This window comes from Citrus sinensis, chromosome 5 (genome assembly GCF_022201045.2).
Source record: "Citrus sinensis cultivar Valencia sweet orange chromosome 5, DVS_A1.0, whole genome shotgun sequence".
Taxonomy (NCBI): domain Eukaryota; kingdom Viridiplantae; phylum Streptophyta; class Magnoliopsida; order Sapindales; family Rutaceae; genus Citrus; species Citrus sinensis.
In genome coordinates, this window is record NC_068560.1 from 20233484 (window position 1) to 20294431 (window position 60948).

The 60948-nt window shown below is 33.5% G+C and overlaps 2 protein-coding genes and 1 non-coding gene across 5 annotated transcripts; all 3 read left to right on the forward strand.

Annotated features, from left to right (window-relative positions):
- The first annotated feature begins 27936 nt into the window (after positions 1 to 27936).
- On the forward strand, positions 27937 to 28045 carry LOC127902816 (small nucleolar RNA R71). Its single transcript, XR_008055454.1, has one exon. It is a non-coding gene; the product is annotated as a small nucleolar RNA R71 (small nucleolar RNA).
- Positions 28046 to 30853: 2808 nt separating this feature from the next.
- Positions 30854 to 31610, forward strand: LOC127902321 (uncharacterized). The gene is made up of 2 exons (XM_052441184.1): positions 30854 to 30885; positions 31004 to 31610. The coding sequence occupies exons 1-2, from the start codon at positions 30854 to 30856 to the stop codon at positions 31608 to 31610; spliced, it is 639 nt and encodes a 212-aa protein (XP_052297144.1).
- A 20171-nt stretch (positions 31611 to 51781) lies between these two features.
- On the forward strand, positions 51782 to 57539 carry LOC102622827 (uncharacterized). Of its 3 annotated transcripts, none has more exons than XM_052442187.1 (8): positions 51782 to 51880; positions 52285 to 52431; positions 53253 to 53351; positions 53470 to 53607; positions 54202 to 54675; positions 55249 to 55383; positions 56124 to 56566; positions 56826 to 57539. In XM_052442187.1, the coding sequence occupies exons 2-8, from the start codon at positions 52344 to 52346 to the stop codon at positions 57429 to 57431; spliced, it is 1983 nt and encodes a 660-aa protein (XP_052298147.1). In that variant the 5' UTR covers positions 51782 to 51880; positions 52285 to 52343; the 3' UTR covers positions 57432 to 57539. The 3 variants fall into 3 exon arrangements, with proteins under 3 accessions (XP_052298147.1, XP_052298148.1, XP_006471545.3); XM_052442188.1 differs by having other exon boundaries at positions 56130 to 56566; XM_006471482.3 differs by lacking the exon at positions 51782 to 51880 and having other exon boundaries at positions 52315 to 52431; positions 53466 to 53607.
- Positions 57540 to 60948: the final 3409 nt, after the last annotated feature.

A 60948-nucleotide genomic window follows, 5' to 3' on the forward strand; every position in this document is an offset into this window, starting at 1 on the left:
CAGCTATAGTGGTTCTAGATAATATCCTTTACAGATAAGTGCCTCATGGTATTCTACTTTCTCACTAGCAGATCCGTCATATTGCTTATAAAAACTTATCAAAATGGGCATCAGAATGCTTGGGCGAATAATTCTCAATGAAATTTTTTTCCTTTATCCATAATTAATAGCACAACTGTAAAACAAAATGAAATTATGAGGACATATTAACGTATCAATACTACCAAAAACTAAAAATGAAATAATAAGAACAAATAACATAAAATACTTCTTATATGAACCTTAACATATATCATTTTCTCCTACTCAACAGATTGCATAAGCAAACAAACACAAAAAATACTCAATGTTCAATCTGAATTCCTTTCTTGCTATAGCATGCGTAGATTACAACATCATAATCAAGAGAGTTTATGTTATTGGCACTTGGAAATTATGTGGTAAATGAAGGATATTCAATTACATCTTTACTTCTTTACTTCTTTATGTGGGTTTGCCTCTTCTAGGCATTTGACATACAACTAACCACTTTCTATCAATCTGATTAAGCATATAAAAAACTTGGTTGGCTTGAGAAGCTAAATAAATAGATAAGATTTATGACCTAATCGTTGCAAGTTTACTCAAGTAAATCCTAACCTATCCTTTATAATTCTCCCTTTGGTATGTACTCAGTCATACTTTATCATTGGAATTTTAAACATAACATAATTTAGATCCCAAATCTCTCTAATTACTCCACAGTATGTGATGTTAGAAGTGACAAGATTTTTATCTTTCAAACTTGCGACTGAAATTGTTTGTGCAACTAATGATGCTCCACTATTTTGAGTAACTCTATTTAATTCTCGATCTCGTGTAACAAAGTGAAAACCATTTATGTTATAACTAGGTGTTGGAAAATATACGAACAAGACCCTTATGATTACCAACAGATTTTTTGTAAAACATCGTTCTCTACCAATACATTTGCCTATTATTAATAGACAGGAACATAATGTTAAATAGGCACAAACTGAAACTGAAAGGAAAAATTAAATTAATTATACTTTAGTTTCTTAAAAATCTTTTATGTTAGTTAATTTGCAAATGTTCGGTTGTGTTCATCTTGCAACCACTTCTAATTTTTTTGTGGATGGCAAAGTTATAGCCAATCCATATGCTCAATAAAAATCAGTTACAAAGAAAAAATTTCTTAGGTTTCTAAACTACCAAAACTTGATATCAGTAAAGTTAAATAACACAAGTTAGATAACATCGCCTTAGGTATAGCTGAACCTCTTCAGTGTTATACAAAACATACAAGAGTGTTTGATCTAATGAAGTTCGATCAACTTCCACCATTTGTCCACTACTCATTGGCTTGTCAATTTTTAAATTTTGCACATGTCTAGGTGGAACCCAATTGTGGGCATGTTTTTCATGTATTTTGCACAAAATTCAAATGTTTCTTACGCAATATAACTCTCTGCTATGCAACCCTCAGCACAGTTATGATTTCAATCACAACCTTTTAAAGTTTTCATGTATTGTTCAAAAGGATACATCCATCGAAGATACATGGGGCCACATCACCTAATTTCACTGACTAAGTGAATAATGAGACAGACCATTATGTCAAAAAAAAGAAGTGGAAACATTTTTTTAGCAAGGATAGAATCTCTACAAGGTTCTTTTCTAATTCATCTAGTGTTGTCACATCAACCAAGTTGCACACAACGAATTAAAGAAAAAACATAACCTAATGATAGCTTCTTTAACATGTTTTGGCAACACACGCCTTATAATAATTGGCAAAAGTTGCTATATAAGAATATGGCAATCATAGGACTTGATATTTAAAGAGTATCTAGTAGGAACCTTGATGTTTTTCAAAGCTGTACAAAACCTTTCTTTTCCCTCTTTAGTTAATGTGTAACAAATAGGAGCAACCCATGCACGATTATGATTTCCTTTAACTTGTGGAGCTAATTTGCCCAAATTTTCATTTCCATGAGATCCATCCTTGACTTCAAGCAATCTTTAAACTTTCCAAGAATATGCAACAATGTGTTGTAAATGCTCTCACACACATTCTTTTCAATATGCATAATATCTAATTGATGCTGGACAAGTAAGTACTTCCAATACTCTAAATTATAGAATATGGATTTCTTCTTTCACCACATGAGATCATCATTGTTTTGACTTTTGCGCTTCTTGCTATTGCTTTTCCTCCATCTATTATTAATAGACTCAACCAGTTAGAAAATTTCATCCCCGTTCAATAGTTTCGGAGGGGGATCATCACATACACTATTTTTAAAGGGTTTTTGCTTAGAACCTAAATTCATGACCATAAGGAAGCCAAAGCCAGTTCTAATTCTATGCATTTTCACCATTATGTTTAAGTATATATTTTGGTGTTTCTACACCACAATATGGATAGGCGTGATACCCTTTAATGGTGCATCCCGCTAAATTTCCATATGTTAGAAAGTTATTTATTGTCCATAGTAACATAGCTCACAAATTAAAGTACTCATTTCTGGAGGCATCATATGCCTCCACCCAACATCTTATAAAGTTTACAATCCTTAATAAGAGGTTACAAATACACATCAACGTCATTACCCAATTGTTGAGGACCAAAAATCCAGAGGGAATACATCATGAATTTTAGTTTCATGCACAACCATCGTGGAAGATTATAAGTTATAAGAATTATTGGCCAGCATCTATATGTACTATTAAGTGAGCTATGATGATTTGATGCAAAGGTTGGTCATTTCTTATCTACTATCTTCTAATATGGTGAGTTAGTCGGATGTTAGAGTTTACCATCAACCACCCTCTCATTTGCATGCCAAGTCAAGTGCTTACAATTTCTGATGATTGGAACAAGCACCTAAACCTAGGTATAGGAGGAAAATATCATAAAACCTTTGCAAGAACCGCTTTCCTATAAATTACCTAAAACATAGAGGTTGAAATTTCATTATTTTCAGGCAAACCATCTACTAAAACACTCAACAATACAATAAAGTTATTGCCAGACCACCCAAATCTACCATTCACATTCAACAATTTCATTAAAAAACTTAACTTATTAAATTTTTTGCATCCTGAGTACGAAGGTTTCTTAGCTTGTTCTAGTATCTCTATAAATGCCTTAGGGTCCCCATAACAACCCTTATAAGCATCATTAACCATTTCTAACTCATTACTATTGTCAAACTCTATATTTTATAGGTCAAAATGCTTTTCTTTTTTAGGAGAACGAATTTGACAAATCTCCTTGCCATGCTAAAACTAATTGTCATATTTCACATCAAAACCATCCATATATAAATGATCTTTTATAGTTGTAAGTGTTTCAAATGATAAATTCCCACAATCAAGGCATGGATACCTAATGACACTACAACCTCCAACAAATTTTGTAGAAAAATGTATAAATTATTCGACACCATTTTCATATTATGGTGACAATCGATTATAGTGAATCCAAGACTTATCCATTTCTATCTTAACAATTAATGTTTCTGGCATATTCATAAAACAAAAAAAGAATACAACAAACTCATAATGAATTTCTAATGCCATAGCACCCACGTGAAATAAACAAAAAAATGAACCTACATGAGGCCAAAAACGTTAAACATAGTTTGGCCTATATAGTTTTTTTTTTTTTTTTTTTGTATTAGAGAAACAACATAATAGAAAAGTATGGTCATGGTCCATAAACAAATTTCAAACTTACAAATACAACAACTAAGAAAGCCAATAAATCAAAATTCATAATTTCCAATAGTCTACCCTCCTATTATAATATAAATATAATGAATATGTCATGGCCACAATAAACAAATTATATAAAATCATAATTATAAATTTAAAGATATTTAAATTTTAAGTGAGTGTATAACAACTTCAAAAATAAAAGTCAAATAATAGAGGATAAGAAATAGAACTTACCAATTAAACACAACAATATGTTTCTGTATTTAATTCCAAGTGCAACCAACAATAATATTTATTACTGAAATATATTTTGAATGATCAGTTGATAGAATACCAAAACTTGGATAAACTACAACTTCAAATAATATATATCAGTAGAACAAAAATGAAAGCAAACATAAAGAAAAGATTAAAGTAATTTAATACAAAACCTTCAACAATTCAAGAACACTGGACTATCAAATTTATGAAGCAATCATAGCTATTTATTGTTGACAAGCTATTATTATGATTGAAGACAACAAAAATTACAATAGCAGCACCACATGCATATGTACATGACTATAAGAGGTAAGAATCCCTCAATTTTATATAACAAAATCATTTGCTGAGAATCCCTCCTTAGCCTTTGCTACAGTTAATTCAAGCCAATATTTAAAGAATTAGTTATTATAACATAAAGATATATAACTTATAGATTATCTCGTCTAAATTCATGCATTAACACTCACTCAACTTAACAAAGCTTCAATATCAAAATTACCTAGAATAAGAAAAAAAATCAAATAGAGACGCATGAACTTATATTTTGTATCGGTTATAACTACAAGGCTACAATATGCTACATGGTTCATTCAATATTGCTTATGTAAATTTTTATCACACAATTTTAGTGCCCGGTAATAAAATTACACTATGCAATGCATGATTACGACTCAAAACAAAACTCAAACTATTATTACAGAGCATTTTCTTTGGAAATTATTTAGTAAATTAATTACTACAATCTATCTAATACATGCAAATACATTTCAATTTTTTAGAAATCATTTACTACTTTACATAAAAGTAGAATGAATAGTTAAAATTAAATACATGCAAATACAACGACTCACCAAAAGGGTATGAAGAGGCTGAGGTTTCAACTTCGGCAACAACGATTTAGGTCTTCTTTTCACGGAAAATGATTGGGTTTCTTTCAATCAACGAAAATGCTATGGCTTTTGTTCTCATTCCAATCTGGGTTTCGACTGAGACTGATTTCAACGCAACAAAGAAAGATGATTGAGTAACAATGGCAGACACGAACAATGAGAACCGCATTGAACGACTAGTGTTTGGGTGTTGTTAATTTCCTATGGTTAGGCTTCGAGGGTTTGCTGCTAGTATGTTGTGTTTTAAGATTTCTCAAGACTTAGAAAAATTTTCAACTCCCTCCTCACAAAATGTTTCCCCCTTTACAAAATGCAATGTTTTATTTTTTTTACAATTTTTAATTATAATTTAAATTTTTTATTGTAACAAAAACGACGAATTTCACTTTTTTATGGTAATAAAATATTTTTAAAAATAAAGTCAATGATGTACGATTTAAGTCAACATAAAAAATCAGACATGCATTCTTGATAGCCAAAAATCTATCAATAGTCTATCATAGTTTCTTGATGGACAATATTTCCAACACAAATATGTCATAAATTCATGACAAAAAATGAATCTATCATGGTTTTACTGTTGTAGGCCTCTAGACCAAAAACCATCACAGAGAGGACTGTCATTGTATGTACTTTTTTTCTTGTAGTGGTGACATGAGGATTTTCCTTGTGATTATCCTAGGTCTCTGTTCAAATTGACGGTGACATGATCTCATTGTGATTCGCTTCTATGTTCAAGGATCAAAATGTACATTTTTGGATATCCCGTTAACTATATATTGAATATGCACTTATATCAACAATATAAGGATATGTTTCTTTTAATCATAAGGATTAGGGTTTCACCCATTACTTTACCTATAAACATGGCCTTTTATCACTATTCACGCATATTTCATTCAATCAACAACTAATTTCCCAACAAGCTATCCTCAACCAACACTCATTAGATACTTTAGATCATCATTGTTTTGTTCTTCATAAAGTGCATAAGGGGGAAATGGGGGGGAGAGAGAGAGAGAAGTTAAAAAATAAATATTTATTTTTAATTTTCAATGAGGGTAATTTTGAAAATAGGTAAGGTTAATTGAAAAGTGGGGTTGCTTACAAAAACTGAGAAGTTAAAAATCATCGCTATGTTTCGATAGGTTTGTATGCCACCATCCAATTAAATCTATCACTCAAATCTAATTATTTAAAAAAAAAAAGAGTGCACTACAATAAAAATGGGTAGTTTCGACCACATTTTTCCAAGGGAAAAAAAAGCCCTCGCTAAAGATACAATTTCCTAGGGATATTTATTGTTCGTAGGCAATTCGATAAAAGTAAACATATTATTACCGAGGGCACCAATTTCCTTGGAAATAAGCAGAGCATTCCCTTGTTAAAGATGTATATTTCCAAGGGAATTTGAAATCCATAAGTAAATGTTGCAAAAATCAACAATATAACCTACATTTTTTTTATCGTCGGAAAAATAGAAAATAAGCCGTCGGTATTGTAATAGTTTTTCGCGCGAAGCTATTACGCCAAAATTTTCTACCAACATCATCAATATTTCTTGGAATAAACAAAACATTCCCTCATTAAAGTTGTATATTTCCAAGGGAATTTTAAATCCGTCAATAATAAAAGCAAAAATCGGTAGTGTTTGCTACAGTCATTATTCCTCGGAAAAGTAGAAAAATTCCCTCAGTAAAATTTTGTGCGCCAAAATTTTCTACCAACGAGATCAATGTTTCTTGGAAATGAATAGAAGATTCCCTTGTTAAAGTTAAATATTTCCAAGGGATTTTGTAATCCATTAGTAATTAAAAAAAAAACATATTACCTAGAGTTGCTATCCCTCAGAAAAGTTGGAAAATGTCTCTCAGTAAAATAAATCACATTTCTCGCCATTAACACACCAAAAATTTTACCGACGGATTCAATTATCCCTCGAAAATTAAGAATTTTTTTAAATTGTTGATCTAATTTTATGAAGATACAAAAATCCCATCACTAATTCGTTGTCTCTCTAGTTAACGCATTGTGTTTGGAATTTTAGTTTACAACTTTTGTCTCTTTAGTTAAAATCATTGTATTTGGAATTTTAGTTTACAACTTTTAGTCACTATCATTCTTTTTCCTCACTAGCAAGAAATATTAGAGCTTGTTAAAGAAAGAAAACCATTCACGATTCAGTAAAAATTCCTTACCTGCTGCTTATTAAATTTATGACGACACTTCTTGTTTGAAGCAAAAAAATATAACTGTAGCAGATTTTCTTCATCAATTTTATAGATAGGATTTCTTTTATCATAGTTGGAAGGTTATTTCCATACCTTTCGTTTCCCAAGATAGATAGAATAAGATTATAGTATTATAGAGAAAATGTGATGTTCATACATTCCTTCATCTTTGCTATTTGTTTTCTAAACCAGAAGGAACTGCTCACACTGCTAATGAGCTACTTGATCTGTTATAAGCTTATAGACCGGAACCATACCCCTGGACTTTTGTGTTGGAGCGTCCAAATAATGATGGTAACAGTAGCCACAGTAAGAAGTACAAATTAGATTTAACTCTCCGCCTGTAAATATTTTCTTCTGTGTTGCACCACCCAGGTGATGTCTTCTAAACTATACTTCTTTCCTTTAAAACATTGAGGACAATGTTTCGTTCTGGTTGGGGGGAGAGAATAGTCTATAATTGTGGAATCTTGGTTAAGTTTTTACTGATTTTTTGTTGTAGAAACTAACTGTTGCTAACTTTTTGTGTTGAAGATGGCTGAATATGGAGTGTAGTGACTCTAGAAAAGCATCTCCATCGTTTAAAAAAAATAAAAAAAAAATCTTTTTCTTTATTAAGTTTTAATGTTCATTTTTCTTCTTCTTTTTAATTTCTCCTCTATAAATATACATTTTCAAATTTTTGAGTCGAAAATGGCTGAATATGAAGTGTAGTGCCTCTAGAAACGCATCTTTTTAAAAAATAAAAAATAAAAAAATAAAAACATTTTTTTTTAATTTGAAGTGTAACTTTTCTAATTAGTTTTTCTGCATCATTTTCACATTTCTACATGCATATTTTCCTTTCATATTTAGAATAGGTTGGGCAATAGAATGTTTTTTTTAAAAAAAAAATTGTGATTTGTTTTAACATTGGATGTCATAATTAATTTCATATTTTAGTATTTGTATTATCTTTGGTCTTAAGTGATGTTACGTTATGTTTGCTACTTTACATGTTGATGTCGAAGACAAATATGAGTTGCTTGAAGGAATAAACAAGTCATAATAAGTACCAAGTGAGTTTTTGAGCCTATTATTTTTCTTGAAGAGTAACCCTTTTGTCCATTCTTTATACAGCTTAACAGTTTATTATTTTATACACGATCTCTAGATTTCTTTTGAGTTAACTCTTAAAAAAATGTAAAATAAAAAAAAGAGAAAAAATGTGTGTTGCTACATCTGGAGGCTCATCTAATTAGTAGATATGGAAGATTATTTAGAGCCCTAAAAGACTATGGAAATGCTATTTTTGATCCGTTTGAGCCTTTCTAGCCATCCCTTTTATGAAATATCCATAGTTAACCCTTTTGAGCCTTAAAAAAAAAAATTTTCTTTGTGAAACTTATCATCTTGACCCACGCCGATTTGGAGTATTACCCGATTTCTTATAAGTTCCATCACCTATTTATGTTTGAGAAAAATATAAATAATTATTTTGTTCAATGACGTTGTGCCAAACAAAAGAAAAAAAACAACAAAACAAAAGAAAAAAAAAGAAAAAATATTGTTGTTTAACAAAAAAAACAATAATAGGTGAAATCCACCTTGCAATTTCCACAAAAAAATATATATATATATCTCTGCATTTTTTCTCAAACATACACTTTGTTTTCCTTATTTCTCTTCTTTGTTAGCCATGTCCCTAGCCTTCATTACATCCTAATAAAAGTCCTTCTTGATTTTAGGGAGCTATAGTCTGAAGTAGAAACTAGTTATATGGGCTAAAAAGATGTAGTGGTGTATATAAAAAATAAATAAATAATAATAAATAAACAAATAAATTGGGTTGACTAGCATTTTTGTTTGACTTGAGATCGTATTATTTCTAAGCTAAGGGCATATTTATTTCATCTTGGTGAGAGCATGTGATATCACTTCTTTATTATTTTCTCTCAATTACCATTCATTAGAGTGACTATTTTTATTGGGTTTAATTTCTTTATGAGAGTGTCACTACTTCCAGTGAGATTTTGGGGTTTGACATGTCATTCTTGAAAGTAACTAAGACAAAGTCTATTGGGCTGATTCATGTGGATGGTTGATGTGAGTGTGATGTTGCTTTATATTGGAGATAATGCTTATATTTTTATTTGATTGCTATCATTAATCTGATTGAATAAACACGAGTGTTTCTAAAAAAAAAATCATTTTGGATTTGAATTTTGTTTTTGCTTTATTTGCTAGGGACTAGCAATAACCTGGTTGGGGGGTGTGTTGAGTGTTAGAAAATGTATATTTATAAAGGAGAAAATCGTCATTTTACATTTCAAGTCTTACTAACAACCCTTACTTTTATACGGATCCAGATACCCAAGTATGTCATTTCAATAGAATTCTCTTCAATTTATTCTCGTCATTTCAATTCCAATTTTAGAATTTATTCTCGCCATTTTAATTTAAGTTTTAGCATATTCTAAATCATTTCCACCACAAATCCAATCACCCATTTACAAAATTAATTCTACACACAATTAAAATCCACCTCCTCGTGGGATCGACACTCGTCACCATTTATCTATATTACAATAGATTCGTACATTTGCGAGTTCAATAAAATTTGCACAACATTATTAACGAACTCAGCTTCAGCTAATCGTCACGTGAACAACTCGTGATCTTACTTAAGTTGAGTATATTCAAAACGATCTCATATGTTGCCGTTTCGGATTAAGTACTGGTTGTGCTTCTCATGTGAGCTACTTAAAGCTTCTGAACAATGCTGGAAACGCTGTTGTTTGCTGGTCAAGGTGTTTAAATTCACCTTTCAGCCAACAATTATGAATCATTTACGAAAGGATTATGAATCTTTCATTAACTAAATAAACTTATGGAATGGCTTTTGTTAATATGCATAGTACTAATTTACAAATTTTAATAGCTTATTGAAGTAAAATACTCTTCACTTTATTTTTTTTAAATAGCATTTTATTTTTATTAATTTTCACTGATCATATTTATATCGTTGATCTAATCTTCTTCTTTTTAAATGATTGGAAATTAAATTTTTCGCCAACCCATCTGAAAGGATTATGAATCTAAACTTCCTATATTTTGTACCATTACAAAAGGTTTTACTAACTAAACTAGCTAGTAGTACTGTAGCAAGTAAATACTTTTAGAGTAGGTTGAACAAAATATTCTTTTTAAAAAATATTTATGTGTTCATATATCATGTCCATTCTTTACATCCATTAGCAAGTTAGATGGCATATAAATATAGCATAATTCAATTAAGCAAATCAAAGAAAATTATAAACTAAATATATTTTTATTAAATTTCAGGAGCAACTTCTAAAAATTTGATTAAGTGATTTTCAAATAAATTTTGGAAGTCACTAAGTTCGAATTTAAAAAAAAAGTAAAAAGATGTAAAATTAATTTTTACTTTTTTTTATACATTAAGGACGTAGTTAGAAACTAGGCAACAATCGAACGCGGGTACACAGACCCATATAGATAATGCAATAGCCACCCTTCAGTTTCAGTTGGAGTATTTGGATAAACATGGAACCCAAGAGACAAAAAGAGAACTTGGTTTGTTGCGGAAACGTGGGTTGAGCAATTACTAATACTGCAACTTATGGAGAAATATAAATGTGGTGTTAAACAAATTTAAAGAAAATATAACACAATGATTTATGTGGTTCAGCGTAATGCCTACATCTACGGGCAAAGACTGAAAGATAATTTTACTAACAATGAAAATTTACAAAAGTGGGAAAAACTCACAAAACCCACAACCCCAATACACCCAAATGGAATCTCACTAGAATACTCAAGTGGAAGCTCTCTCATATTCTCTCAAAGAACTTACTTGCAATTGCTCTCTACTTCTCTCAAATTGGGATGATTAACAAATGAGAAATTGCCTTCTATTTATAAGGAAAAATGGGGTGCACTATTGCACCATCCCCAACAAAATTGTCAACATAAATTAGGCACCTACCTTAGGAATTTGTCTTCAAATTTGCTTATCCAAAATTGAATGCATGCATGGCAACAACCTATCAAATATTTGTTCCACCAACCTCCAATTTGTCAAAAAAACGATGTGGAAAATAAGCTTTATGGGCTGATTTTTCAACAATTCTCCACCTCAGCGAAGATTTAGTAAATCTGAGCCGACTATCAACAAACTACCTTCCAGTTTCTTCATTCTCTAGCTGCTTTTAAACTTGTAGGATGTTGATCAAGTTTTGAAAATGCTCAAACTTGATCGTCGTCACTACCTTGGTCAACATATCTGTGGGATTATCTCCAGTCTTAATTTTCTGAAGAAGAATATTCCCGTCATCAACAATTTCCCGCACAAAGTGAAATTGTACATCGATGTGCTTCGTACGCGCATGATACACTTGGTTTTTCGTTAAGTGAATAGCACTCTGACTATCACAATACACATTAATGTGCTCCTGTGCCAATCCCAAGTTTTCAAGCAAACCTTGTAACCAAATAGCCTCTTTAACAGCCTCTGTAATTGCCATGTACTCGGCCTCTGTGGTCGATAGTGCAATTATAGACTGTAGTGTAGACTTCCAACTAATTGGCCCTCCAGCAAAAGTAAATACATATTCGGTGGTTGACCGTCGTTTGTCCAAACCACCAGCATAATCAGAATCAACATACCCGATCACACCTTGACCAAGTGTATCGTCTCTTTCAAACAGTAAACCAACATCCAAGGTCTTCTGAATATACCGTAGAATCCATTTCACAGTTTGCCACTGTCCTTTACCAAGATTATGCATATATCTGCTCACTATACCAACTGCATGTGAAATGTCAAGCCTTGTACACACCATTGCATACATCAAGTTACCCACTGCATTTGAATACGGAACTTGTAACATGTATTTTCGTTCTGCATCTGTTGAAGGAGATAATTGTGCAGAAAGCTTGAAATGATAAGCCAACAGAGTACTCACAGGTTTTGTCTGCTCAGTCATGCCAAACTACTATAGTACCTTCTTCAAATATTGCTTCTGAGACAAGTTACTTTGCCACGAGCTCTATCTCTACATATCTCTAGGCCAAGAATCTTCTTAGCTTCACCCAAATCTTTCTAGCTTCACCCAAATCTTTCATCTCAAACTCTTGATTGAGTTGAGTCTTCAACTTCGCTGTCTCATCTTTGCTCTCCGATGCTATTAGCATATCATCAACATACAATAGCAAATAAATGAAAGATCCTTCTTGTAGCTTGCAAAAATACACACAATGATCAAATTTGTTTCTTGTGTACCTTTGCCCTTTCATAAATCGATCAAATCGCTTGTACCACTACCTTGGAGATTGTTTTAATCCATAAAGCGACTTTGTCAATTTGCTAACCTAATTTTCTTTTCCAGCAACCTTGAATCCATCTGGCTTAGTCATGTAGATTTCCTCTTCTAAATCACCGTGTAAAAATGTAGTTTTTACACCAAGTTGAACTAGTTCAAAATCAAATTGCGCAACCATGACTAGCAAAATTCAAATAGACGAGTGTTTCACAACTGGAGAAAATACCTCATTGTTGTCTACTCCTTCTTTCTGAGCGTAACCCTTCGCTACCAATCTAGCCTTATATCGAATTTCATTTTTACGAGGAAATCCTTCATTTTTTGCATATACCCATTTGCACCCAATTGCTTTCTTTTCCTTCGGCAGTGTAACTAACTCCCAAGTTTCATTTTTGTGAAGAGACTGTATTTCTTTGTTCATTCCTTTCTTCTACTGTATACTTTCTAAATTACTTACTGCTTCTCTATAAGTGGAAGGAACATCATCATCTACAATTGGAAATGCATAGGCCACCATATCAACAAAGTGAGCAGGTTTATGAATCTCTCTGTGTGGCCTTTTATATGCAATTAAATCTTGTTGCTGTGAAGGTTCTTGGGTCAGAACCTCTTCATCATTTTCGATTGATGGAGAATCATTATCCATCTCATCGACACCAGCTAGACCAGCTTTAACTTTTTCAAACTCCACCTGCTGTAAAGTGCTGTTGGTCTTGTCATCCTCTTGAGAATCTTTTTATTTCAACATGACTGATTCATCAAAAGTTACATCTCTGCTGAAAATAATTTTCTTCGTAACAGAACACTAGAGACAATATCCTTTTACTCCACCAGTTATACCCATGAACAATTCTTTCGTTGCTCTTGGGTCTAACTTAGATTCTTTTATATGATAATAAGCAATGGAACCAAAAACATGTAAAGAATTATAATCAGTAGCAGGTTTACCAATCCACATCTCCATGGGTGTTCTGCCCTCAATTGCAGTTGATGGCAAACGGTTGATCAGATGGCATGCATATACAACTGCCTCAGCCCAAAACTCTTTGCCCAATCCAGCATTGGACAACATACACTGAACTTTCTCTAGTATGGTCTGGTTCATGCGTTCTGCCACCCCATTATGTTGTGGTGTATCTCGAACAGTGAAATGTCGCACAATACCCTCATCTTGGCATATTTAAATAAATGGATCATTCTTGTACTCACCACCATTGTCTGAGTGAAGTTTTTTTACCTTTCGACCAGTCTGAGTCTCGACCATTTTCTTCTATTTCAGAAATATGCCCAAAAATTCATTTTTGTTCTTCATCAAATACACCCACACTTTTCTTGAATAATCATCAACAAAAGTAACAAAATAGTGCATACCTCCCAAAGAAACTGTTTTGGTAGGTCCCCACATATCACTGTGAACATAGTCCATAATTCTTTTTATATCGTGAATTACTAAACCAAACTTTACCCTTGTCTGCTTGCCCAGAACACAATGTTCACAAAATTCTAATTTGTAAGAATTTGTACCTTTCAATAAGTCTTGTTTCGCTAAAGTCTGCAAAGTTTTTTTACCAGCATGTCCCAAACGTATATGCCACAACTTGGTTGCTTCTGAATCTGCATCTTTTTCAGAAACTGTTGATACTGATCTAATAATTGTACTTCCTTAGAAATAGTACAAGTTATTTCTTCTTGTACCTTTCATCACCGTCAACACCCCAGCTACTACCTTCAACAATCCATCTCTTAAAGTGATTGTGAGCCCTTTAGATTCTAGGAATCCTAATGAGATGAGATTTTTCTTCAGGCTTGGCACGTAGCAAACATATGTCAAAACTTATATTAAGCCATCATGATTCTTTAATTGGATTGTACCAATTCCCATGGTTTTACAAGCATTGTTATTGCCCATAGAAACAACTCCACCGTCTAGCTCCTTAAAGCTAGAAAACCAGCCCTTGTTAAGACACATATGATAAGTACAACCCGAATCCAAAATCCACTCATCTGAGTGACATATGAATGTCAATCCAACCAAACTAAAGTTCGACTCATCATCATGCTCTACTACACATGCATCAAAAGTAGCCTTGCCCTTTTGTAACTTAGGACAATTCTTTTTCCAAAGTCCTTTCTCACGACAAAAAGCACATTCATCTTTGGCAAGTCTCCCTTTAGACTTATTCCTTTTTCCAGGTTTGCGGCTTTGCGAACGACCTCTCGCTGTCAGTGCTTTTGCAATTGTATCTCTGTGATCCTTTATGTCTTTCTTTCTGGTCTCAGAGTTGTACAATGCATTGTATACAGCATCGAACATGACATTGTTCTTCCCATGAAGCAAAGTAGTGGTGAGATGATGATATTCATCAGGAAGTGAATTCAACACCAACAATGTCGCATCTTCATCTTCAAATCTCTCATCCAGATTTAGCAAATCTGCTAATATCTTGTTGAATGAGTTCACGTGGTCATTCATTGACATGTCATGTGTATATGTAAATCGATAGAGTTTCTTTTTCATATAAAGCCTATTTTCAAGGCTTTTCTTTATATACTTTTCTTCCAATGTCTCCCACAATTTCTTTGTCGATGTTTCCCTCATGACAGAGTATTTTTTATCTTTAGCTAGGCATAGGTGAATAATACCACATGCCTGTCTATTGATTTTTATCCACTCATTGTCATCCATCACGTCAGGCTTTTCTTCAAGAGCAACGTCCAACTCTTGTTGACATAAGACATCCAACACCTCACATTGCCACATACCAAAATTATTGGTACTATCGAATTTCTCCACTTCAAACTTTGCATTAGTCACAGTAATCCTCGCTGATGAAGATGACGACGATGCCTCTGCCATCCTTTTTATCTCAAATGATTAGTTTCTTCAACTATTTACACTTAAAAAAACAGCCTCTATAATGTTTATTCCGCATGAATAAATGCACCAAGAAAGTTCCTAGGAGACTCGACGGAAACTCGGTCCCAATTAAAAACCAGAATTTTTCAACTTTTACCGCCTTTGTTGACAGAACTTTCCTAGACATGCAAAAATACACACTCCTTACAATAGATTGTCTCCCAAGTACAAATGGTCGTCTTCACCATATTTGTGAACAGTACTGTATATAGGAATAATACCGTATATGTGAACAATATCGTATACGTGAATAGTACCGTATATGTGAATAATATCGTATCCCCCCAAGTACGAACCATTGGCTCTGATACCACTTGTTGCAGAAACGTGGGTTGAGCAATTACTAATACTACAACTTCTGGAGAAATATAAATGTGGTGTTAAACAAATTCAAAGAAAAGCTAACACAATGATTTACGTGGTTCGGCGTAATGCCTACATCCACGGGCAGAGACTGAAAGATAATTTTACTAATAATGGAAATTTACAAAAGTGGAAAAAACTCACAAAACCTACAACCCCAATACACCCAAATGGAATCTCACTAAAATACTCAAGTGGAAGCTCTCTCAAATTCTCTCAAAGAACTCACTTGCAATTGCTCTCTACTTCTCTCAAATTGGGATGATTAACAAATAAGGAATTGCTTTCTATTTATAAGGAAAAATGGGGTGCACTATTGCACCAGCCCCAACAAAATTGTCAACATAAATTAGGCACCTACCTTAGAAATTTGTCTTCAAATTTGCTTCTCCAAAGTTGAATGCATGCATGGCAACAACCTGTCAAATATTTGTGCCACCAACCTCCAATTTGTCAAAAAAAAATGGTGTGGAAAATAAGCTTTGTGGGCTGACTTTTCAACATGGTTGGCATGGAAATCAGCTATAAAATTGGTTTCCCAATAGCTATGTGACATAGATATCTGCCAATCTCCATTGAGGAGTCTTTTAATTCTCTTAATAAGAGAAGAGAAAGCATTGAATGGCTATTATTTGTTGCCAGGATCTCAATAATGCATCGACTATCAACTTTAACTTGTAGCTGCCGAATCCCTAAATTTCAAGCAAGTTGCAAACCTTGAAATAAACCCCAAAGCTCTGCTCCAGTAATAGTGCAATGGCCAATGTCCATACCAAAACCACAAACCCATTCCCCGCAATAGTTACTAATGAGGCCACCTGCACTTGCTTGCCCTGAAATCTTTCTAGTACCATCTATATGTAATTTAAAGAAAGGCCAAGGTGGGGGCATCAATTTAACCTATTTGGTAATCCTTTTGTGGCCTGGTCTAATGAGATTCTCCATGGTAGATTTAATTTCAGTCAATGCATGATATCAAGCACAATATTTGCAACACTAGTGTTGTCCGAACGCATGCGATTACTCATGAGGAATAACATACCTGCTGACATCTGTTGGTTAATCGAGGCTAAAGTACGATCGGCAGATGAGTTACCTCCAAAATTTATTGCATACATGCCTGGTTGTGGTAAAGGAAATTATGCAAGAAAACGACGAGCTCAAAGAATTTTTGTTGCTTGTCATAAGTGTGCCAGAATGAGTTGCAATAAAAACTCATGTTCTTTAGGAATGGTGTCTGATAACAGGGAAGATAAGATTCAATTCATTAGGGATGGCTTGAATAAGGAGTCATTGGATGATATCCTTTTGTCTCTTGAAACGCATCCCAGTGGAAATGTGCAAGGAGCGATTCTCCATAGAGGGCGTTCAAGCCATTTTTGGACGTAAAACCAGAGGAAGATGTGAGCCACAGTCGCAACTACCTGTAAATATCATTTTACTTTACTGTTATTTTATTTCATTGTTGTTTTATTGTTTGCTTTATTGTCTTTAATAATTTTGTTACTGTTTCCTTTTTCCTTTTTACTGTTTCCTTTTTGACTCGCGAGCCATGTGCTTTACACGTTATTTGACATTGACATGTTACCTCATACACAACTGTGACCCACTATCACCAAGACTCTTAAATGTGATTTTCATTGTCAAGCACTCACAAATTGTTTTTGCGAAGTATCACAATGGCAGCTACTCCCAATAGACAATTCAAGAACATTTGTGTGCTTTCTGGATTTACCTATGGCAAACATAAAGAGTTCGTAGAGGCAGCTGATCTTGGTCGAAGCATAGCAGTGAGAAAATTACACTTGGTGTATGGAGGAGGTAACCGAGGTTTATCAAAAATGGTCTCAGAAGCAGCTTTTATCAGAGGAAGTCAAGTGTTAGGCATCATCCCAAAAGCTCTAAAACCATTGGGCAGTTCGTCTGACTCATCAACTGGAGAAGAGTTAGTCGTCTCAGGTATGCAAGAAAGAATAACTGAAATGCTTAATCATGCCGATGCTTTTATTTTCCTTCCAGGAGATCTTGCAACACTAGAGGCACTTATCACACTAGCATCTTGGGCCCATCTATACATCCACCAGAAACCCATCGGTTTGTTAAATGTCAATAACTTTTATAATGGCTTTATCGCATTTCTTAACCATGCAATAAAAAACTATTTCATTCCCTTTAATGCGAAAAAACTCTTTATTTGTGCTCACACTGCTAATGAGCTACTTGATATGTTACAAGCTTATCGACCGGAGCCAGACCCCTGGACCTTTGTGTTGGAGCGTCCAAATAATGATGGTAACAGTAGCCGCAGTAAGAAGTACAAATTGGATTTAACTCTCCGCCTGTAAATATTTTCTTCTGTGTTGCACCACCCAGGTGATGTCTTCTAAACTCTACTTCTTTCCTTTCAAACATTGAGGACAATATTTCGTTCTGGTTGGGGGGAGGGAATAGTCGACAATTATGGAATCTTGGTTAGGTTTTTACTGATTTTTTTGTTGTAGTTGCTAACTTTTGTGTGTTGAAGATGGCTGAATATGGAGTGTAGTTACTCTAGAAACGCATCTTCATCGTTTCAAAAAAAATTCAAAAAAAAATTTTAGACATTTTCTTTTTCTTTATTAAGGTTTGATGTTCATTTTTCTTCTTCTTTTTAATTTCTCCTTTATAAATATATTCAAATATTTGAGTCGAAGATGGCCGAATATGGAGTGTAGTGCCTCTAGAAATGCATCTTCTTAGTTAAAAAAATATTTCTTTTTCTAATTAATTTTTCTACATCATTTTCACATTTCTGCATGCATATTTTCCTTTCATGTTTAGAATAGGTTGGGGGGTAGAATGTTGTTTTAAAAAAAAATGTGTTATTTGTTTTAACATTGGATGACATGATTAATTTCAAATTTTAGTATTTGTATTATCTTTGGTCTTAAGTGGTATTACGCTATGTTTGCTACTTTACATGTTGATGTCGGAGACAAATATGAGTTGCTTGAAGGAATGAACATGTCATAAATAAGTGCCAAGTGAGTTTTTGAGCCTATCATTTTTCTTGGAGAGTAACCCTTTGCCCATTCTTTATACAGCTTAGCAGTTTATTATTTTATATACGACCTCTAGATTTCTTTTGAGTTAACCCTTTAAAAAAAATTGTAAAAGAAAAAAAAAGAAAAAAAAGTGTGTTGCTACATTGGGAGGTCCATCTAACTAGTAGATATGGATGATTATTTAGAGCCCTAAAAAATGATGGAAAGGCCATCTTTGATCCGTTTGAGCCTTTCTAGCCATCTCTTTTATTAAATATCCATAGTTAACCCTTTTGAGCCTTTAAAAAAAAAACCTTTTCTTTGTCAACTTATCATCTTGACCCACTCCGATTTGGAGTATTACCCGATGTCTTATAAGTTCCATCACCTATTTATGTTTGAGAAAAATGTAAATAATTATTTTGTTCAGTGAAGTTATGCCAAACAAAAGCAAAAAAAAAATTATGTTTCAAAAAAAAGGAAAAAAATAACAATAAAAGGTGAAATCCACCTTGCAACTTCAAAAAAAAAAAATTTCTCTGCATTTTTTTCTCAAACATACACTTTGTTTTCTTATTTCCTTTCTTTGTTAGCCATGTCTCTAGCCTACGTTACGTCCTAATAAAAGTCCTTCTTGATTTTAAGAAACTATAGTCTGAAGTAGAAGCTAGTTATATGGGCTAAAAAGATGTAGTGGTGCATAATAAAAAAAAAGTAAGAGATAAAAAAAGAAGATATATAAATTGGGTTAACTATCATTTTTATTTGACTTGGTATCGTATTATTTCTAAGCTGAGGGCATATTTCTTTCATCTTGGTGAGAGCATGTGATATCACTTCTTTGTTATTTTCTCTCTCAAGTATCATTCATTGGAGTGACTATTTTTATTGGGTTTAATTTCTTTGTGAGAGTGTCGCTATTTCCAGTGAGAATTTGGGGTTTGACATGTCATTCTTGAAAGTAGCTATAACAAAATCTACATGACTGATTCATATGGATGGTTAATGTGGGTGTAATGTTTCTTTGGACTGGAGATAATGCTTATACTTTTATTTGATTGGTATCATTAATCTGATTGAATAAACACGAGTGTTTCTAAAAAAAAAACATTTTGAATTTGAATTTTTTTTTTGCTTTATTTGCTAGGGACTAGCAATAAGTTGGTTGGGGGGTGTGTTGAGTGTTAGAAAATGCATATTTATAAAGGAGAAAACCATCATTTTACATTTCAAGTCTTACTAACAACCCTTACTTTTATGTATTTAACCTTCTTGTGATTTAATTACATGTGTTTTATTTTAATTAAGTATTTTATGTATTTTAGGGGTATTATAGTCGTTTCACAATAAAGGAGAGATCAGACGGCGAAACGGACATCACTTTTGAACTCAGGACGGTCGAAAACCTTAGGAGGAGCATAAAAGGAAAAATGGCACTATTCACATGTACGGTACTATTCACGTGTACGGTACTGTATACGTTACTGTTCACGGTACTATTCACATAGACGGACGATGACGTGGCATTGACCGATGATGTGGCATTGACTGATGAGGTGTCACGATCCTGTTGGGCTAAAATTCTTATGTACTGTTGATGGTGACGTGGCAGCATATCAGTGGACGAAAAATCTCGCGTACGGTACATGCATCACACAGGACTATTTTCAACCAAACCGCGTCACTGTTCCACCCGGGTCAAACCGTGTTACTGTTCATCCACGTGGTCAAACCGCGTACTGTTGACTGATGACGTGGTGCAATCCTGAGCGTCCAAATTGTTTTTAATCCGATAGCCATGATTTACTCCATGTATCTATAAAAAGGGAGCCTCCCCCCCTAATTTGATATCTCTGAATCCATTTTTTGGATCCATTTTCTGTAATTCCTTCTCCATCTTGTATTTTCTTCATATTTTAATAAATTTCCATTTTGCCCCTAGTTCAATTATGAGTAGCTAATTTCCTTTCAAGCTTGGGTTGAAGGTGAAGTCTCAACATGTGTCATGGGCTTTATTTGGTAAATTTATTTTCTCTTCCCCTCTAGTTTTTGTGGATGTTTTGACTTCTCGTCGACAAATAATACTAATCTTGTCTAGTACCGCCTTGGTTTCACCGGCCCTCTAGTACAAGGTTATTATTATTTAGCACGATAAGCCCTTAGCACCATATTGATTAGAGCGTGTTCATGAGGTGTGGATTCCCCCCTCATGATTTAATTGACATTAATACGGATTATTTAGCTCATGATGCATGTTGATACGGATCCAGATACCCAAGTATGTCGTTTCAATAGATTTCTATTCAATTTAATCTCGCCATTTTAATTCCAATTTTTAGGATAATTTAAATCACTTCCACCATAATTTCAACCACCCATTTACAAAATTAATTCTACATATAATTAAAATCCACCTCCTCGTGGGATTGACACTCGTCACCATTAGTCTATACTACAATAAATTCGTGCGCTTGCGAGTACATTAAAATTTGCACAACAGTAAGCCGTCATAACAATTATTAACATTTAACAAACCGATGGATTTTTGATGAATTTTCAAGTGGGCCCAAGATGCAAATGTAATTAGTGCCTCAAAAGTTGCAAGATCTCTTGGCAAGAAAATAAAAGTATCAGCATGATTCATTATTTCAGATATTCTCTCTTCCATACTTGATACCACTAATTCTTCTCCAATTGGTGGGCCAGACATGCACACTAGCGATTTCATGGCTTTTAGGATAATGCCTAGTACTTTGCTTCCTCTAGTAAAAACAGCTTTTGAGACAAGATGCAGTTTCCTCTCTGTTATAACACGACCAAGATCTACAGCTGTCTAAATGAACTCTTTGTACTTTCCATAGTGAAACCCAGAAAGCGCACAAATGTTTTTGAATTATTTACTCGATGATGCTGCCATTGGACTGATTTTCAAAAACAAGTTGTGAGTGTTTGAAAAACGAGCTCATATTTAAAGATCTTGGTGACATAAATAATGAGAAACAACTGTAAATGGGTTGGCATATTTGCCAAATGACGAGTAAAGCTCATGGCTCAATAATTTAAAATCAAACAGTAACAAGAAAATAATGATTAGAAAAAGCAAACAGTAAAAGAAAATAAATATTTATTAAATACAAAATCATACCGCTAAATGCAATAATGCAAATGATAAAATAACAATAAAGGAAAATAACAGAGAAGTGAAAGGATATTTACTGGTAGTTGTGATTGTAGCTCACATCTTCGTCTGGTTTTACGTCCAGTAACGGCTTGAACGCTCTCTATGGGTCGAGGATTGGCTTCCCATCCAGTTTTCTTATAAACTGGCAAACAGGATCCTTTTGAGTCAGATTCCCAATACTAAACTGTGCACTTTGTTTTTGGAATAGTATCCACAAATTATAAACACTTGGTGTATGGAGGAGGTAACCGAGGGTTTTCAAAAATGGTCTCAGAAGCTGCTTTGGTCAGAGGAAGCTAAGTGTTAGGCATCATCCCAAGAACCCTAAAGCCTTTGGGTAGTTTGTCTGACTTATCGACTGGAGAAGAGTTAGTCATTTTAGGTATGTAAGAAAGAATAACTTAAATGCTTAATCATGCTGATGCTTTTATTTTCCTTCCAGGAGATCTTGCAACACTAAAGGCACTTATCGAACTAGCATCTTGGGCCCATAGTTGCACAAATCCGCTTCGATGCGTCTCAAGAGATCGTAAGATATCATCCAACGATTCTTTACTTATGCCATCTTTTACGAATTTAATTTTATCTTCACGAGTATCAGAAACCATTCCTAAAGATTTACAATCCGGTCGTTTGCAACCAAGTCTTACACAGTTATGACATTTTGAGCCAAGTCGTTTAGCTCTCCTTTTTCTTAGCAAACGTACTTTTACCAAAACCAGGCATGTAAGAAACAAATGGATCAGAAAACTCACCTGCTAACTGGACCTTTGCTTCAATTAACCAACGAATGTCAGAAGGAATACCATTGATTATTAACAAACGCAGCCGTTCACAACGAGCTTTGTAAATTTTCCTGAGGGCATTCTGAGGGAGAGAAGGAAAATGCTTATGGAGTTTATGTTGTATTTCTTCCATATTTGATTTTGGGGTTTCAGTTATTGTGGGAAACTGAAGATAGCGACTTAAGAATTCACGGGGTACCGTTATCCGCCATTTATACGGGAAAATAAATCAAAACACACCAAAATCAAATCTGCAAAATCAAATCAAACGTGAAAGTGAGCAAAAAGAAACACACAATATAAAAGGAAAATGAACTTACATTCGTCCTCTCATTGAGTTAACCTCAAGCTCCATTTGAAATTCATATATGCCACGCTCTACTGCTCTGAGTTGTCCCTCTAGATCCTCAACATAGGACACGAATTCTGGTGGTTGCAGATCCCAAAGTGGATGTGATTTACAGCTTTGTATCAGGCCTCTTAAGTGAAATTTCACACGCAGAAATCTTTTAAGATGTGCAAACAGGAATTTTCTCATTGAGGTGCTCATGATGTAAAATGAAAATTGATGAGAGAATGTACAACTATCAAACAAACACGCTTACAAAAGAAAAATAATGTTAAAAAAAATATGTACAATGCATCAATCTAGAAAAAATCAAACAATGAAATGGTAAAATAATAGTAAAACAAAAAAAATAAATCATTAAAGACTTAATCAAGAATTGGTGGGTCACCCAAATTAATTTCGGTGTCCTCGTCACGTGGGTGATTTTCTAGATATGGTTTTAATCTTTGACCATTAACTTTAAATGTGACACCGTTCTTTGAATTCTCAATTTCTATGGCCCCATATGAATATAAATTTTTTACAACAAATGGGCCACTCCATTTTGACTTTAACTTCCCTGGAAATAAATGAAGACGAGAATTATAAACCAACACATTTGACCAATCTCAAATGTTTTTCGAAAAATTCTTTTATCATGAAATGCTTTTGTTCTTGCCTTAATAATTCTTGAATTTTTATATGCATCATTCCTTAATTTCTCAAGTTCATTCAATTGCAATTTTCGCACATTACCAGCATTATCTAAATTTGAATTAAAAGCTTTAATAGCCCAAAGTGATTTATGTTCAAGTTCAACAGGTAAATGACAAGGTTTACCATAAACTAACCGATAGGGTGACATTCCTAATGATGTTTTAAATGCAATACGGTAAGTCCAAAGTGCATCATCAAGTCTAAGAGACCAATCTTTTCGGTTTGGGTTAACATTTTTTTCAAAATTTGTTTTATCTCCCTATTTGCTAATTCAACTTGACCATTTGTTTGAGGATAATAAAGGATAGCAATTTTATGTGTAATTCCATATTTCTTCATTAAAGACTCAAATGACTTATTAGAAAAATGCTTACTTCCATCACTGATAATGGCTCGAGGGATTCCAAATCGACTTAAAATGTTTTCTCTTAAAAATTTAACTATTGTTTTACTATCATTATTTTGACAAGAAATTGGTTCAATCCATTTTGAGACATAATCAACTGCAACTAATAGATACACAAATCCAAAAGATGATGGAAATGGACCAATGAAATCAATTCCCCAACAGTCAAATATTTCAATTTCAAGTATGGGATTTAAGGGCATCATGTTTCTTTTTGTAATTGATCCCAATTTTTGACATTTTTCACAACTTTTGCAAAATTCATATGTGTTTTTGAACATGGTAGGCCAATAAAATCCACACTGTAAAATTTTAGCAGTAGTTTTTCTTGAAGAAAAGTGACCACCACATGCTTCAAAGTGACAAAAATTAATGACACTACTTACCTCATTATCAAGAATACATCGCCGAAAAATTTGATCTAGACAATATTTTCAGCACCTTTTTTATCTTTGATGGTAAGGTCAAATTCTTGTAGTAACAAAATCTAACGAATTAGTCTCGGTTTGGCATCCTGTTTACTCATCAAATATCTCACAGCAGCATGGTCAGTAAACACAGCAGATTTAGAGCCAAGCAAATATGAACGGAATTTGTTTAATGCAAATACCACAGCAAGTAATTCTTTTTCAGTTGTAGAATAATTCATTTGAGCACTATCTAAAGTCTTACTCACATAATAAATCACAAAAGGTTTACCATCCCTTCTTTGTCCTAAAACAGCACCAACAGAAAAATCACTCGCATTACACATTAATTCAAATGGCAAAGACCAATCAGGAGATTGCATAATAGGTGCAGATGTTAAAAGACAAATTATTTTTTCAAAAGATTTTTGGCAATCATCATTCCATTCAAACGGTGCATCTTTTAATAAGAGGTTACAAAGTGGTTTAGATATGGCACTAAAGTTTTTTGTAAACCTCTTATAAAATCCTGCATGTCTTAAAAAGGATCGCACATCTCTAACTGTTTTTGGTTGTGGCAATTTAAATATGACTTCGATTTTTGCTTTGTCAACTTCAATTCCTTTAATAGAAACAACATGACCCAAAACAATTCCAGAAGTAACCATGTAGTGACATTTTTCCCAATTCAATACAAGTTCTTTTTCAACACATGTTCTTAAAACTTTCTCCAAATTATCAAGGCAATCATCAAAAGAATTCCCAAACACAGTCAAATCATCCATAAAGACCTCTAAACAATGTTCAACTATATCACAAAAAATGCTTAATATACATCTTTGAAATGTTGCAGGAGCATTACAAAGCCCAAATGGCATTTTTTTAAATGCAAATGGTCCAAAAGGACATGTAAATGTAGTATTTTCTTGGTCCTTAAGTGCTATAGGAATTTGATAATAACCTGAATATCCATCTCAAAAACAGTAGTAGGGATGTCCTGCTACTCTTTCTAATATTTGGTCAAGGAATGGTAATGAAAATGATCTTTTCTAGTGGCTTCATTTAATTTTCTATAATCAACACATATGCGCCAACTAGATGTAATTCGTGTTGGAATTAATTCACCTTTTTCATTTTTAACAACAGTGATTCCAGATTTTTTAGGCACTACTTCTGTAGGACTTACCCACTTACTATCAGAACAAGGGTAGATAATTCCCACATCAAGCAATTTAAGGACTTCTGTTTTGACTACCTCTTTCATGTTTGGGTTTAATCTTCTTTGAGGTTGTTGACGTGTTTTAGCATTTTCTTCCAAATTAATTATGTGTGCAGATTAAGGGATTAATGCCTTTAATATCATTTAAAGTCCATCCAATTGCATTTTTATACTTTTTAAGAACAGTTAGTAACTTACCTTCTTGGTCGCTTGTTAAAGTAGAAGAAATCACAACATGATAAGTTTGTTCTTCTTTAAAAAAAGCATATTTCAATCCTTCAGGCAAAGGTTTCAATTCCATTTTAGGTGCTTTTTGTTGTTCTGTCTTTTCAATACTTCCAAGCCCCTCAAATTTAGCTCGTCATCATAATTTTGTGAAGTCTGCACAGAATCAAGCAACGAATTTATATTAGAAATATTAAGTTCAAGTTGCTTATTTGACTCAATTGAATTAACTAAACAAACATTTGAGAGTTCAGAAAAATTCCCTTTTTGAATATTTTCCTCGATACAAGATTCAAGCAATTCTTTTTGTTCATCAGCATCATCTTCATTCTCATTTTATTCATTAGGTTGCCTGCACATGTTGAAAACATTCAATTCCAAAGTCATATTCCCAAAAGATAAATTCATTAAACCATTCCTACAATTAATCAAAGCATTAGCAGTTGCTAAAAATGGTCGACCTAAAATTACAAGAATTGGTTTGTAATTATTCACAACAGGTTTAGTTTCCAAGACAATAAAATCTACAGGATAGATGAATTTATCAACTAGTACTAAAACATCTTCCACTATTCCTTTTGGTATTTTAACTGATCTATCGACAAGCAAAAGTGTAGTTGAACTTGATTTTAACTCACCAAGATTAAGTTGAAGATAAACTTAATATGGAAGCAAATTAACACTAGCACCAAGATCTAGTAAAGCATGCTCAATTCTGTGATTACCAATAATATAAGAAATGGTAGGACAACCAGGATCTTTATATTTCAACTTATTATTAGTAGACAGAATTGTACTTACATGTTCGGCCATGAAAGCACTCTTTCTTACCTTCAATTTCCTCTTAACAGTGCACAAGTCCTTTAAAAATTTGGCATATGAAGGTACCTGCTTGATTGCATCTAATAGAGGAATGTTAACTTTCACTTGCTTAAAGATTTCATAAATTTCAGAAGAGTGGTTTCATTTTCTTGGTTTATTCAATGCATGCGAAAATGGTGGTTCAGGTAGAACACCAGTTATTTCTTCACTAGGTGTAAGTTCATTTAGTCCTTCCTTATCCTTTGAATTTTCATCATTTTCATAAGGTTCAGGCATAGGTCTATCAACAACCTTACCACTAAGAAGAGTTATAACTGACTTGACTTGGTCTGTAGGTGGATTTTGTTGAATTTTAGGATTTGGTTGTGGTTGGGTTGGAAATTTTCCTTTTTCTTAAATGGTGAGTGCATAAGCAAGTTTAGCAAGAGTATCTTTCAAATCATAAAAAGTTTGTGCATTTTGATTGTTAATAACATCTTGCTTCCTGATGAATGAATGCATTATATGTTCCAGATTTTTCCAGGGTGGTGGAACATATGGTGCATAAGGCTGAGGATTTTGAAAATTTTGTGGAGGTGGTGCTTGTGAAGATTGTGCATTATTATTATTCCTCCAACTGAAATTCAGATGATTTCTCCAACCAGGATTATAAGTCTATGAATATGGGTTTGGTTTATTGAAAGTGTTAATGACATTAGCTTGATCATTTAGACATTCTTTAAGTGCAGGCAAAGTGGGACACTCTTGAGTGAAATGATCATTCGAACTACATATGTTACATGCAATTTCTTGAACAGATTTTACTTGATCACTCTTTTTATGCTCCAAAGCTTCAACTTTCCTAACTAGGGATGCAAATTTTGCTTGTAAATCATGATCTTCCCAAAGGTTATGGATTCCTCCACTAGATGGAGATGATTGTTGCTTATTTGTCAATTCAAAAGTTCCAACAATATCCCAATGTTGTGCATTTTTAGCTAATTGGTCAAGGTAATCAAGTGCATCCTCAGGATTTTTATCCCTAAATTCACCATTACACATCATTTCAACAACCTGTCTACTTTGGGGTATTAAGCCCTCGTAGAAGTAAGTGAGCAATCGCCAAGTTTCAAAACCATGATGAGGGCATATGTTAAGCAACTCTTTAAACCTATCCCAACATTGGTATAATGTTTCTCCATTTTTTTGAGTGAAAGAAGTGATTTTCCTTTTAAAAGAATTTGTTCTATGAGGTGGAAAGAATTTTTTCAAAAACTGTTCTTGCATGTTATTCAAAGTTCTTACTGATCCAGATCTAAGATTTTGTAACCAAGTTTTAACTTTATCTTTTAATGAAAAAGGAAAAATCTTTAATCTAATTATGTTCATGCTACAATTTTGGTCAGTGTATGTATTACAAACTTCCTCAAAATCTCTTAGATGCAAGTATGGATTCTCAGATTCTAAACCATGAAATGTTGATAAAAGTTGGATAATACCTGGTTTGAAGTTGAATCGACATGCTTATGGAGGAAATACTATACACGACGGTGCTCCGGTTCTGGTTGGATTCATGTAGTCTCTCAGAGTTCTTGGTTGATTATGAAAATGCCCATGTTGAGATTGGTTGTCTCCCTGATCAATTTGAGGATTAAGTTCGCCCAAAACGTTTTCGCCTTGATTCTCATCCATGACTGGTGGTGGAGATTGAGATCTACGAATTAACCTGCCACTTGAAAATCGAGACCAACGTCTCATGCAATGGTTATGTTATAAAGATAATATTCACACAAATTAATAACAAAATAAAAAAATTAAATAAGCAAATAATGTAAGTGTACAAAAGAAAATTAAATAACAATTTTGGTGGTTAAACCCACCAATTAACAATAAATTAAGTATAAAATAAATACAAAATAATAAAATAAAAAAATGGTGGTTGAACCCATCAATAAAGCAAAAATAAATAAATAAATATGAAATAAAATAAATGCAGAAAATTAAATAATTAAAATTAAAAAAAAAAAGTTAAGAGTTAGCAGTTAGTAAGTTAAGAGTTAGTAATTAGAGTTAGTAGTTAAAGTTAGTTTGGTCATTAAGTCCAAAATAACTCCAAGTATGTCCAAAGTATGTCCAAGATGTAAGTCCAAATCTTGATTATTTTGAGGAATTTCGTCTAGGGAGTCTATTGCAAATTATTTTTAATTTTCTGGCCACACTGTAATTTTTAAAAGTTTAGAATTGAGCAATTGGGGATGAAAGTGAAACGACTGAGAGATATTGGGGTCAGAATGTAATTATTAGAAGATTGGGCTAGAAACGAGAATTGTTGGGGTGAAACGAGAATTATGAAAGATACAGGGACAAAAGAGAATTTAAGAAAAAAAAAGGGCAAATGAAAATTTACAAAAAGAGAAAAATCAAAAACGGAAAAATAAAGCAAAATAAAAACTTTTCCTCGGCAACGGCGCCAAAACTTGACATAACTTTAAAGTAATTTTTAACTCCCAAGTATAAGAGTGTCTTGTTGTATTATAACTCGGTGAGTCCGAAGTCGATCCACAGAGAAAAGATTTAATTTGTTTACTTTATTTTAACTAAAAATTGAAATTAAAACTTAAATATAAACAACTTAATTTAAATTAAATTATGAAATTGAACTAATTAGGGTTATGGATCCACTCTTAGAAGTAAATAAAACTTAATAAATTTTTTTTCCTTTTTTTAAATTTATTGCCCAAAAGATTAATTATATAAATTATTATTATTTTCCCTTTAATTTTATGGTGGATTAAGTATTTATTATGCCAAAATTTAATTTGTCTACAATAAGTCAAAATACCATTTTACCATATCTTATATTAAGATATTAAGAATTTATTGTGCCAAATTCATTTGTTTGTCTATAATAAATCAAAATTTCAAAATATAAAATATGTATAAAATTAAATAGAAAATAATTTAATTTATAAAATTAAAAATAGAATTTGCTTAAATCATATTTATTTCCTAAGAGTTTCATCTTCCCCTAACTAATATTATTTAGTTAAGCATAATTAAAATAAATAGAAGTAGTAAAATTGAATTACTTATAATTAAAAGAAATAAAAACAACTAAAATTAGAAATAAAATTAATTTTATTTATAAAAATAATTATACAAAATATTAAAAACACATCTGGAAATCAAGATTACAAGGAGATGGAGACAATTTGAGAAGAAGAGAGTTGTAGAGAGATCATTAAAAACATAAAAATGAGGCTCTATTTATAGAAAAATAAATTCATAATCAAGTGTTTTGCAGTCCATCATAAGCTTCATGCATGTGCTCCTCAAAACCTTTAGATCAAGATCCAATGGCTGGTCAAACTTCAAAAGTCAACATCACATGTGGCATCGTTTGACTCGTCCGATTTGCCCAAAGAACAGTTGAGATTTGGCGGGTTAATGGGTGGATCGGGTCGACCCGAATACAAGGATTCGGATCCTACAACTTGCTTCACCAACCATTGCCACGTGGCACAATCATGGCCATTGAATCATGAACGGTTGAGATTTAGTCAAAATTGCCAGCTATCCCATGCACTCATATCTATTGTAAGCTCATTTCATCATCCAATCAGTGCTCGGTCAACAGGAAAAGTCTTTTTTTTTTTACACAAGCCCAATTTTAAGCCGATCTTGACTAATCTTAAGGTTTTCGGACCTCCGGAATCTAAATTTGACCTCCGTTTATCTGTTTGGAGCCTTAAATTACGTGAAATTAATATTTTTCCTAATAAACACATAAAAATACAAAAAATTAAATATATTTAAAACATAATTAATAATTCCTAATATATTACATAAACACAAATATAAATTATAACATAAGCATAAAATAACATATTATCGCTTGATAATTAAACAATTTTTAATACTAATCATACTTGTTGTAGGATCAATCATGATAAATCATTTGGTGTTTTTTAATTGAATGCCCATTTATAATTATTAATTATGGATTATGTGATGGATTGCTATTGTTATTACTAAGATCCATACGGGTGATGATACTGCCCTATCGGCAAATCACTACTTGGTAGGATACTTGGGCAGATAAAGAGATTTGTTGAGTACTTTCTACTGAGTGGCTTGATTACCCTATCGATAATAGGTCAATGTTGGTGTTATATTCAACTTCCATGCTTTATCTTTAGGTTAGTGCACTCTTTTATTGTTAAAGGATGCCTAGATATTCTCTCCTTTCTCCAAGTTACCTCCCTCAAGAATTTAACTAGGACAAATTTTGAGGACTGGCGTGAGTCCATTTTGTTTTATTTGTCTACGTCAAACAGAGACTTGGCATTAAAAGTTGATGAACCAGCCAAGCCCACAGATAAGAGCACTGTTGTTGAGAAAGCAGAGTGGGTAGCTTGGGATGAATCTAATAGACATTGTCTGGATACAATGAAATACACCATTGATAGAACAACTAGAGATAACATCCCTACATGTGATAAGGCCAAAGATTACTTGGCAACTGTTGGAGGAAATTTCAACAAGGTAAATAAGGCAGAAAAGGGTAACTATCTGAGGCTGCTTGCTAATACCCAGTATGATGGTGTTTCTAGGGTAAGAGAGCACATCCTTAAGATGTCTAGTTACCCTAAAAAGTTAAAGGACATGGATGTCAATTTGCCTGATGACTACCTAGTCTTCCAAATACTTGAATTCCTTCCACCACAATTTGGCAATCTGAGAAGCCAATACAATACTCAGAGAGACACTTGGAATATCACTGAGTTGACTGTTTATGTGGTTTAAGAAGAAGAATCATTGAAGAAGGGGAAATCTCACACTGCCATGATGGCAACTACTTAAGAGAGTGGTAGTGTGAAGAAAAGCTCTTTAAAGGGCAGCAATAAGTTTTTCAAAAAGAAAAAGTTTAGAAAGAAAACTTCACATGGTAATTCTTCTATTACTTCCGATTCCACTTCTGAGAGCTTTAAGAGAAAGTAATACTTTTGTAAGAAACTTGGGCACAAGAGAGCTAAATGCAAGGGATTCAAAGCATGGTTGGAAAATAAAGGTATTCATGTAGTTTTTGTAGGTTTTGAATCTAATCTAGTTGATGTTCCTTCTGATACTTGGTGGTTGGATACCGGTGCAACCATTAATATAACGAATTCCTTACAAGAATTCAGAAGCATGAGGGAGCCCAATAAAGGGGAGTTGATAGTTCACATGGGCAATAGAGTGACAGCCAAAGTTGAAAGTATAGGAGTTGTCAGCCTACATCTAGCCACAGGCTATTTTTTGGATCTGTTAGATACAGCTTATATTCCTTCTATTAGGAGAAACTTGATATTTGTATCTATTTTGGATAGATGTTGCTATACATTTCATTTTGGTGATAGAAAAGTTTACTTATTCCGCAATTCAAAGTTAGTTGGTTCTGGCACTCTATATGATGGCTTATATATGATTGATTTATTTCCCTGTGCTGTTGAATCATTATCCAATCCTCATGTTATGAATGTTGTTAGCTCTAATCGTGCTAGGGTTGATGAAAATTGCTCTATGTTGTGATATAAACGGTTAGGTCACATTTCTAAACAGAGGATGGAAAGGCTCATTAAAGATGGCATCCTTCATAATTTAGATTTCTCTTATTTTAACACTTGTGTTGATTGTATCAAAGGCAAACTTACTACCAAAACCTGAAAAGAGAGAACTCGGAGAAGTCAACAGGTGCTGGAGTTAGTACATACAGACATTTGTGGGCCATTTACTCCTATTGCTATTGGAGGTTATAAGTACTTCATCACGTTCATCGATGACTTTTCTCGTTATGGTCATGTTGAACTTCTTACTGAAAAGTCTAAATCTTTATCTGTGTTTCAAGCCTTTAAGGCTAATGTTGAGCTCCAAGGGGCAAGAAAATTAAAGCAGTAAGATCATATAGAGGTGGTGAGTATTATAGGCAATATGATAAAACTAAACGTAATCGTGGACCATTTTCTTGATTTCTTCAGGAATGTGGAATAGAAGCCCAGTATACAATGCCTAGGACTCCTGAACATAATGGGATTGCATAAAGGAAAAATTGTACCCTTCTTGACATGGTGCGGTGTATGCTGAGTAACTTCACCTTACCAGATTTTCTGTGGGGTGAAACCTTACGAACTACAGCTTACATTTTGAATCAAGTACCTAGTAAGTCGGTGCCCAAAATTCCTTATGAGTTGTGGTCAAGGAAGAGACCGAGTCTTCGTCATTTCCATGTCTGGGGATGCAAAGCAAAAGTGAGACCCTATAATCCACAATCAAGAAAACTTTATCTGAAAACCATTAGTGGTCATTTTATTGGTTATTGTACAGGCTCAAGGGGTTCTAGATTTTATTGTCCTTCCCACACTACTAAAATCATTGAGTCTGATCGTGCCATTTATTTTGAAGATGATCACAATGGTGAGAGTTCTAAGCCTCGCAATCTTACATTGAGAGAAGAACGTGTGGTTTTGCCTATTCCATCTTTTTCGACTTCTGAGATGGGATTATCACATATTGATGTTTCTTCTGTTGATCCTGAACCTCATCATGATATGGAGCCTATGACTCTAAAGGATGATGTTACTGATGTGCAATTAAGAAGATCAAAGAGGGTTAGGAGACTTGCAATTCCTGATGATTATGTTGTTTACTTGCGGGAACATGATTTTGATGTTGACTCATCATTTGATCCTATTACCTTTCAGGAGGCTATCAGTTGTTCAAAATCCTCATCTTGGATACATGCGATGCATGATGAGATGGCATTCATGTATCATAATGGGGTTTGGGATTTAGTTGAATTGCCAGATGGATGCAGGCCAATTGGTTGCAAATGGCTTTTCAAAACCAAGAGAGATGCCAGAAGTTAGGTAGAGAAGTACAAGGTCAGGCTTGTGGCTAAAGGTTTCAGTCAAAGAGAAGGTATTGATTATACTGAAACTTACTCTCCAGTTTCTACCAAAGACTCTTTTCGTATTATTATGGCATTGGTAGCACATTTCAATTTAGAATTGCATCAGATGGATGTGAAGACCGCTTTTCTTAATGGGAGCTTGTCTAAAGATGTGTACATGGTGCAACCTGAAGATTTTATTGAGTTTGGTAAAGAAAACATGGTGTGTAAGCTTAAAAGGTCCATTTATGGACTTAAGCAGGCATCCAGACAGTGGTATTTGAAATTTCATGACATTGTCACATCTTATGGGTTCCAAGAGAATGTTGTTGATCAGTGTATATACTTGAGGGTCAGTGGGAGCAAGTATATCATTTTGGTGCTTTATGTGGATGATATATTGCTCGCTGCTAATGACACTAATTTTTTACTTGAGACAAAGGAAATATTGTCATACAGCTTTGATATGAAGGATCTCAGTGAAGCCCATTATATATTAGGGATAGAAATTCTTCGTGACAGATCTAAAGGAGTTCTAGGATTGTCTCAAAAGACCTACATTGAGCGTATCTTGAAAAGGTTCAATTTACAATCTTGTGCTCCTGGGAAAGCACAAATTTCAAAAGGTGACAAACTTTCCAAATCTCAATGTGCCGATAATGATGTAGACAAAGCTAGAATGCAAAAAGTCTCGTATGCATCAGTTGTGGGTAGCTTGATGTATGCTCAAGTCTGTACACACCCTAATATTGCTTTTCCAGTGGGAGTACTTGGGAGATACCTGAGTAATCTTGGATATGAATACTGGAAGGCTGCAAAGAAAGTACTCAGATATTTGCAAGCCACTAAAGATTTTGCATTGACATATCAGCAATCTGACTATTTGAATATAGTTGGGTATTCTGATGCTGATTTCGCAGGGTGTTTGGAAGACAAGAAATCCACATCTAGTTACATCTTTATGATGGCAGGATGAGCTATATCATGGAAAAGTGCCAAGTAGACACTTATAGCTTCTTCAACAATAAAGGCAGAATATGTAGCATGTTTTGAGGTTACACGTCAAGCTTTATGGATGCATAATTTTATAGTAGGGCTAGATTTTGTATTGGCTGTACCGATGCCATTAAAAATATACTGTGATAATTCTGCAGTTGTCTCTTTCTCTCACAATACAGGAAATTCCTCACGTTCCAAGCACATTGATGTTAAATACTTATTTGTGAGAGAGAAAATTGTTCTGTCTTATGTATCAGTAGAGTATATACCTACAGAACTCATGTTGGCTGATCCACTTACTAAAGCTTTGGCTCCAAAATTATTTAGGGAGCATGTGACTCATATGGGATTATTAGAATCCATTTATATATGATGAATCAGTGGAAGTTCTGGTTTGTATTATGAGTTGTAACTCAAATGAGATTATGTATTACTCGTTTTGTTATTATGCATGCATATTGTTATGTGATATTGATATGCCATATATAGTGTACACATTTATTTGCGTATGGCATTGTGTATATAATGAGGATATTATGGTCCGAGACATTTTGCTCAGTCTCAATATGGACAGTAAAGACTAAAGCATTATGGCTTAGCTTCAGTGTGCTTTCTTGAGATATTTTGATTCAGTCTCATTATGATTATAAGAAAGCACGGCTTCCTTGAGACATCTTGGTATTAGTCTCATTATGATAAAAATGGAAGCTCGCTTCTCGAGACATTTTGACTGAGTCTCATTATGGTTATAAAGAAGCAATGGTTTAGGAGACATTTTGTTTTCTTCTCATTTTACTAGACATGTGGACTTTATGGAAATGAGCATGTTGATCACATTGTCATGTTATTTCTATAATTATACTTGTATACTACTATATAGTCACATGTTTATAGGTGTCGTGTTATGTGGAGCATCTTGTTGGTGCACATATGACTTGATACTTATGGCACATTTTGGACTTATTTATGTTTTGGGTGATTGCTCACATTTGACCTTTTGTTATAGTTACATATGTATTAATTCGATTGTTTTCAAAATATTTATTTCATTTATTTTAAAACTATCATTAGAATGACTTCTGTCGTCCAAGTGGGAGATTGTTAGATTTATTTCTCATATTATGTGGACTAGCATAAATCATTCTAATTGTTTTCTATATTTTACCGAATTAATACGTAGCTGATGTTGAGTGTTAGAAAATGTATATTTATAAAGGAGAAAATCATCATTTTACATTTCAAGTTTTACTAACAACCCTTACTATTATGTATTTAAGATTCTTGCAATTTAATTATGTGTGCTTGATTTTAATTAAGTATTTTATGTATTTTAGGGGCATCATGGTCATTTCACAATAAATGAGAGATCAGACGGCAAAACGGACATCACTTTTGAACTCAGGACAGTCGAAAACCTTATGAGGAGCATAAAAGGAAAATGGCACTATTTACATGTACGGTATTATTCACGTGTACGGAACTATCTACGTTACTGTTCATGACACTGTTCACATAGACGGATTGATGACGTGGCATTGACCGATGATGTGGCATTGACTGATGAGGTGTCACGATCCTGTTGGGCTAAAATTCTTATGTACTGTTGATGGTGACGTGGCAGCATATCAGTGGACGAAAAATCTCGCGAAGGGTACATGCATCACACAGGATTATTTTCAACCAAACCGCGTCACTGTTCCACCCGGGTCAAACCGTGTTACTGTTCATCCACGTGGTCAAACCGCGTACTGTTGACTGATGACGTGGTGCAATCCTGAGCGTCAAACTGTTTTTAATCCGATGGCCATGATTTACTCCATGTATCTATAAAAAGGGGACCTCTCCCCCCTAATTTGACAGCTCAGAATCCATTTTTGGACTCCATTTTCTGTAATTCCCTCTCCATCTTGTATTTTCTACATATTTTAATAAATTCTCATTTTGCCCCTAGTTCAATTATGAGTGGCTAATTTTCTTTCAAGCTTGGGTTGAATATGAAGTCTCAACATGTGTCATGGGCTTTATTTGGTAAATTTACTTTCTCTTCCCCTCTAATTTTTGTGGATGTTTTGACTTCTCGTCGACAAATAATACTAATCTTGTCTAGTACAGCCTTGGTTTCACCGGCCCCCTAGTACAAGGTTATTATTATTTGGCACGATAAGCCCTTAGCACCATATTGATTAGAGCGTGGTTCATGAGGTGTGGATTCCCCCCTCATGATTTAATTGGCATTAATAAGGATTATTTAGCCCATGATGCATGTTGATACGGATCCAGATACCCAAGTACGTCATCTCAATAGATTTCACTTCAATTTATTCTTGCCATCTTAATTCAAAATTTAGGATAATCCAAATCATTTTCACCACAAATCCAACCACCCATTTAGAAAAGTAATTCTACACACAATTAAAATCTTTGATGTGGCATCTAGTATGAAAGATGTTTTAATTTATCCCCGACAACGGCGCCAAAAACTTGTTGTGCAAATTTTATTGAACTCACAAGTGCACGAATCTATTGTAGTATAGATCAATGGTGAGGAGTGTCGATCTCACGAGAAGATAGATTTTAATTGTGTGTAGAATTAATTTTCTAAATGAGTGGTTGGATTTGTGGTGAAAATGATTTGGATTATCCTAAATTTTGAATTAAGATGGCAAGAATAAATTGAAGTGAAATCTATTGAGATGACGTACTTGGGTATCTGGATCCGTATCAACATGCATCATGGGCTAAATAATCCTTATTAATGCCAATTAAATCATGAGGGGGGAATCCACACCTCATGAACCACGCTCTAATCAATATAGTGCTAAGGGTTTATCGTGCCAAATAATAATAACCTTATAGTAGGGGGCCGGTGAAACCAAGACGGTACTAGACAAGATTGGTATTATTTGTTGACGAGAAGTCAAAACATCCACAAAAATTAGAGGGAAAGAGAAAGTAAATTTATCAAATAAAGCCCATGACACATGTTGAAACTTCACCTTCAACCCAAGCTTGAAAGAAAATTAGCCACTTATAATTGAACTAGGGGCAAAATAGAAATTTATTAAAATACATAGAAAATACAAGATCGAGAGGGAATTACAGAAAATGGAGTCCAAAAATGGATTCAGAGCTATCAAATTAGGGGGGAGAGGTCCCCTTTTTATAGATACATGGAGTAAATCATAGCCATCGGATTAAAAACAGTTTGGACGCTCAGGATTGTGCCACGTCATCAGTCAACAGTACGCGGTTTGACCACGTGGATGAACAGTAACACGATTTGACCCGGGTTGAACAGTGACGTGGTTTGGTTGAAAATAATCTTGTTTGATACATGTACCGTACGCGAGATTTTTCGTCCACTGATATGCTGCCACGTCACCATCAACAGTACATAAGAATTTTAGCCCAACAAGATCGTGAAACCCCATCAGTTAATGCCACAACATCGGTTAATGACACGTCATCAATCCGTCTATGTGAACAGTGTCATGAACAGTAACATAGACAGTACCGTATACGTGAATAGTACCGTACATGTGAATAGTACCATTTTTCCTTTTATGCTCCTTCTAAGGTTTTCAACCGTCCTGAGTTTAAAAGTGATGTCCGTTTTGCCGTCTGATCTCTCATTTATTGTGAAATGACCATGATGCCCCTAAAATACATAAAATACTTAATTAAAATCAAACACACAGAATTAAATTACAAGAAGCTTAAATACATAAAAGTAAGTGTTGTTAGTAAAACTTGAAATGTAAAATGATGATTTTCTCCTTTATAAATATACATTTTCTAACACTCAACAGCTGAGGCCAAATATTAAGAAGCAATTTTAACAGACTCATTTATTAAGCGATCAAATATTGCGCTAATGAGTCTAATTTCGACATACCCTATACAGTAGTATATTATGGACAAGTATAGCATTTAATTGTGTTATTTTAGCTCATAATGAGATGGGCAATTTTGTACTAACACGTGAGGGGTCCCTGCGCTCAGCCACAATATTTAAGTAATTTCAACCCATTGGAAGTTTACTGTTCATGAATCTGTGGCATGAGTGTCGTGCACCTCTCTCTCTCCCTCTCCTTTTCCGTGTGTGTACAATAAATTAGGAGGAAAACCCAAATCTTGAGCTTAAATGAAGGAAGCAAGCTCTTTGAAGCTGGATCAAGGCTGTAGCAACTCGGTTAAAGCTCTATAACAAGCTTCCAAGTTCGAATTCATGGGTGATCATGGTAAATTTTGAAACTTTACCTAAAATATGTGTTTATTTGGAAATGCAAGATTAAGGGCATAAAGTTTGTATTTATTTCAGCAAACTCGTCTGGGCAGCACCAATAAATTATGGCAGAATAATCTTGAGTCAGTTAGCCACCAGTTTTGTTATAGTTTTATAAACCATTGTGCAAAGACCAATTGGTTTAAATAACTTGAAAGAATCTAGATTGTCAGTCTTGGGAGTTATCATAAAAGAATTTTTTTTTTTTTTTAAGAGATATCAAAACAGGGACAAAACAGAGTTTGATTTAACTCTATTAGCATTTGTTTCTTTGAGAAAACATCTTTAATAAGCTGACAGACTGAGGGCCCCACCACATTCTATTGAGTCTGAAAAAAGATAGCATGAAGACCGTCCACTCTTGGAGATTTCATTGGGCTCATGCTGAACATCGTATCTCTGATTTCCGCATCATCAACAATTCTACGCAGATTTTTAAGAATACAAGTATCAATTAAAGGGAAATCATGAATAAAAGGAACTGGATATGAACACTCCCTCTTTCGGGAACAAATTGCAAAAATAAGAAATTGCATGGGCTTTGATATCAGCTTCATCATGGATCCACTGCCCCAAGTCATTTTTTATCATGCTGATTCTATTTCTTCGGTGTCTCTCGACAGTTATTTGATGGGAAAAAGCCGTGTTCCTATCCCCACAAACAATCCATTCTCTCTGAGATTTTTGGAACCCTAACACTTCCTCTTGAGTTAACACTCTTTCAAGGTTTCTCTTTAACTTAATTTCTAACTCGATTAATCTCCTAGAGTGGTGCTTCTCAAAAATTCGTTGGATTCCACCTATTCTGGCCAGCAGCTCCTTTTTTCTTTTAAATATGTTTCCAAAAATGTCTTTGTTCCAATTTCCCACTTTCTTTTAAATATGTTAGAGATTGTACTTGGTTTTGGGTCGGGTAAGGTTTTTTCTGTAGATTGTGGTGGGTTAGCCTAGTGTTGGTCTTTTTTGGGTTCTTTTTTGGGGCCGTAGGAGATGTTCCAGTTGGTGCATGATGGAGGATTTATTTCCTTTGAAGATAGGAGTTGCAACGGTCAAATATGGCTCAATAGCTATATTTGGAATCTTCTATATTTGGTTCATCGTGATTTTCATTCGTAGACCAATTGGCAAGAATACCAAATCTCGAACCTTCATCCCCCTTTCCAAAAATATTTCGGCTTGATGCCTTGGGAGAATCTCTTTCCTTATTTCCCTTGAACCTTCCTTTTCTAGACACTATCATCCATGGCCCGAACTTGGCACTAATGAATTCCGATTCCATCGTCGGTGCCGTCTCATCACCATTTCTAGCTTCCATGCCCATGGTCTACTGCGCATCATGTTTGGTGTTTTCATTAGTTTTCTTACTGGGATAAGAATTTGATGTATGCCCATAAATCCCATATTCAAAACAAATCATAAGGAGAGCTTCGTATTCAACTCTTTGTATTTTCCCATCTAACAAAAATTGGGATATCAAGGGTCTTTCAAGATAACTTTGAACAGGTATTCGAGCAAATTTTCCTCTAAATGCCAATTCTGCATTGTAATCGATCCGTATAACAATTCCGATTATATGGCCCAACATTCTAAGAACTTTCTTGTGGTAATAATGCGAGGCATCCCTGGGAGCCGAATCCATACGGTGACTGCATTAATTTTCTCGTTTGAACTATCAAACCTAGGCGACCCTTTTTGAACCGTTAACGGTCTAAGATGGTCCAGGGTCCTTGTGCTAAAGCAAACCGAGCATCCTCGTTATTTCTAAAATGAATAAGGTAGTATCCATTTTCTAGATCGATCACTGAAAAGCGTCGTGTATTAGCCCACAAAGAGTCTAGACGGGAGTATAGAGCCTCATAACCAATCATTCGTCCGAGAAGTTTAACAACTATCGTTGTTTGCCATGGCTTGACAAACTGATCAGGAACTCTTCTTGAAAAGGAGATAGATGGAAGTATTCCTTCTTTCTCTATCACCACATCGTCCATCTCAAATTCGATTTCATCATCCCTACTCAAGAAATCTTCTTTTCCCATGGGTTCATCAGCCACCCCTCCTTCTGTCTCCATCAATTTGACTCTAAAAGATAAAGGATGAGGATTGTCCCCATCCTTCCCTTGAGATCTGAATTTAGTTTTCTTTATTGATCGATCATCCTCAAGAGGAGGAGGCAAGTTCCTTTCAGGGGCGTCTGATCAGGTTGAGAGCATTGTTTAGCTATTGGATCGTCTCTAGTAAAAAAAAATAATAATAACAATTTTTACTCTATCTACAAAAATGTACACAATCGCTGGCTAGGCTAATTGTTATTAAAAATTAAAAAAATATATATTCACAGTGGCTGGCTACTTGTAGTTACTAATTACTCCTTAAAAACGCCTAAAGATGATTAATTGAGAATTTTACATAAAGTTCTTCTGTTAAAGACTTCTCATATCCGATCAAAATGTCCCGTTGTATTTTATCATTTTTCTGATAGGAGTCATATGAACAATCGGAAGATCAAGATCAATATTAAAAAAAAAAAAAAAAAAAAAGATGCTATCAAATGAAGATAGAATCGTAGAAAAAACCAAAAATCAAGACCAATATCACATAAATATAATCATAGACATTATGACCAGTAAATCTGGTCTTACCCACGATACAATGTAAATATGGCAAAATAATCCATATAATAATCGTATTTGATTATTTTTCTTCATTATATTTTGTTAATAGATCAACATATAAGAGTGATTGTACAGTAAAATCTCTACAAAATAATAATATTGGGACCATACAAAACCTACTAACTTTACGAAGTATTAATTAATTCATAAATTAATATTTTATTAATGTATAAAGTATATATACAATTCAATGAACATACATTTTAATCAACTAAAAATTCATTGTATTTTACCAATTTAATCAATTAAACATGAATTAATCCACTAAATATAAATTAAATAAACAAAAAAATTAAAATTTACAAGTTTCAAAATTCAACCCTGGAACTTCTAAAAGCAAAAGAAAAATCAGAGATGAGATTTAATTATATTTAAATTCAGAAAAAAATTAACAATAGAGTCATTTTTTATTTAATAAAATATCATAACAATTATATTTGTAATTTCAGCAAATTACCAATTTATGATATGAATGGGACCATGGAGTGTTTTTAGAAAAATTATTATCTTATTAATTTATCAAAATTACTAAGTTAGTCATTTGACCCAAGTCGAGAGCCAAAAAAATCAAATTTACCAAATATTAAATTATAAAGGCTTTATTATATTTTGTTTATCTAATTCTTCACTTTCCACTCAATTCTTGTCGTATGAATAACACATTTTTATATAGAGGGAGATAGTGCAAAACATTTGGAGTGCCTATAAGACTCTCTCAAACTTAAGTAGAAAACAGAAAAAAAAATTAAAAATTAAAAAGCAATGGAGGAAAGGGTACACGAGATGGGGTGGGAAGAAGAGGGGGTCTAAAGTAACTGTACCTATATATAGTGAGCACAGAAAGTATTTGGACAGTTGAGTACATTAATCATAAGTCAAGTATTACCTCTAGTGGAGTTGATTTGGTGACCATATCGCTACTGTAAGGTTTCTGCAATCAAACCTCTTCTTCAAGTATCTAGGCTCAGGTTTTTTTTTTTTTTTCCTCAACTACTGAAGAATTATCACTCTGAAGTCCATTTATATATATGTTTGTATGCACTGGATTTTAGCTCATTTTTACATATACTTGTCTATTATAAATTAATACTGGAATTGGAAATCAAGTAACGCAGAGCTAATTAATTAACTTAAATACAAGCGATGTAAATGGAATTAAGTCAGACTCGAGGTATTTTTATTTTCACATGATGGCCTGAACTATGAAATCAAATGCATAAATTGTTTCTTAATAAGTATTTGCAAGACGCAGTTTAATACGTATATATGCAGGTCATGTAACGAGCATAGACACGCATATATGTGTGCGTGCGCGCGCGCGCAGTTCAGGTGAAATGGCTAAAAGGGATTTCAGTTCGTGTTCGTAAGTGGGAGGTTCCTTTTCAATACAAGTGTCAGAATTTGTTGAGAGCGAGAAAAGTTCATTAACTCGTGCACTTAGACAGCCCTCTCTTCACTTGCTTTGTGATAAGAATGAGATAACCTTTAAAAAAATTTTTTATTATTTTAGGTTGCATAAAATTTAACTTTTATAAGTTCAGATTTTTAACAGGGAAAAAGAGAAAACTATGCTGCAGTATCCGTTTACTGCTTTATAAGGCTGCACTAAAGGAGAGATGAAGGAAATTGAAGGTTTATTTGAAAAGGATTATCGATCAACAATATGTGCGGCCATTACAGAGGGACATCAAACTGTTCTTCATGTGGCAACGGGAGCAAAACAAACTAGTTTTGTTCAGCGATTGCTAAACTTTATGGATCCAGAAGACTTGATGCTTCAGGACGAAAATGGGAACACAACTTTTTGTTTTGCTGCTGCTGTCGGAGCTGTAGATATTACAAATTTAATACTTAAATAGAATCCGAGTCTGCTGGGAATCCAAGGCAGTGAAAACATACCACCGCTGTACTTTCCTGCTTTGTATGGACATATGGGTACAGCATCTTTTTTATTCCATAAAAGTAAAAAGGAACTGATAACTGAGGACCGGAAAGTTATATTCATTACAAGCGCGACACTGGTTTGTACGGTAAGTACGAAAAAATATTCAGGCCGTAAATTTCTATCTTTTAGATATATCGTATGCCGAAGTAAAGGCTTAACTCTAGTAGTAAGGAACAGTTTGTTTAAGGTTCAAGTCCAAGTTTTAATAGGTGCATGAGTGATATTAACAACGAGTGTCCTCAATCTCATCATCCTTTAGTTTCGGGACATTAGAACACACATAAATTCAAGAAGATTTAGCCAGAAATTCTTTTCAGGCCGAGCTAAAGAACCTCACTTTATTGTATTTTCTTTTCCTTTCGAAAGGCCTTTATTATAACATATATCTGAATCAAAGAAATTGCTGAAAAGATTTCAAATAACATTTCATTGTGATATGTAAGAAAAATATGTATAAAGAATGTTGGACCATATGCTGTCAGCTGGCAAAACATGGCAGTCTTGACAATGTTGGACCATATGCTGGAAACAAATTGAACAGTCACGTGTTCAGCGTTCTCTCATTTGGTCCAAACATTTCAATCGATATGATATTTAAATATATCAATTACTTAGACTTAAAAAAAATATGTGAATCATGGCTATAGGTCCTCTAAGAACGAGTATTATCTTCCATGTATTACAATGTATTATTCTTCCTAAATACAAGCCATGTATGATAATTTAACTTAGTGAATAAACCCCATGCTTATTCTCGGTCCAACAAAAATTGATATTTTCTCAATATAAATGAATGTGAACATAAAAATAGGAAAACATCACAAAAATAAGAGTTCATTTTTATTACATTGTTTATACAATGAAAATTACATGATGGAATCAAGTCTCATTCAGTTTACATGATCCTTAAACTTCTGTGGTGGCATGCCTTTTGTTAAAGGATCAACAATCATCAATTTAGTGTTAACGTGTTCGATGACCATTTTCTTTTCTTTAACACGTTCCCTAGTGACTAAATATTTAATGTCGATATGTTTACTTCGACTTCCACTTTAGTTATTTTCAGCTATGAAAATTGCAGCTAAATTGTCACAATATATCTTTAATGGCCTTGAGATTGAATCCACAATTCTCAGCCCATATATGAAACTCTTCAACCATATACCATGTGAGGTAGCCTCAAAACAAAAAATGAACTCAGCCTCCATAGTGAAAGTAGCAGTCAAAGTCTGGTTTATACTTCTCCAAGATACAGCTCCACTGGCGAGCATAAAAATATATTCAGATGTTGATTTTCATAAATCAACACAACCAGCAAGGTCTAAATCGGAGTAGCCAAGTACTTCCAAATTATCAATCCTTCTACACATAAGCATATAATCCTTGGTCCCTTGAAGGTATCTCATTACTTTCTTTGCAATTTTCTAATGGTCTAAACATGGATTACTCTGATATCTTCTCAAGATTCCAACAACAAATGCTATGTCAGGTCTTGTACAGACTTAAGTATGCATCAAACTTCTAACAACAGATGCAAATGGAATATTTTTCATTTGTTCCCTTTCGAAATCATTTTTGGGGCATTGGTTCAAATTGAACATGTCACCCTTCACAATAGGAGTTATACTAGGAGAACAATTTTTCACCCAAAATCTCTCCAAGACCTTATTGATATAAGTTTCTTGAGACATACCCAAAATTCCTCGAAATTTGTCTCTATGGATCTTAATGCCTATGACATAAAATGCATCACCCATATCTTTCATGTTAAAATTCTCAAAGAGAAATTGATTTACCTCATGAAACAACCCCTTGTTATTGGTTGCAAGAAGAATATCATCTACATATAGACTAAGGAAACAAATCTTACTCCCACTGACCTTTGTTCATATACATCAATCCATAAGGTTCATTACCAATCCAAATAAAGAGATAACATCATAAAATTTTAAATACTACTCACGGGAAGCTTATTTCAATTTATATATGGATTTCTTAAGCTTGCATATCAAATGTTCACCATCACTAGAGGAGAATCCTTCTGGTTGTTTCATATAAACCCGTTCCTCTAGATCTCAATTGAGGAAAAAATTTTTCACATCCATTTGATGTCGTTCCAAATCAAAATTAGCAACTAATGCCATAATGATACGAAAACAATCTTTCTTCTATACAGGAGAAAAAGTCTCCTTGTAATCAATTCCTTCAATCTGAGCGAATCCTTTAGCAAAAATTCTTACTTTATATCTTTCAGTGTTACCTAATGAGTCTTTCTTTGTCTTGAAGACTCGTTTACATTCTATGGCATTTACATCATTAAGTAACTCAACATGATCCCAAACTCCGTTGGATGACATACAATTTATCTCTTCTTTCACTACATTATACCATAAATATGATTCTTTGGAATTCATGGCCTGTGAAAAGGATTCAAGATCATCTTCGGCTTCAATATTATAGTCAGATTCTTGCAAATACACTATATAATCACTAGAAATTATTGGTTTCTTTATTCTAGTAGATCTTCTTAATGTTAAACCAACATTCTCCTAAGGGGCATGTTATTCAATTGGTTGCTCAAGAGTTTCAAGTAATTCTAGAACAACCTGATCTACTAGATTATTATCAACAACTTGTAGAACTTCAACAATTGATTGTACAACACCTGTTTGAACTTGAGGAGTGTTATGAATTACAATCAGTCTATCACTTGAAGTGGAAGGTTGAGCATTTAAATGATCTTTTTCAGAAATAATATTTTGAGATCGATCAATCCCATTGATCAATTCATTTTCAAGAAATTTTGCATTTCTCAATTCCACAATCCTATTACTATGAGATGGACGGTAAAATATGTACCCTTTAGACCTTTCAGCATATCCAACGAAATATCCACTAATGGTCCTCGGGTCCAGCTTCTTTTCTTGTGGATTGTAGATTCCCACTTCAAATGGGCATCCCCAAACTGTATATGTCGCAAGCTCGATTTCCAACCTTTTCATAATTCAAATGGCATTTTAGAAACTGCCTTGGTTAGAACTCGATTTAATATATACACAGCCGTCTTGAGTGCTTTAGTCCACAAGAATCTAGGAAGTTTAGAGCTACCAAGTATATTAAGCACAATGTCTAGAAAGTTTGATTTCTTCTTTCTGCTTCACCATTCTAGTTTGGAGAACTAGGCATAGTGTATTGGGTAACAATCCCATGTTGTTAAAGAAATTTCGCAAATGAACCTGGTGCTTGCCCATTCTGAGTGTATCTACTATAATATTCCCTACCTCTATTTGTTCTCATGATCTTAATTCGCTTTTAAATACCTTAAAAGCATCTAATGCTTCATTTTTATAATTAAGTAGAGATAAATATATCGTGAGTAATCATCTATAAATGAAATGAAGTAGTTCTGACCATATGAGTCCATGTCTGGACTATAAATATTCGAATATATGATTTCTAACTTTTCTAAACTCCTTTGAGCACATTTATTTCTTTTGTTGGTCTGCTTTCCCTTTATACAGTCCACAAAAGTATCAAAATCAGTAAAATCCAGAGTATTAAGTTCTCCATCATTTACTAATCTTTTAACTCTTTCTATAGAGATATGACTGAGTCTCTAATGCCACAAAATAGAGGAATTTTCATTTATAACACATCATTTAATACCAGTATGAACATGCATTAAAGTATAAGAAATATTGTTTTGCAAATTAAGGTGAAGAAGGCGACAATGTATCATTCCCAACAAGATCAAATTTACAATATACATTACAAAACTTATCTGAATTGTTAAAGGAAAAATTGAGTGGTACAAGTCTTGAAACTGAAACCAAGTTTCTGGAGAAACTTAGAATAAAAAATGTATTTTCCAAAACTAAAACAAAACCAATGCTCAAAATCAAACTGCATGTTCTGATTGCCTACACGTGTGAATGTATCTTGTTTCTAGAAAAGATGCATTGCTCACTTCTCACTAACTTCCTTAGGTTTAGGGTTAGCAATTTAAGGGCTTTAGTCGGGTTTTTTCAAGCTTAGACCCAAGTCCATGTTATTGTCATTAGGCGCAAGCCCTCTAAAAGCCCATCCAAACTACTTGGGCTAGGCCTAAGCAGGCTTGGGCCGGACTTGGACTTCCATGAATTTTTAAATTGAATCGTCACACTTGACTGCACACTCGTTTCACGTTGTTTCTCAATCTTTTTATCTTTTAACTGTCACCCCAAGCAGTTCTACCACCGCCGTTCGAACCAGTACTAAAACAAATGGGAATTGAGTGCAGAGAGTTATTGGGTATGACTTGCATGCGATTGGATATGTTAGGCTACTGCTTTGAGATAGCAATTTAGAAGAGACGAATTGATGAGAATAATGAGAAGAAGTGGCCAGAGGAGAAAAGAGAGTTTTAGAAGCAATTCTTATTCCCTATTAAAGTAGCAACAGTTCCTTATATAAGCCAAAGAGATCCTACGAAAATAATAATTCCTAATAACATAATAACTTAATAACTAAACCTTAACGGAAAAGGAAATAATGCAGATCTAAGACTAGAATTCTAACAGGATATGTTTTGGAGTGGTAAGGTAGTGGTGGCTTGTGGCTGTCACGGTGGTTAGGGTTTGGCTTTATCTTCAAATTTTTATGTTCAATTATTTTGTACATTTTACTAGTTCTTGGCTAAGAAATCGTGGGAAATTTTGAATGTCAATTGAGGATTTAACGTGTTTAATTGGTTTACAATTTCGAATGTAAGGTGATTGATTAAATGTCTATTAGAGGATGTATAGTTAAAACGCTATTTTTATCTACATAATATGGGAGAAGGCGTTTAATTAAATGTGTATTTGAAATTTATATAGTTCAATTACTATTTTTCTCTGCATAATTTAGGAGAAAATGGTTAGACCCTGATACCTTTTCCCTTTTTTTCTTTCTTGGTGACTGGTTTAGTTACTTTGACCAAATAACACAAGTAATATTATTGGTTAATGATGCTTCATTTCCTGATGGGTCATTTTAATAATTATACCTTTGATATTAGATTAATATTCTTATTTATTTTGGACTCACCCAGAAGGCAGAGGCTGAGACAAAGGCTTTATGTGAAAATTCTCTCCTGGAGTTAGTAAGTTGCTTTAATTTCTTTCAACGTTTGCTTTTTTGGTTCTCTGTTCAATTCTCGATTATGCAGAGCACTGATCTAAAATTTTTATGCTTGTATGATAGATTAAAGGAGCTTGACTTGGTTTTGTGCTCCTACATTTTGCAAGTTGTAAGAGCTGCTTCAAATATTTTGTTGTGATAAAATAAATGCTAGCTGGCTAAAGCCTCAAGCTATTATATTATTTGGTCTACACTCTGCTTCGCGGATATTATTTATCATTCATATAAATTAAAGCAGCTTTTCTTTAACTTTATTAGCTACAAAACCTGCAATTTTGGCAACATAATCTTTTGAAAATCACGACCATATTTCACCGTGTTGACTCTCATAACTATGCTGTTGCTTGCAGCATCAAAATATAGAGAACTAGAGATGAGAAGGCTCTCTAACTTTTAGTGGCTTCTCATTCGTACTTATGTTTTGAGACGGATTGCCTTCTTTTCTGGCATGTGAGTTACAAATTCGGGAGAGATAGTCTCTTTTTTATTTAATAAGAAGATCAACTCATGTTTGGAAATTTTTGTTTTTGTGCTTTTATATTAGAAACTATTTCAATAATTTCATTATTGTTGAATGGCATGAAACTTGCAACATTCATAGAAGATTTTTGGCTATACAATAATTGTCGGAGATACCAATGCCACAATCTGTGGTTAATTATATTTGTTAATTACATGTGCTGTAAACTGATTTTTTTTTTTTTCTTCTCCTCAACTTTCCTTATGATGTAATTAGTTTTTATTTGTGTAATGTTGTTTTTAGGTACTGGAGAATTTGGATCTTGCAGCTGAATGAAGGTTTTAGGTATCCAATATGTTGGACTTTGGTGCAAGTGTTTTGGGTGACTGCGTATCTTAAGATATTTTGCAAAATTTGGCATCGGTGTAGTTTGTGTCGTTTGTATATTTCAACTATTGGGGTGGTCGTACATTTTATGGTTTAAATGGATATTGTAGTCTTAATTTATATTAAATTTCATGTATTTTGTTATTTATTAGATTTTGTAACTGTTAGTATTAGATTTTAAATTTACTTTGTATTTGCAATTTTTTTAAAATCAAATTTGTAAAATTTGGGGATTTACAACAACAACAACAACAACAACAACAACAACAACAACAACAACAACAATAATAATAATAATAATAATAAAATTTAAAATAGTGATATCATTAATAAAATTTTTAAATAATAGCCGCTAAAATATGTAAATTTTTCTACCAAAAAAACAAAAAAATGCTGGAAATTCAAATAAATTTAATATTTTCCTTAAATTATGGTGTGACATACTTGTTACTTATAAAAATTGTCGTAAATTGCATGATAATTTTTTTATCAAAAATTTATCATAAAAGAGTGACAGATATATAGACGATAGGTAAATAAAAATATGCAGTCTCTTTATATCATTTATTGTCTGTTTTCTTATAACGTAACATTATATACACGATCAAATATTCAAATTGTAAGGTTTATAACATCTTAATTTCCATTAAACCCACTAATAACATTAGTCATTTATAAAAATGAAAATGTGCAGGCAGTTAGAATTTCTTGTATCCAATCAAAAGTAATTAACATTTTCTTGGGGATAAAAAACATTTGAGGTGTAGTTAACATTTTCATGAAAAGGGCATTTTAATTGGCAGGAAGTAATTACAGCGTGGGCTCACCTGATGTTCTTACAAACTAAAGAGTAAACTAAAATTTTATCTTAATCTTGCCAAATAAATTGTTTAAAGAACTGTAAAGATATGATTATGAGAGAACTAAGAGTTTTAGAATTTTGGTTCCAGAAGAACAGAACAGTAGCCATTAATAGACCAATATATTACAAGAAATATTGTGTAACACTACTTTGTGAGTAAAGCAAAAAGCACCGTGCCAATATTCTATGGGTAAAATTATATCTATTTCACATAAAATAATCTTCATCATTGAAACAATCTTCTTTTCCACAAGGTTTAGAAAATGGCAACCACTAAAATGGAGATGAAGATTGGAGAGAAAACAAAGAATATGAGTGAGGTAATAAAGTGAGAGAGTAATAGTAATATTAATGATTTGTCTCTTTTTTTGAAATTGAAAAATATTGGAGAGACATTGAAAAGAGGGAAGCATAAACTATCATTTTAAAAGTTTTTCAATATCTATTATCATTGTTCCAATTATCATTAATTAACTAGTGTCGTAAAACCTCATAAATAATATAGAATTTCTTATAAAAAGACTTCCAATAAAAAATATATATAAAAAGACTTATTATTAATTTACTGATTATTATGATGATGATGATGATGATGATGATGTCCGTTACGATGGGTAAGCATGGCGAATTCCCTTTAAAGATGATGAAATGAACAAGATCAAAGAGTCTGTGTGAAGGTGCCATAATTGATCCTCGTTGCAGACGTAATTAAGAGGCTTTAAATGTGGTCCGATGGACTTTAAATTAAAGCTTAAAGTGCACTTCCATAATCTTTCCACCAAGCTTTATGACTGTACCGCAACAATGAATGATGACGAGTCTAATGGTCACCACGGAGGTGTCATTCTCTAGTGCGAATATCATAATATTTTATACTATTGTGAAACCGCGTCTGCTCCATTTAACTTATAATATTGTCGAAAGTAATGCTAAATCGGGGAGTCTCCTCACGCGCAGTTAAAACTAAATTGTAGTGCATGGTAGGTACTAATTATTATATCTGAAAGAGCATTTTTTCAAGGATCGAATAAAGGAACATTAGGTTTTTATTTCTGTCACCGGTACCCCACCGTAACATCTACACATTAGCATAATACGGGAATGTTAATTAATAGCTAATTAAGGATAAGTATGCATGGTGGGTACTAATTATTATATCTGAAAGAGCACTTGTTCAAGGATCGAATAAAGGAACAATAATTTTTTTTATTTCTGTCACCCCGCCTTATCGTCTATATATATTAGCATACTACGGGAATGTTAATTAATAGCTAATTAAGGAGAAGTCTTCTCAAACGAAAACAGAATCTGGGGTGACCAACACTGTTCAAATATTCTTTCTGCAAGTTCTTCAAGTTATATATCTTCAGCGACTCAGGTTATTGTTCGAACCTTACTGAAAGAGTCAAATCGGTTTATGTGTCCGTATGTACGTAGCTACACAGATTGATAATTTAATGATGACATCTACATTACTATATGCTTTTCTTTTTGTTTTCATTTTCTTTTCTTTTGGGGTAAATTGTCCTCCTTTTAACGAAAAATTTATGGGGTATATAAATATAGTGCTTATCTACTCCAGGATTCTAGAGTGGGTAATTTTTAGTATAACTATATATAATTTCTAAACTTACTATCCTTGTTGAATATAATCAGCTGATATTTTAAATAAATTCAAAGTTACTAATGTTTAGTGCAATTTTGCTCGATATACATGTAGTAACGCAATTATGCATGAAACTTTATTAATTTATGCAACACTAATACCGCTTAAAATTAAAGGGCTATTGTTATCGTTGTAAGGAAGAAACAAAGCGCGTGTATAAATATTTTTTGGAACAATGTCTCACTCAGAGATAGAATACGGATCATCTTCAACCGCAACCTCAGAAGCACATAATTCGATACAAGCCCCCGAGTCAAACGCAGGTAATCAAGCTCTTTATTTCTCTCTCTCTCTCTATGTATATATATACACATAAGCAACAACGTTACAAAGTTATAAATGGGTGAAAATGGCAAATTATAATGTTGTAAACAAGATCGAGAACTAAAAGCTAACTATTTATATACGTGTATTGAGTTTCTAATAAGAAATCTCACACTCTAATAAAGCACTTCAATAAAATATGGAATGGATTTTTTTACCATGACTAGTTAGAGAAAAACAAATTGATATATTTACTTACAAGGAGTTGTTTAAACTTAAGTTTGCTATGTACTTGATGCAACGTGCTCTATACACGCCCTGCAGCAAATCTTACGGTGGTAAGAGGACAAATTGATGCATAGTGATAGATTAATAAGGATATTTTCAGTACTTTGTTGATAATGAGAATACCAAAATAAAAATTCTCTTTGATTATAAGAGTATCTACAAATCTAGACGGTTAAGCCTTCTTGCTTGACATAGTGCCAAGAAATAACAAGAGCAACTGAAATCTGAAATTTATTCTATATAAAGCATGAACATCAAATCTCAAATTCACTAGTAAGCTTTTAAAGGTATAAAAGATGCTTATTTTTACTAACATATAACCCAAGCCTCGCGTGTGACCTAGAATTACAAATTCAATAAGACAAAATACTTAAACAGTAAAAGTATTAATATGAAAATATATCAAATGAGATATTCCTACAACAGATAAACTATTTTTACTATGATACTTGTGCATCCCGCTTTGCATCAGTACTTCGTGTTTATATGATGCGTTAATTGTTGAAAGTGATCAATGATGTTGTCTCGCAAGAACTGGAGAGAAGACGTACCAATGGAGAGAAGACGTACCAAGTTCGTGTCCCAATACCAGACGGAGTTGCGGCTAATTCTGCACAACCCCCCCAAAATGGTAACTTGAGTGTCGAATATAAACAATACTGATTTTGTTCCTATTATATGTGTGATTCAGCTTCTTCATGCACCGCTAATCCTTACAAAAGGTGTAACTATTAATTGTTGCAAGAAAGGAACAATGACACATCTTCATATATGTCTACGATCTCTGGAGGCAAACAGTGTGCATTCAACTTCTTCATCTTCAATCCAAATACCAAATATGAATACGACAACTCGATTCAACTTGCCATCCGTTCGTCTACTTCAAGGTGAGTTCTTACATACATTAACATTCACGCATACAATATTGGCTTATTATCATATAGAGTCCATTTCTAATTACGAATAAATGAGAATGGAGATAAAAAGAAAAAAAATATATATATATAGTAGTTTCTTGTCAGGAATTTTAAAGTGCGGGAAAATCTGAAAAAATTTTAAAACCATACAGTTTTAAAATTTTTCCGCACTTTAAAATTCCAGACTGAAATATTTCTCTGTCTCTCTTTTTCTCTCTCTCTCTATATATATATATATAAAAGTTTGGATTTGTTAAAAGACAATAAATATTGAACTGAAAACTGATGTTTTTTTTTTCTCTTAGTTCATCCTCTAATTTCATAAAATAAGGGAACCCTTATTAGAAAAGGTCTATGTCTACACACACAATATATTATAGTCATGCTTAGATCCGGACGCCTGCGTGGAATTTTAGTGTATATTCACTATTAAACCATAGGCTTTATCTTCAATTAACTATCGAACCATATTTATATGTGTGTGTCTCTATATTTATAAGGATCATTAATGGATATTTTGAAGGGTGGGTGCCTAATTTGTTTATCACCAAAAATGAGTTGCAGATAAAATGCTGTACAGCCACAAATGTGTGCCTCTCTATAAGGCTGCGTTAAAAGGTGACTGCAGAGAAGCAAAACGTATATTAGGATACGATCATCAGTTCATGCTACGTGCAGCTATAACAAAGAGATGTCAAACTGTTCTTCACGTTGCAACAGGAGCAAAAAAAACAAACTTTGTAAAGCAAATGGTAGACTTGGGACAAGACGATTTGCTAACATTGCAAGATGAAAAAGGAAACACAGCGTTCTGTTTCGCTGCTGCTGTTGGAAGTGTAGAGATTGCTCAGTTCATGCTGAAAAGGAATCCAGATTTGTTGACAATCCGAGGTGGTGCGCAGATGACACCGCTCTACATTGCTGCTTTGTTTGGGCAAAGTAAAATGGCATCATTTTTATATCGTCAAAAAGAAGACAATTTGACACCAGACGACCTAGAAAATATTTTTTTTGTCTCCATCGAAAGTGGTTTGTATGGTAAGAATATGTTAAATTTCTTCTTTTCATTAGTTGATCCCCCCAAAGAAAAGCTAGTTTTTTAGGAGAAACCTTATCGATTTAAATTATTTATAAAATTTTATAACCGTTTGGCACTATTCTACAACTAATAAGAATTGGCCAAATTTGTTGCACATATTTCATAATTGAGTGCGGCACCATTCTAAAGTGGTTTTAAATGTCAGTAATTCCTAAAATATTGTTATCGAACAAAACTTTGTTTTTGTCTTTTTTATTCCATATGAAACAAAACAAAAATTGTTATTTTATTTTATCAACACGTAGGACTCCCATTTTCCTTAATTTTTTGAACAGAAAATAGGTAGACAAAACTATGTCGAGGCTTAGGGATCCTAGGCCGAAAAAGAATTAGAAGATTAACTGACAGATAGCTCATCTTTCTTTTCTTTTCATTCTTATAACTGTAAATTTTATATTTTGGCTTCGTCATGTACTTACACTGTTGACATTATTATGGCCTCGTTGAACCAAAATCAGTTTGGAGAGCCATGTTTCTACTGTTTTACTAAAACATTTGGGTGAATTGATTAGATTTGGCGCTGAAATTGCTAAAGAAGAATAAAAAACTGCTAGCTGTGGCTACTCACGTGAAATATGGGACAGCTATGCATATGTTGGCTAGAAATCCCTCAGCATTTACCAGCAGTGGTCCAGGACCGTTGAAAGGTAGTTAAGTTTTAATTAAGCTTAATTAAAGTTCATACACCTGTTGTGATTATACTCAAACTTTATCCATCTATGTGAGATCGATCAATATAAGCATGGATATTTTTTTAACTTTTTAAAAAATCCTGTAATTGAAGTTGGTGGATCCCACTTAACTTGCCAAGTGACAGGTTCTTATTGGTCAAGCGCTCTATCTTATCACATTGAGGTAGTATGTTTGACCCTCCTGCTTAACTTGCCAAGTGACAGGTTCTTATTGGTCAAGCGCACTAACTTATTATACTGAGATAGTATGTTTGGCCCACACAAATTTCTATACTATCTATGCATACAAAATACGACAAAAGACATAAAAAAAATTTAATTTACCATACAAAATAAACTAGTTTTCCTCTCTTCGAATATTAGTAACCTAGTAGGCTAGTAATACAGTAGATGATTATAGTGCATATGAGTTACTACCTCAGGTGTTGGTTAGACCAGTAACACTATTAATGGAATATGTTCCTCATCATTGTTACATAAAAAAATAGTGTGGCTCACTTGTGGATAAGTCTACTCCTATAAAAGCCTATGAATCTAACTTAAAAGTTGGGTAAAAAATTGAGAGTTCGCTTGTATTATTAGCTGATGTAACGATGTTTTCCTCATGCGAAGAAATTGGATCGAGTTTTGATAGTGAATCATGATGATTTACTAGAATGAACTCTTAAATGATAACTTATAATTGTTTCTTTTAGTTCCAGGAATGAAGTTCATCACCAACAATACAGACCCTTCATCTCAAGCACTTGAATTAGTCAAATGTCTTTGGGAAGAAATATCAGAAAGCACGCACGAGGACGTCTTGAAACTTATCAGCAAACCTTCAAATTTATTATTCGATGCAGCTCACTCAGGGAATTTCAAGTTCTTGGCTGTGCTCATTCGCTCTTATCCTGATTTAGTTCATGAATTAGATGAAGAAGGTCGAAGCATATTTCACATTGCAGTTATGCACCGTCATGCAGAGACTTTCAAACTAATATATGAGATAGGATTCGGTAAGGAGTTGATAGCAACATATGTAGATAAATCTGGAAATAACTTACTGCATCTAGCAGCACAGTATTCAAATCCAAAACCAATCAGTAAGGTGCCTGGAGCAGCTCTAGAAATGCAGCGAGAATTAATAACTTTTAAGGTAAATGTTTTATTTATTATTTCACCTTGTTCTTAGTCAACAATTACTTGACTTATAGCTAGATACCGCCCGTTGGCCCTTTGATCATAACAAAGAGGTTTCCTACCCACAAACTTTTGAGGGAGAAGTTAATTATTATTATTATTTTACCCAATTCAAAGTACGCACTTTATAAAGTGTAAACATTAGCACCTCAGAATTTTTGTATATATTTATCTCTTGATATTGCATTTTAATTGAAAATGGTATTAATTGGTAGGAGGTGGAAACCGTCGTAAAACCGTCGTTCAAAGAAATGAAGAATAATGATGGCAAAACACCATGGGAGTTATTCACCGCTGAGCACAAAACGTTGTTGGAAGAAGCTGAAAATTGGATGAAGCGTAGAGCAGAGTCATGCTCGATAGTTGCAACATTAGCAATTGCCGGGGTGTTTCAGGCAGCTTTCACTCTACCAGGTGGCAACAAAGATGGAAAAGGAACGCCCAATTTCCACTCAAAGATTTGGTTTCATATTTTTGTTATGTCAGAAGCAATTGCATTTTCCTGCTCTTGCATCTCAATGTTGATGTTCTTGTCCATTCTGATCACGTCCCGATACAGAGAGAATGACTTTCTGAAGCTGTTACCATTCAAGTTGATATTAGGACTCCTATCACTCTTCATAGCTTTAACAGCCATGATGCTATCCTTTAGCTCAAATTTTTTCTTGGCTTATCGTGATAGAATCAATTGCTTCTCTATGCTTCCCATTATACTTGTATTTCTTCCCGTCGCTCTGTATCTTCTTCTGCAATGTCGCCTTATGGGAGACATACTCTATTCCACTTGTCGCCCTAGGTTTCTCCTTGAAGGAAAGTATTGAAAGCCAGAAATTTGTACTCCAATTGTTAAGTTTGAGGAAAAGTCTTGAACCTTTAGAAGAACAGAAAAGGTTAAGTGCTTCATGAACACTAGAGGTTCTCTATTTAATAGTGGGGCCAAGGCTCCTCATATGAGTAAGTATACTTACATGATTGATAGTTAATAAATGAAAATGTAATAATTAAATAAATCTTGACTATATATAAATAAAAGTGCGTATGTGTCAAAACATCTTTTAAAATTAAGATATAATCGGATCATGAGAATATTTTATTCAGGCAAGAAATATTTTTAAGTAAAACTTTAATTTAAATACAATATTTATAGGTGTTTTTTAAGAAAAAAAATTAAATAGATTTGGATGGATGTATAAGAAATAGATATACATCAAGTCACGAAAAAAAACACACAAAATTAATAATCAAAGAAGAAATGCACATATAATTAGATACTATTGTACGTAGTTGCGTTGGAAGAAGCTTAAAACTCATCAACAAGTGACTTGAATATATAATATTGTCTTGAATTTTTTAAAACTAAAGGCATCAGATCATACCATACATTAAACTAATGCTTGAGTGGTGGGTTTAAGAAATTATACGTGTTGAGTTAACTAAGGTCTTTTGATTAGAAAAGTGATCAAACTAAAAGAATGAACTACTTTATTGTAAGTTATTTGAAACTACTTCAACAGTTTAATCTTTTCATCATATGTTTTAATCTAATTTTTGTCCAAGTAGTAATGGTAAAGGCCAAAAGAGTGTTAAATTTATTGCCTTCACTGCACTGTATGAGAGAGAGAGAGAGAGGAAAATTGAGAAGAAGAAATTAGCAAAGTGATAAAAAGTATATCAAAAGAAAAAGACATTCTTACAAAGAATTGCACAAAAAATTGTATAAAACTGTGAGTTTTGAAAAAGGATAATCACAAAATTTTGATTAAATCTCGAAAATTAATCATATACCTCCTTATTTGGATTTATTTAGATTTTGGGTTGATTAATCCGCAAAATGGTATCAGAGCCAAGTTTTTGGTTTAAAATATAAAAATGGACGAAACTGTTGTTTATTTCATTAATAATAGAGGATATAATTTAATGATAAATAGTAATACAATTAAAGATAATATACCATGGGAAGATCTGCATACCAAAGTAGTAAAAAGATTGAAAGAAAAATGTAAAAATCTTCTAAAGTTAGGATTCCCTACCTCTAGTGATAATTTAATCCTTGAAACTGATGATTCAGATAATCACTGAGGAGCAGTCTTAAAAATAAATCAAGAAAAGATTTGTAGATATGCTAGTGAAACATTCAAACTCGCAGAAAAGAATTTCATAGTAATGAAAATGAATTGTTAGCTATTAAAAACAGAATATCTAAATTTACTTTCTTTTTGTTACCAAAAAAATTCAAGGTAAGATCCGATAACACTCAAGTCAAAGGATTTATATTCAATAAATTGCCTAATCTTCCTCAATATAAAAGATTAATTAGATGGCAACAGTTTTTTACTGAATATGATTTTGAAATTGAATATATTAAAGGATCTAATAATTGTATTGCAGATTTTCTTAGCCAAGAATACAATGGAGAAGAGCCTTTCCAAAATAATTAAGGGCATAATAATGTGCTTTGAAGGTCAAGAATTGCTTCTCAAAGGCAATATGATGATTTATGATGGGCTTGCCACGATAGATGATGCCCATGAAGAATTAAGCAAACTTTGTCCAGACAAAAGTTTGCAAAATCATCCAGAAGTCCAAACTTCAGAACAATATATTAGCAATATGCTAAAAAATGTTCATTTTAAGGATCAAACTGAGGGTCAGATCGCCCAGAGTTCTTCGCATAGCTCAAATGTCACACATCCAGAGATTTCTCACAATCAATTATCTCAAAGATCAATGTGCGAAGAAAGAAAAATCTCAAGGATCTTCAGTGAGCCTAAGACCCCAATATGATAAAAGCGGACAGTTCATCCCTATGGTTAAAGTACCATTAAGGAGCGACTACGTTTATGATTATAAAAGAATTGGTAAAATAGCCTATGGGATTCGTCCTAGCCAGACTATTATACTAGATCATTCAGAGTTATATCCAAGGATAAATTTTGTGCCAGGAGATTATCCAAAATTAATAAAAGACATGTTTGGATATGGTTTTCTTAACCTTATTTATGTAAGTGATGATTGCAGGGAAATAAAAGAGCTCCTAGAAAAAATTGCAGAGGTTGTTAATGATCTCAAGAGGATATCTAAAACAAAAGAAATGATTTTTGTCAAGATCCTCACTACTTGCCCTGAATATTGTGGTAACAAGTGGTATCCAGCACAACACATAATTCAAGTTGGAATTAGCAGCAAAAAAGTTAGTTCAACTATTGATTTAGATCAAGTCTACAATGATTATGATCTTGAATAATTCAAGCCAAAAGATCTCACCAGCAAAAGGGCCATAGGAGTAAAAAATGCCCTCTATGAATCTCTTGAGAGGATAAGCAAGCCAGACATGCCATATGAAAAAAGAAAAAGGGTATATACGAAAATCTCGTGGAATCCAACTTGCCGACGCACCACGAAGTATGGAAGGTGCTAAAGTATCAGTCATCATATGGCTACTACTACGAAGGATCAAAAGGAGATTCTAGTGGAGAAGACATGTCTCTAGATGAAGATCTGATAATTGGCATGTGACAGAAACCACTGAAAAAGATAAAAGGTGTTATCCTAAAAGCATCAATAAGTCAAAAAGAAAGATTCCAAAAAGATAAAGCTCACCACAACAGGATAAAGGCTTTCTGCCATCAAAAAAAAAGACAACCACTATCTTCAACAATGAAAAGGAGAGGGGTCGCCTTATCAAAAGGAAATCCACGATCCTCTAGGAAATTTGAACATGTGTATGTAAAAGAGATAACCTTATCTCTTTAGGACTATAAAATAAAAGCATGTAAGAAGGGAAAGACATCACATGTCTAACCTTCAACTGCCTATGTATTCTCTGTAACCATCCTCTGTAAACAACTTCAATAATGAAATAAATAAAACTCTTTTGAGTGAAATTATCATCTTCCAGATATCTTTGTGAAATTTAACCAAGAACCTTACATGTCAATACTTGTGCTAAACGAAGAAGATTTTCTATTGTTAAGCACTCTTCCAGAGACAACTGCAAGGAAATCACTTAGACATATCCTATTAGGCCAATTTGCTGTGTGCTGCATTGGGCCGTGTGGAACAGTCGTTGAAGTGATCTTGTATGATGTGTGGAGGTATGGCGGTGCTGATCATGGACCTCTCTATAGTTGGAGGCAATTAGTGAGTCTATCTCAGAATTCGGAGAGATAGTACACTGCTTAGTTATCTAAACTTTTCTTTTATTTTAGCTACAAACAAAAGCATGTTGGACCTTATTTGTTTCTGAGATGTTGTAAGATGGGAAGTGATAAGAGTAACTCAATTTCTTAAAAATGGAAAGATCTGTTAATAAATTTCTAGATGCAATAGACCATTTAG

Bases quoted from the DNA above. Each gene is read 5' to 3' on its own strand.
- LOC127902321 (XM_052441184.1), top strand. From the start codon at position 30,854: ATGATACTGCCCTATCGGCAAATCACTACTTG. The intron at 30,886-31,003 runs GTAGGATACTTG...CTTTATCTTTAG, and splicing joins TATCGGCAAATCACTACTTG to GTTAGTGCACTCTTTTATTG.
- LOC102622827 (XM_052442187.1), top strand. From the start codon at position 52,344: ATGTCTCACTCAGAGATAGAATACGGATCATCTTCAACCGCAACCTCA. The intron at 54,676-55,248 runs GTAAGAATATGT...TGAATTGATTAG, and splicing joins CATCGAAAGTGGTTTGTATG to ATTTGGCGCTGAAATTGCTA. The intron at 56,567-56,825 runs GTAAATGTTTTA...ATTAATTGGTAG, and splicing joins GAGAATTAATAACTTTTAAG to GAGGTGGAAACCGTCGTAAA.